Source organism: Tinamus guttatus, unplaced genomic scaffold, assembly GCF_059628265.1.
Source record: "Tinamus guttatus ecotype Peru unplaced genomic scaffold, ASM5962826v1 Tinamus_guttatus_pri_ptg000049l, whole genome shotgun sequence".
Taxonomy (NCBI): Eukaryota; Metazoa; Chordata; class Aves; order Tinamiformes; family Tinamidae; genus Tinamus; species Tinamus guttatus.
The window spans coordinates 1,462,051-1,534,139 of record NW_028288583.1 but is presented as its reverse complement, the minus strand read 5'-3'; positions in this window follow the sequence as shown (position 1 = coordinate 1,534,139).

Genomic DNA, 72,089 nt, shown 5'->3' with positions numbered 1-72,089 from the left:
TCACTCCAAACGCGGCTCTCCGCTTCATCCATCCCCTGACTCCATACTAGCACCAACGGGCTGCGTTTCTGCGTTTCGCAGAAAACACCAAGGAACCTGTTTCTCACTCCAAGCACAAAGCATGCGCAGCACGAGTCTTGGCACAGCAAAACACTTCCCTTGGCATGCCCTTTGCAGCCTCACTCCAAACGGGGCTCTCCGCTTCATCCATCCCCTGACTCCATACTAGCACCAACGGGCTGCTAAAGCGTTTCGCAGAAAACACCAAGGAACCTGTTTCTCACTCCAAGCACAAAGCGTGTGCAGCACGAGTCTTGGCACAGCAAAACACTTCCTTTGGCATGCCCTTTGCAGCCTCACTCCAAACGGGGCTCTCCGCTTCATCCATCCCCTGACTCCATACTAGCACCAACGGGCTGCTAAAGCGTTTCGCAGAAAACACCAAGGAACCTGTTTCTCACTCCAAGCACAAAGCGTGCGCAGCACGAGTCTTGGCACAGCAAAACACTTCCTTTGGCATGCCCTTTGCAGCCTCACTCCAAACGGGGCTCTCCGCTTCATCCATCCCCTGACTCCATACTAGCACCAACGGGCTGCTAAAGCGTTTCGCAGAAAACACCAAGGAACCTGTTTCTCACTCCAAGCACAAAGCGTGCGCAGCACGAGTCTTGGCACAGGAAAACACTTCCTTTGGCATGCCCTTTGCAGCCTCACTCCAAACGGGGCTCTCCGCTTCATCCATCCCCTGACTCCATACTAGCACCAACGGGCTGCGTTTCTGCGTTTCGCAGAAAACACCAAGGAACCTGTTTCTCACTCCAAGCACAAAGCGTGCGCAGCACGAGTCTTGGCACAGCAGAACACTTCCTTTGGCATGCCCTTTGCAGCCTCACTCCAAACGGGGCTCTCCGCTTCATCCATCCCCTGACTCCATACTAGCACCAACGGCCTGCTAAAGCGTTTCGCAGAAAACACCAAGGAACCTGTTTCTCACTCCAAGCACAAAGCGTGCGCAGCACGAGTCTTGGCACAGCAAAACACTTCCCTTGGCATGCCCTTTGCAGCCTCACTCCAAACGGGGCTATCCGCTTCATCCATCCCCTGACTCCATACTAGCACCAACGGGCTGCTAAAGCGTTTCGCAGAAAACACCAAGGAACCTGTTTCTCACTCCAAGCACAAAGCATGCGCAGCACGAGTCTTGGCACAGCAAAACACTTCCCTTGGCATGCCCTTTGCAGCCTCACTCCAAACGGGGCTCTCCGCTTCATCCATCCCCTGACTCCATACTAGCACCAACGGGCTGCTAAAGCGTTTCGCAGAAAACACCAAGGAACCTGTTTCTCACTCCAAGCACAAAGCGTGTGCAGCACGAGTCTTGGCACAGCAAAACACTTCCTTTGGCATGCCCTTTGCAGCCTCACTCCAAACGGGGCTCTCCGCTTCATCCATCCCCTGACTCCATACTAGCACCAACGGGCTGCGTTTCTGCGTTTCGCAGAAAACACCAAGGAACCTGTTTCTCACTCCAAGCACAAAGCGTGCGCAGCACGAGTCTTGGCACAGCAAAACACTTCCTTTGGCATGCCCTTTGCAGCCTCACTCCAAACGGGGCTCTCCGCTTCATCCATCCCCTGACTCCATACTAGCACCAACGGGCTGCTAAAGCGTTTCGCAGAAAACACCAAGGAACCTGTTTCTCACTCCAAGCACAAAGCGTGCGCAGCACGAGTCTTGGCACAGCAAAACACTTCCTTTGGCATGCCCTTTGCAGCCTCACTCCAAACGGGGCTCTCCGCTTCATCCATCCCCTGACTCCATACTAGCACCAACGGGCTGCTAAAGCGTTTCGCAGAAAACACCAAGGAACCTGTTTCTCACTCCAAGCACAAAGCGTGCGCAGCACGAGTCTTGGCACAGCAAAACACTTCCTTTGGCATGCCCTTTGCAGCCTCACTCCAAACGGGGCTCTCCGCTTCATCCATCCCCTGACTCCATACTAGCACCAACGGGCTGCTAAAGCGTTTCGCAGAAAACACCAAGGAACCTGTTTCTCACTCCAAGCACAAAGCGTGCGCAGCACGAGTCTTGGCACAGCAGAACACTTCCTTTGGCATGCCCTTTGCAGCCTCACTCCAAACGGGGCTCTCCGCTTCATCCATCCCCTGACTCCATACTAGCACCAACGGCCTGCTAAAGCGTTTCGCAGAAAACACCAAGGAACCTGTTTCTCACTCCAAGCACAAAGCGTGCGCAGCACGAGTCTTGGCACAGCAAAACACTTCCCTTGGCATGCCCTTTGCAGCCTCACTCCAAACGGGGCTATCCGCTTCATCCATCCCCTGACTCCATACTAGCACCAACGGGCTGCTAAAGCGTTTCGCAGAAAACACCAAGGAACCTGTTTCTCACTCCAACCACAAAGCGTGCGCAGCACGAGTCTTGGCACAGCAAGACACTTCCTTTGGCATGCCCTTTGCAGCCTCACTCCAAACGGGGCTCTCCGCTTCATCCATCCCCTGACTCCATACTAGCACCAACGGGCTGCTAAAGCGTTTCGCAGAAAACACCAAGGAACCTGTTTCTCACTCCAAGCACAAAGCGTGCGCAGCACGAGTCTTGGCACAGCAAAACACTTCCCTTGGCATGCCCTTTGCAGCCTCACTCCAAACGGGGCTCTCCGCTTCATCCATCCCCTGACTCCATACTAGCACCAACGGGCTGCTAAAGCGTTTCGCAGAAAACACCAAGGAACCTGTTTCTCACTCCAAGCACAAAGCGTGCGCAGCACGAGTCTTGGCACAGCAAAACACTTCCTTTGGCATGCCCTTTGCAGCCTCACTCCAAACGGGGCTCTCCGCTTCATCCATCCCCTGACTCCATACTAGCACCAACGGGCTGCTAAAGCGTTTCGCAGAAAACACCAAGGAACCTGTTTCTCACTCCAAGCACAAAGCGTGCGCAGCACGAGTCTTGGCACAGCAGAACACTTCCTTTGGCATGCCCTTTGCAGCCTCACTCCAAACGGGGCTCTCCGCTTCATCCATCCCCTGACTCCATACTAGCACCAACGGGCTGCTAAAGCGTTTCGCAGAAAACACCAAGGAACCTGTTTCTCACTCCAAGCACAAAGCGTGCGCAGCACGAGTCTTGGCACAGCAAAACACTTCCCTTGGCATGCCCTTTGCAGCCTCACTCCAAACGGGGCTCTCCGCTTCATCCATCCCCTGACTCCATACTAGCACCAACGGGCTGCTAAAGCGTTTCGCAGAAAACACCAAGGAACCTGTTTCTCACTCCAAGCACAAAGCGTGCGCAGCACGAGTCTTGGCACAGCAAAACACTTCCTTTGGCATGCCCTTTGCAGCCTCACTCCAAACGGGCCTCTCCGCTTCATCCATCCCCTGACTCCATACTAGCACCAACGGGCTGCTAAAGCGTTTCGCAGAAAACACCAAGGAACCTGTTTCTCACTCCAAGCACAAAGCGTGCGCAGCACGAGTCTTGGCACAGCAGAACACTTCCTTTGGCATGCCCTTTGCAGCCTCACTCCAAACGGGGCTCTCCGCTTCATCCATCCCCTGACTCCATACTAGCACCAACGGGCTGCTAAAGCGTTTCGCAGAAAACACCAAGGAACCTGTTTCTCACTCCAAGCACAAAGCGTGCGCAGCACGAGTCTTGGCACAGCAAAACACTTCCCTTGGCATGCCCTTTGCAGCCTCACTCCAAACGGGGCTCTCCGCTTCATCCATCCCCTGACTCCATACTAGCACCAACGGGCTGCTAAAGCGTTTCGCAGAAAACACCAAGGAACCTGTTTCTCACTCCAAGCACAAAGCGTGCGCAGCACGAGTCTTGGCACAGCAAAACACTTCCTTTGGCATGCCCTTTGCAGCCTCACTCCAAACGGGGCTCTCCGCTTCATCCATCCCCTGACTCCATACTAGCACCAACGGGCTGCTAAAGCGTTTCGCAGAAAACACCAAGGAACCTGTTTCTCACTCCAAGCACAAAGCGTGCGCAGCACGAGTCTTGGCACAGCAAAACACTTCCCTTGGCATGCCCTTTGCAGCCTCACTCCAAACGGGGCTCTCCGCTTCATCCATCCCCTGACTCCATACTAGCACCAACGGGCTGCTAAAGCGTTTCGCAGAAAACACCAAGGAACCTGTTTCTCACTCCAAGCACAAAGCGTGCGCAGCACGAGTCTTGGCACAGCAAAACACTTCCTTTGGCATGCCCTTTGCAGCCTCACTCCAAACGGGGCTCTCCGCTTCATCCATCCCCTGACTCCATACTAGCACCAACGGGCTGCTAAAGCGTTTCGCAGAAAACACCAAGGAACCTGTTTCTCACTCCAAGCACAAAGCGTGCGCAGCACGAGTCTTGGCACAGCAAAACACTTCCCTTGGCATGCCCTTTGCAGCCTCACTCCAAACGGGGCTCTCCGCTTCATCCATCCCCTGACTCCATACTAGCACCAACGGGCTGCGTTTCTGCGTTTCGCAGAAAACACCAAGGAACCTGTTTCTCACTCCAAGCACAAAGCGTGCGCAGCACGAGTCTTGGCACAGCAAAACACTTCCCTTGGCATGCCCTTTGCAGCCTCACTCCAAACGGGGCTCTCCGCTTCATCCATCCCCTGACTCCATACTAGCACCAACGGGCTGCTAAAGCGTTTCGCAGAAAACACCAAGGAACCTGTTTCTCACTCCAAGCACAAAGCGTGCGCAGCACGAGTCTTGGCACAGCAAAACACTTCCTTTGGCATGCCCTTTGCAGCCTCACTCCAAACGGGGCTCTCCGCTTCATCCATCCCCTGACTCCATACTAGCACCAACGGGCTGCTAAAGCGTTTCGCAGAAAACACCAAGGAACCTGTTTCTCACTCCAAGCACAAAGCGTGCGCAGCACGAGTCTTGGCACAGCAGAACACTTCCTTTGGCATGCCCTTTGCAGCCTCACTCCAAACGGGGCTCTCCGCTTCATCCATCCCCTGACTCCATACTAGCACCAACGGGCTGCTAAAGCGTTTCGCAGAAAACACCAAGGAACCTGTTTCTCACTCCAAGCACAAAGCGTGCGCAGCACGAGTCTTGGCACAGCAAAACACTTCCCTTGGCATGCCCTTTGCAGCCTCACTCCAAACGGGGCTCTCCGCTTCATCCATCCCCTGACTCCATACTAGCACCAACGGGCTGCTAAAGCGTTTTGCAGAAAACACCAACGGACCTGTTTCTCGCTCCAAGCACAAAGCGTGCGCAGCACGAGTCTTGGCACAGCAAAACACTTCCTTTGGCATGCCCTTTGCAGCCTCACTCCAAACGGGGCTCTCCGCTTCATCCATCCCCTGACTCCATCCTAGCACCAACGGGCTGCTAAAGCGTTTCGCAGAAAACACCAAAGAACCTGTTTCTCACTCCAAGCACAAAGCGTGCGCAGCACGAGTCTTGGCACAGCAGAACACTTCCTTTGGCATGCCTGCCGAGGCCCACCCCGCGAGACGGAATGAACAACACTTCAATGTGAAGCAGGTTCAATTCGTTTACTATTCTCTACGGTGTAGCTTTATACAATTCTATCACCTGTAAGCGTACACACGCGCTAAGCAACAGCATTCTCATTGGTTAAGCTATAGTGTCCATGCATAACTAGCTTGCAGCTGGCTGACATTCCTTTCCGATGCTCTATTGCTGGTCCTCCCGGATGCTTATCTGGCTATGGCCGGCCTAGTTCATTAAAAAGTTGCTAACGAGCGTTATCTTCTCCGGGTGGCCTTGGTTCCCATCGCTTCAGTTCCCGGTTCTCACCGCCTCAGCTCCTCGGTTCTCACCGCCTCAGCTTCTCGGTTCTCATCACTTCAGCTCCTCGTATTCCTGTAAAAGTGCTAAGGCCCCAACACATGCCCTTTGCAGCCTCACTCCAAACGCGGCTCTCCGCTTCATCCATCCCCTGACTCCATACTAGCACCAACGGGCTGCGTTTCTGCGTTTCGCAGAAAACACCAAGGAACCTGTTTCTCACTCCAAGCACAAAGCATGCGCAGCACGAGTCTTGGCACAGCAAAACACTTCCCTTGGCATGCCCTTTGCAGCCTCACTCCAAACGGGGCTCTCCGCTTCATCCATCCCCTGACTCCATACTAGCACCAACGGGCTGCTAAAGCGTTTCGCAGAAAACACCAAGGAACCTGTTTCTCACTCCAAGCACAAAGCGTGTGCAGCACGAGTCTTGGCACAGCAAAACACTTCCTTTGGCATGCCCTTTGCAGCCTCACTCCAAACGGGGCTCTCCGCTTCATCCATCCCCTGACTCCATACTAGCACCAACGGGCTGCTAAAGCGTTTCGCAGAAAACACCAAGGAACCTGTTTCTCACTCCAAGCACAAAGCGTGCGCAGCACGAGTCTTGGCACAGCAAAACACTTCCTTTGGCATGCCCTTTGCAGCCTCACTCCAAACGGGGCTCTCCGCTTCATCCATCCCCTGACTCCATACTAGCACCAACGGGCTGCTAAAGCGTTTCGCAGAAAACACCAAGGAACCTGTTTCTCACTCCAAGCACAAAGCGTGCGCAGCACGAGTCTTGGCACAGCAAAACACTTCCTTTGGCATGCCCTTTGCAGCCTCACTCCAAACGGGGCTCTCCGCTTCATCCATCCCCTGACTCCATACTAGCACCAACGGGCTGCTAAAGCGTTTCGCAGAAAACACCAAGGAACCTGTTTCTCACTCCAAGCACAAAGCGTGCGCAGCACGAGTCTTGGCACAGCAAAACACTTCCTTTGGCATGCCCTTTGCAGCCTCACTCCAAACGGGGCTCTCCGCTTCATCCATCCCCTGACTCCATACTAGCACCAACGGGCTGCGTTTCTGCGTTTCGCAGAAAACACCAAGGAACCTGTTTCTCACTCCAAGCACAAAGCGTGCGCAGCACGAGTCTTGGCACAGCAGAACACTTCCTTTGGCATGCCCTTTGCAGCCTCACTCCAAACGGGGCTCTCCGCTTCATCCATCCCCTGACTCCATACTAGCACCAACGGCCTGCTAAAGCGTTTCGCAGAAAACACCAAGGAACCTGTTTCTCACTCCAAGCACAAAGCGTGCGCAGCACGAGTCTTGGCACAGCAAAACACTTCCCTTGGCATGCCCTTTGCAGCCTCACTCCAAACGGGGCTATCCGCTTCATCCATCCCCTGACTCCATACTAGCACCAACGGGCTGCTAAAGCGTTTCGCAGAAAACACCAAGGAACCTGTTTCTCACTCCAACCACAAAGCGTGCGCAGCACGAGTCTTGGCACAGCAAGACACTTCCTTTGGCATGCCCTTTGCAGCCTCACTCCAAACGGGGCTCTCCGCTTCATCCATCCCCTGACTCCATACTAGCACCAACGGGCTGCTAAAGCGTTTCGCAGAAAACACCAAGGAACCTTTCTCACTCCAACCACAAAGCGTGCGCAGCACGAGTCTTGGCACAGCAAAACACTTCCCTTGGCATGCCCTTTGCAGCCTCACTCCAAACGGGGCTCTCCGCTTCATCCATCCCCTGACTCCATACTAGCACCAACGGGCTGCTAAAGCGTTTCGCAGAAAACACCAAGGAACCTGTTTCTCACTCCAAGCACAAAGCGTGCGCAGCACGAGTCTTGGCACAGCAAAACACTTCCTTTGGCATGCCCTTTGCAGCCTCACTCCAAACGGGGCTCTCCGCTTCATCCATCCCCTGACTCCATACTAGCACCAACGGGCTGCTAAAGCGTTTCGCAGAAAACACCAAGGAACCTGTTTCTCACTCCAAGCACAAAGCGTGCGCAGCACGAGTCTTGGCACAGCAAAACACTTCCCTTGGCATGCCCTTTGCAGCCTCACTCCAAACGGGGCTCTCCGCTTCATCCATCCCCTGACTCCATACTAGCACCAACGGGCTGCTAAAGCGTTTCGCAGAAAACACCAAGGAACCTGTTTCTCACTCCAACCACAAAGCGTGCGCAGCACGAGTCTTGGCACAGCAAAACACTTCTCTTGGCATGCCCTTTGCAGCCTCACTCCAAACGGGGCTCTCCGCTTCATCCATCCCCTGACTCCATACTAGCACCAACGGGCTGCTAAAGCGTTTTGCAGAAAACACCAACGGACCTGTTTCTCGCTCCAAGCACAAAGCGTGCGCAGCACGAGTCTTGGCACAGCAAAACACTTCCTTTGGCATGCCCTTTGCAGCCTCACTCCAAACGGGGCTCTCCGCTTCATCCATCCCCTGACTCCATACTAGCACCAACGGGCTGCTAAAGCGTTTCGCAGAAAACACCAAAGAACCTGTTTCTCACTCCAAGCACAAAGCGTGCGCAGCACGAGTCTTGGCACAGCAAAACACTTCCTTTGGCATGCCCTTTGCAGCCTCACTCCAAACGCGGCTCTCCGCTTCATCCATCCCCTGACTCCATACTAGCACCAACGGGCTGCTAAAGCGTTTCGCAGAAAACACCAAGGAACCTGTTTCTCACTCCAACCACAAAGCGTGCGCAGCACGAGTCTTGGCACAGCAAAACACTTCCCTTGGCATGCCCTTTGCAGCCTCACTCCAAACGGGGCTCTCCGCTTCATCCATCCCCTGACTCCATACTAGCACCAACGGGCTGCTAAAGCGTTTCGCAGAAAACACCAAGGAACCTGTTTCTCACTCCAAGCACAAAGCGTGCGCAGCACGAGTCTTGGCACAGCAAAACACTTCCTTTGGCATGCCCTTTGCAGCCTCACTCCAAACGGGGCTCTCCGCTTCATCCATCCCCTGACTCCATACTAGCACCAACGGGCTGCTAAAGCGTTTCGCAGAAAACACCAAGGAACCTGTTTCTCACTCCAAGCACAAAGCGTGCGCAGCACGAGTCTTGGCACAGCAGAACACTTCCTTTGGCATGCCCTTTGCAGCCTCACTCCAAACGGGGCTCTCCGCTTCATCCATCCCCTGACTCCATACTAGCACCAACGGGCTGCTAAAGCGTTTCGCAGAAAACACCAAGGAACCTGTTTCTCACTCCAAGCACAAAGCGTGCGCAGCACGAGTCTTGGCACAGCAAAACACTTCCCTTGGCATGCCCTTTGCAGCCTCACTCCAAACGGGGCTCTCCGCTTCATCCATCCCCTGACTCCATACTAGCACCAACGGGCTGCTAAAGCGTTTCGCAGAAAACACCAAGGAACCTGTTTCTCACTCCAAGCACAAAGCGTGCGCAGCACGAGTCTTGGCACAGCAAAACACTTCTCTTGGCATGCCCTTTGCAGCCTCACTCCAAACGGGGCTCTCCGCTTCATCCATCCCCTGACTCCATACTAGCACCAACGGGCTGCTAAAGCGTTTTGCAGAAAACACCAACGGACCTGTTTCTCGCTCCAAGCACAAAGCGTGCGCAGCACGAGTCTTGGCACAGCAAAACACTTCCTTTGGCATGCCCTTTGCAGCCTCACTCCAAACGGGGCTCTCCGCTTCATCCATCCCCTGACTCCATACTAGCACCAACGGGCTGCTAAAGCGTTTCGCAGAAAACACCAAAGAACCTGTTTCTCACTCCAAGCACAAAGCGTGCGCAGCACGAGTCTTGGCACAGCAGAACACTTCCTTTGGCATGCCCTTTGCAGCCTCACTCCAAACGCGGCTCTCCGCTTCATCCATCCCCTGACTCCATACTAGCACCAACGGGCTGCTAAAGCGTTTCGCAGAAAACACCAAGGAACCTGTTTCTCACTCCAAGCACAAAGCATGCGCAGCACGAGTCTTGGCACAGCAAAACACTTCCCTTGGCATGCCCTTTGCAGCCTCACTCCAAACGGGGCTCTCCGCTTCATCCATCCCCTGACTCCATACTAGCACCAACGGGCTGCTAAAGCGTTTCGCAGAAAACACCAAGGAACCTGTTTCTCACTCCAAGCACAAAGCGTGCGCAGCACGAGTCTTGGCACAGCAAAACACTTCCTTTGGCATGCCCTTTGCAGCCTCACTCCAAACGGGGCTCTCCGCTTCATCCATCCCCTGACTCCATACTAGCACCAACGGGCTGCGTTTCTGCGTTTCGCAGAAAACACCAAGGAACCTGTTTCTCACTCCAAGCACAAAGCGTGCGCAGCACGAGTCTTGGCACAGCAAAACACTTCCTTTGGCATGCCCTTTGCAGCCTCACTCCAAACGGGGCTCTCCGCTTCATCCATCCCCTGACTCCACACTAGCACCAACGGGCTGCTAAAGTGTTTCGCAGAAAACACCAAGGAACCTGTTTCTCACTCCAAGCACAAAGCGTGCGCAGCACGAGTCTTGGCACAGCAAAACACTTCCCTTGGCATGCCCTTTGCAGCCTCACTCCAAACGGGGCTCTCCGCTTCATCCATCCCCTGACTCCATACTAGCACCAACGGGCTGCGTTTCTGCGTTTCGCAGAAAACACCAAGGAACCTGTTTCTCACTCCAAGCACAAAGCGTGCGCAGCACGAGTCTTGGCACAGCAAAACACTTCCCTTGGCATGCCCTTTGCAGCCTCACTCCAAACGGGGCTCTCCGCTTCATCCATCCCCTGACTCCATACTAGCACCAACGGGCTGCTAAAGCGTTTCGCAGAAAACACCAAGGAACCTGTTTCTCACTCCAAGCACAAAGCGTGCGCAGCACGAGTCTTGGCACAGCAAAACACTTCCTTTGGCATGCCCTTTGCAGCCTCACTCCAAACGGGGCTCTCCGCTTCATCCATCCCCTGACTCCATACTAGCACCAACGGGCTGCTAAAGCGTTTCGCAGAAAACACCAAGGAACCTGTTTCTCACTCCAAGCACAAAGCGTGCGCAGCACGAGTCTTGGCACAGCAAAACACTTCCCTTGGCATGCCCTTTGCAGCCTCACTCCAAACGGGGCTATCCGCTTCATCCATCCCCTGACTCCATACTAGCACCAACGGGCTGCTAAAGCGTTTCGCAGAAAACACCAAGGAACCTGTTTCTCACTCCAAGCACAAAGCGTGCGCAGCACGAGTCTTGGCACAGCAAGACACTTCCTTTGGCATGCCCTTTGCAGCCTCACTCCAAACGGGGCTCTCCGCTTCATCCATCCCCTGACTCCATACTAGCACCAACGGGCTGCTAAAGCGTTTCGCAGAAAACACCAAGGAACCTGTTTCTCACTCCAAGCACAAAGCGTGCGCAGCACGAGTCTTGGCACAGCAGAACACTTCCTTTGGCATGCCCTTTGCAGCCTCACTCCAAACGGGGCTCTCCGCTTCATCCATCCCCTGACTCCATACTAGCACCAACGGGCTGCTAAAGCGTTTCGCAGAAAACACCAAGGAACCTGTTTCTCACTCCAAGCACAAAGCGTGCGCAGCACGAGTCTTGGCACAGCAAAACACTTCCTTTGGCATGCCCTTTGCAGCCTCACTCCAAACGGGGCTCTCCGCTTCATCCATCCCCTGACTCCATACTAGCACCAACGGGCTGCTAAAGCGTTTCGCAGAAAACACCAAGGAACCTGTTTCTCACTCCAAGCACAAAGCGTGCGCAGCACGAGTCTTGGCACAGCAAAACACTTCCTTTGGCATGCCCTTTGCAGCCTCACTCCAAACGGGGCTCTCCGCTTCATCCATCCCCTGACTCCATACTAGCACCAACGGGCTGCTAAAGCGTTTCGCAGAAAACACCAAGGAACCTGTTTCTCACTCCAAGCACAAAGCGTGCGCAGCACGAGTCTTGGCACAGCAAAATACTTCCTTTGGCATGCCCTTTGCAGCCTCACTCCAAACGGGGCTCTCCGCTTCATCCATCCCCTGACTCCATACTAGCACCAACGGGCTGCTAAAGCGTTTCGCAGAAAACACCAAAGAACCTGTTTCTCACTCCAAGCACAAAGCGTGCGCAGCACGAGTCTTGGCACAGCAGAACACTTCCTTTGGCATGCCCTTTGCAGCCTCACTCCAAACGCGGCTCTCCGCTTCATCCATCCCCTGACTCCATACTAGCACCAACGGGCTGCGTTTCTGCGTTTCGCAGAAAACACCAAGGAACCTGTTTCTCACTCCAAGCACAAAGCGTGCGCAGCACGAGTCTTGGCACAGCAAAACACTTCCCTTGGCATGCCCTTTGCAGCCTCACTCCAAACGGGGCTCTCCGCTTCATCCATCCCCTGACTCCATACTAGCACCAACGGGCTGCTAAAGCGTTTCGCAGAAAACACCAAGGAACCTGTTTCTCACTCCAAGCACAAAGCGTGCGCAGCACGAGTCTTGGCACAGCAAAACACTTCCTTTGGCATGCCCTTTGCAGCCTCACTCCAAACGGGGCTCTCCGCTTCATCCATCCCCTGACTCCATACTAGCACCAACGGGCTGCTAAAGCGTTTCGCAGAAAACACCAAGGAACCTGTTTCTCACTCCAAGCACAAAGCGTGCGCAGCACGAGTCTTGGCACAGCAAAACACTTCCTTTGGCATGCCCTTTGCAGCCTCACTCCAAACGGGGCTCTCCGCTTCATCCGTCCCCTGACTCCATACTAGCACCAACGGGCTGCTAAAGCGTTTCGCAGAAAACACCAAGGAACCTGTTTCTCACTCCAAGCACAAAGCGTGCGCAGCACGAGTCTTGGCACAGCAGAACACTTCCTTTGGCATGCCCTTTGCAGCCTCACTCCAAACGGGGCTCTCCGCTTCATCCATCCCCTGACTCCATACTAGCACCAACGGGCTGCTAAAGCGTTTCGCAGAAAACACCAAAGAACCTGTTTCTCACTCCAAGCACAAAGCGTGCGCAGCACGAGTCTTGGCACAGCAGAACACTTCCTTTGGCATGCCCTTTGCAGCCTCACTCCAAACGGGGCTCTCCGCTTCATCCATCCCCTGACTCCATACTAGCACCAACGGGCTGCTAAAGCGTTTCGCAGAAAACACCAAAGAACCTGTTTCTCACTCCAAGCACAAAGCGTGCGCAGCACGAGTCTTGGCACAGCAAAACACTTCCCTTGGCATGCCCTTTGCAGCCTCACTCCAAACGGGGCTCTCCGCTTCATCCATCCCCTGACTCCATACTAGCACCAACGGGCTGCTAAAGCGTTTCGCAGAAAACACCAAGGAACCTGTTTCTCACTCCAAGCACAAAGCGTGCGCAGCACGAGTCTTGGCACAGCAAGACACTTCCTTTGGCATGCCCTTTGCAGCCTCACTCCAAACGGGGCTCTCCGCTTCATCCATCCCCTGACTCCATACTAGCACCAACGGGCTGCGTTTCTGCGTTTCGCAGAAAACACCAAGGAACCTGTTTCTCACTCCAAGCACAAAGCGTGCGCAGCACGAGTCTTGGCACAGCAGAACACTTCCTTTGGCATGCCCTTTGCAGCCTCACTCCAAACGGGGCTCTCCGCTTCATCCATCCCCTGACTCCATACTAGCACCAACGGGCTGCGTTTCTGCGTTTCGCAGAAAACACCAAGGAACCTGTTTCTCACTCCAAGCACAAAGCGTGCGCAGCACGAGTCTTGGCACAGCAAAACACTTCTCTTGGCATGCCCTTTGCAGCCTCACTCCAAACGGGGCTCTCCGCTTCATCCATCCCCTGACTCCATACTAGCACCAACGGGCTGCTAAAGCGTTTTGCAGAAAACACCAACGGACCTGTTTCTCGCTCCAAGCACAAAGCGTGCGCAGCACGAGTCTTGGCACAGCAGAACACTTCCTTTGGCATGCCCTTTGCAGCCTCACTCCAAACGGGGCTCTCCGCTTCATCCATCCCCTGACTCCATACTAGCACCAACGGGCTGCGTTTCTGCGTTTCGCAGAAAACACCAAGGAACCTGTTTCTCACTCCAAGCACAAAGCGTGCGCAGCACGAGTCTTGGCACAGCAAAACACTTCCTTTGGCATGCCCTTTGCAGCCTCACTCCAAACGGGGCTCTCCGCTTCATCCATCCCCTGACTCCATACTAGCACCAACGGGCTGCTAAAGCGTTTCGCAGAAAACACCAATGAACCTGTTTCTCACTCCAAGCACAAAGCGTGCGCAGCACGAGTCTTGGCACAGCAAAACACTTCCTTTGGCATGCCCTTTGCAGCCTCACTCCAAACGGGGCTCTCCGCTTCATCCATCCCCTGACTCCATACTAGCACCAACGGGCTGCTAAAGCGTTTCGCAGAAAACACCAAGGAACCTGTTTCTCACTCCAAGCACAAAGCGTGCGCAGCACGAGTCTTGGCACAGCAAAACACTTCCTTTGGCATGCCCTTTGCAGCCTCACTCCAAACGCGGCTCTCCGCTTCATCCATCCCCTGACTCCATACTAGCACCAACGGGCTGCGTTTCTGCGTTTCGCAGAAAACACCAAGGAACCTGTTTCTCACTCCAACCACAAAGCGTGCGCAGCACGAGTCTTGGCACAGCAAAACACTTCCCTTGGCATGCCCTTTGCAGCCTCACTCCAAACGGGGCTCTCCGCTTCATCCATCCCCTGACTCCATACTAGCACCAACGGGCTGCTAAAGCGTTTCGCAGAAAACACCAAGGAACCTGTTTCTCACTCCAAGCACAAAGCGTGCGCAGCACGAGTCTTGGCACAGCAAGACACTTCCTTTGGCATGCCCTTTGCAGCCTCACTCCAAACGGGGCTCTCCGCTTCATCCATCCCCTGACTCCATACTAGCACCAACGGGCTGCTAAAGCGTTTCGCAGAAAACACCAAGGAACCTGTTTCTCACTCCAAGCACAAAGCGTGCGCAGCACGAGTCTTGGCACAGCAAAACACTTCCTTTGGCATGCCCTTTGCAGCCTCACTCCAAACGGGGCTCTCCGCTTCATCCATCCCCTGACTCCATACTAGCACCAACGGGCTGCGTTTCTGCGTTTCGCAGAAAACACCAAGGAACCTGTTTCTCACTCCAAGCACAAAGCGTGCGCAGCACGAGTCTTGGCACAGCAAAACACTTCCTTTGGCATGCCCTTTGCAGCCTCACTCCAAACGGGGCTCTCCGCTTCATCCATCCCCTGACTCCACACTAGCACCAACGGGCTGCTAAAGCGTTTCGCAGAAAACACCAAGGAACCTGTTTCTCACTCCAAGCACAAAGCGTGCGCAGCACGAGTCTTGGCACAGCAAAACACTTCCTTTGGCATGCCCTTTGCAGCCTCACTCCAAACGGGGCTCTCCGCTTCATCCATCCCCTGACTCCATACTAGCACCAACGGGCTGCTAAAGCGTTTCGCAGAAAACACCAAGGAACCTGTTTCTCACTCCAAGCACAAAGCGTGCGCAGCACGAGTCTTGGCACAGCAAAACACTTCCTTTGGCATGCCCTTTGCAGCCTCACTCCAAACGGGGCTCTCCGCTTCATCCATCCCCTGACTCCATACTAGCACCAACGGGCTGCTAAAGCGTTTCGCAGAAAACACCAAGGAACCTGTTTCTCACTCCAAGCACAAAGCGTGCGCAGCACGAGTCTTGGCACAGCAAAACACTTCCTTTGGCATGCCCTTTGCAGCCTCACTCCAAACGGGGCTCTCCGCTTCATCCATCCCCTGACTCCATACTAGCACCAACGGGCTGCTAAAGCGTTTCGCAGAAAACACCAACAAACCTGTTTCTCACTCCAAGCACAAAGCGTGCGCAGCACGAGTCTTGGCACAGCAAAACACTTCCTTTGGCATGCCCTTTGCAGCCTCACTCCAAACGGGGCTCTCCGCTTCATCCATCCCCTGACTCCATACTAGTACCGACGGGCTGCTAAAGCGTTTCGCAGAAAACACCAAGGAACCTGTTTCTCACTCCAAGCACAAAGCGTGCGCAGCACGAGTCTTGGCACAGCAAAACACTTCCTTTGGCATGCCCTTTGCAGCCTCACTCCAAACGGGGCTCTCCGCTTCATCCATCCCCTGACTCCATACTAGCACCAACGGGCTGCTAAAGCGTTTCGCAGAAAACACCAAGGAACCTGTTTCTCACTCCAAGCACAAAGCGTGCGCAGCACGAGTCTTGGCACAGCAGAACACTTCCTTTGGCATGCCCTTTGCAGCCTCACTCCAAACGGGGCTCTCCGCTTCATCCATCCCCTGACTCCATACTAGCACCAACGGGCTGCTAAAGCGTTTCGCAGAAAACACCAAGGAACCTGTTTCTCACTCCAAGCACAAAGCGTGCGCAGCACGAGTCTTGGCACAGCAAAACACTTCCTTTGGCATGCCCTTTGCAGCCTCACTCCAAACGGGGCTCTCCGCTTCATCCATCCCCTGACTCCATACTAGCACCAACGGGCTGCTAAAGCGTTTTGCAGAAAACACCAACGGACCTGTTTCTCGCTCCAAGCACAAAGCGTGCGCAGCACGAGTCTTGGCACAGCAGAACACTTCCTTTGGCATGCCCTTTGCAGCCTCACTCCAAACGGGGCTCTCCGCTTCATCCATCCCCTGACTCCATACTAGCACCAACGGGCTGCGTTTCTGCGTTTCGCAGAAAACACCAAGGAACCTGTTTCTCACTCCAAGCACAAAGCGTGCGCAGCACGAGTCTTGGCACAGCAAAACACTTCCTTTGGCATGCCCTTTGCAGCCTCACTCCAAACGGGGCTCTCCGCTTCATCCATCCCCTGACTCCATACTAGCACCAACGGGCTGCTAAAGCGTTTTGCAGAAAACACCAAGGAACCTGTTTCTCACTCCAAGCACAAAGCGTGCGCAGCACGAGTCTTGGCACAGCAAAACACTTCCTTTGGCATGCCCTTTGCAGCCTCACTCCAAACGGGGCTCTCCGCTTCATCCATCCCCTGACTCCATACTAGCACCAACGGGCTGCTAAAGCGTTTCGCAGAAAACACCAAGGAACCTGTTTCTCACTCCAAGCACAAAGCGTGCGCAGCACGAGTCTTGGCACAGCAAAACACTTCCTTTGGCATGCCCTTTGCAGCCTCACTCCAAACGCGGCTCTCCGCTTCATCCATCCCCTGACTCCATACTAGCACCAACGGGCTGCGTTTCTGCGTTTCGCAGAAAACACCAAGGAACCTGTTTCTCACTCCAAGCACAAAGCGTGCGCAGCACGAGTCTTGGCACAGCAAAACACTTCCCTTGGCATGCCCTTTGCAGCCTCACTCCAAACGGGGCTCTCCGCTTCATCCATCCCCTGACTCCATACTAGCACCAACGGGCTGCTAAAGCGTTTCGCAGAAAACACCAAGGAACCTGTTTCTCACTCCAAGCACAAAGCGTGCGCAGCACGAGTCTTGGCACAGCAAGACACTTCCTTTGGCATGCCCTTTGCAGCCTCACTCCAAACGGGGCTCTCCGCTTCATCCATCCCCTGACTCCATACTAGCACCAACGGGCTGCTAAAGCGTTTCGCAGAAAACACCAAGGAACCTGTTTCTCACTCCAAGCACAAAGCGTGCGCAGCACGAGTCTTGGCACAGCAGAACACTTCCTTTGGCATGCCCTTTGCAGCCTCACTCCAAACGGGGCTCTCCGCTTCATCCATCCCCTGACTCCATACTAGCACCAACGGGCTGCTAAAGCGTTTCGCAGAAAACACCAAGGAACCTGTTTCTCACTCCAAGCACAAAGCGTGCGCAGCACGAGTCTTGGCACAGCAAAACACTTCCTTTGGCATGCCCTTTGCAGCCTCACTCCAAACGGGGCTCTCCGCTTCATCCATCCCCTGACTCCATACTAGCACCAACGGGCTGCGTTTCTGCGTTTCGCAGAAAACACCAAGGAACCTGTTTCTCACTCCAAGCACAAAGCGTGCGCAGCACGAGTCTTGGCACAGCAAAACACTTCCTTTGGCATGCCCTTTGCAGCCTCACTCCAAACGGGGCTCTCCGCTTCATCCATCCCCTGACTCCACACTAGCACCAACGGGCTGCGTTTCTGCATTTCGCAGAAAACACCAAGGAACCTGTTTCTCACTCCAAGCACAAAGCGTGCGCAGCACGAGTCTTGGCACAGCAAAACACTTCCTTTGGCATGCCCTTTGCAGCCTCACTCCAAACGGGGCTCTCCGCTTCATCCATCCCCTGACTCCATACTAGCACCAACGGGCTGCGTTTCTGCGTTTCGCAGAAAACACCAAGGAACCTGTTTCTCACTCCAAGCACAAAGCGTGCGCAGCACGAGTCTTGGCACAGCAAAACACTTCCTTTGGCATGCCCTTTGCAGCCTCACTCCAAACGGGGCTCTCCGCTTCATCCATCCCCTGACTCCACACTAGCACCAACGGGCTGCTAAAGCGTTTCGCAGAAAACACCAAGGAACCTGTTTCTCACTCCAAGCACAAAGCGTGCGCAGCACGAGTCTTGGCACAGCAAAACACTTCCTTTGGCATGCCCTTTGCAGCCTCACTCCAAACGGGGCTCTCCGCTTCATCCATCCCCTGACTCCATACTAGCACCAACGGGCTGCTAAAGCGTTTCGCAGAAAACACCAACGAACCTGTTTCTCACTCCAAGCACAAAGCGTGCGCAGCACGAGTCTTGGCACAGCAGAACACTTCCTTTGGCATGCCCTTTGCAGCCTCACTCCAAACGGGGCTCTCCGCTTCATCCATCCCCTGACTCCATACTAGCACCAACGGGCTGCGTTTCTGCGTTTCGCAGAAAACACCAAGGAACCTGTTTCTCACTCCAAGCACAAAGCGTGCGCAGCACGAGTCTTGGCACAGCAAAACACTTCCTTTGGCATGCCCTTTGCAGCCTCACTCCAAACGGGGCTCTCCGCTTCATCCATCCCCTGACTCCATACTAGCACCAACGGGCTGCGTTTCTGCGTTTCGCAGAAAACACCAAGGAACCTGTTTCTCACTCCAAGCACAAAGCGTGCGCAGCACGAGTCTTGGCACAGCAAAACACTTCCTTTGGCATGCCCTTTGCAGCCTCACTCCAAACGGGGCTCTCCGCTTCATCCATCCCCTGACTCCATACTAGCACCAACGGGCTGCGTTTCTGCGTTTCGCAGAAAACACCAAGGAACCTGTTTCTCACTCCAAGCACAAAGCGTGCGCAGCACGAGTCTTGGCACAGCAAAACACTTCCCTTGGCATGCCCTTTGCAGCCTCACTCCAAACGGGGCTCTCCGCTTCATCCATCCCCTGACTCCATACTAGCACCAACGGGCTGCTAAAGCGTTTCGCAGAAAACACCAAGGAACCTGTTTCTCACTCCAAGCACAAAGCATGCGCAGCACGAGTCTTGGCACAGCAAGACACTTCCTTTGGCATGCCCTTTGCAACCTCACTCCAAACGGGGCTCTCCGCTTCATCCATCCCCTGACTCCATACTAGCACCAACGGGCTGCGTTTCTGCGTTTCGCAGAAAACACCAAGGAACCTGTTTCTCACTCCAAGCACAAAGCGTGCGCAGCACGAGTCTTGGCACAGCAGAACACTTCCTTTGGCATGCCCTTTGCAGCCTCACTCCAAACGGGGCTCTCCGCTTCATCCATCCCCTGACTCCATACTAGCACCAACGGGCTGCTAAAGCGTTTCGCAGAAAACACCAAGGAACCTGTTTCTCACTCCAAGCACAAAGCGTGCGCAGCACGAGTCTTGGCACAGCAAAACACTTCCTTTGGCATGCCCTTTGCAGCCTCACTCCAAACGGGGCTCTCCGCTTCATCCATCCCCTGACTCCATACTAGCACCAACGGGCTGCGTTTCTGCGTTTCGCAGAAAACACCAAGGAACCTGTTTCTCACTCCAAGCACAAAGCGTGCGCAGCACGAGTCTTGGCACAGCAAAACACTTCCTTTGGCATGCCCTTTGCAGCCTCACTCCAAACGGGGCTCTCCGCTTCATCCATCCCCTGACTCCACACTAGCACCAACGGGCTGCTAAAGCGTTTCGCAGAAAACACCAAGGAACCTGTTTCTCACTCCAAGCACAAAGCGTGCGCAGCACGAGTCTTGGCACAGCAAAACACTTCCTTTGGCATGCCCTTTGCAGCCTCACTCCAAACGGGGCTCTCCGCTTCATCCATCCCCTGACTCCATACTAGCACCAACGGGCTGCTAAAGCGTTTCGCAGAAAACACCAAGGAACCTGTTTCTCACTCCAAGCACAAAGCGTGCGCAGCACGAGTCTTGGCACAGCAAAACACTTCCTTTGGCATGCCCTTTGCAGCCTCACTCCAAACGGGGCTCTCCGCTTCATCCATCCCCTGACTCCATACTAGCACCAACGGGCTGCGTTTCTGCGTTTCGCAGAAAACACCAAGGAACCTGTTTCTCACTCCAAGCACAAAGCGTGCGCAGCACGAGTCTTGGCACAGCAAAACACTTCCTTTGGCATGCCCTTTGCAGCCTCACTCCAAACGGGGCTCTCCGCTTCATCCATCCCCTGACTGCATACTAGCACCAACGGGCTGCTAAAGCGTTTCGCAGAAAACACCAAGGAACCTGTTTCTCTTTCCAAGCACAAAGCGTGCGCAGCACAAGTCTTGGCACAGCAAAACACTTCCTTTGGCATGCCCTTTGCAGCCTCACTCCAAACGGGGCTCTCCGCTTCATCCATCCCCTGACTCCATACTAGCACCAACGGGCTGCGTTTCTGCATTTCGCAGAAAACACCAAGGAACCTGTTTCTCACTCCAAGCACAAAGCGTGCGCAGCACGAGTCTTGGCACAGCAAAACACTTCCTTTGGCATGCCCTTTGCAGCCTCACTCCAAACGGGGCTCTCCGCTTCATCCATCCCCTGACTCCATACTAGCACCAACGGGCTGCGTTTCTGCGTTTCGCAGAAAACACCAAGGAACCTGTTTCTCACTCCAAGCACAAAGCGTGCGCAGCACGAGTCTTGGCACAGCAAAACACTTCCTTTGGCATGCCCTTTGCAGCCTCACTCCAAACGGGGCTCTCCGCTTCATCCATCCCCTGACTCCATACTAGCACCAACGGGCTGCGTTTCTGCGTTTCGCAGAAAACACCAAGGAACCTGTTTCTCACTCCAAGCACAAAGCGTGCGCAGCACGAGTCTTGGCACAGCAAAACACTTCCTTTGGCATGCCCTTTGCAGCCTCACTCCAAACGGGGCTCTCCGCTTCATCCATCCCCTGACTCCATACTAGCACCAACGGGCTGCTAAAGCGTTTCGCAGAAAACACCAAGGAACCTGTTTCTCACTCCAAGCACAAAGCGTGCGCAGCACGAGTCTTGGCACAGCAAAACACTTCCTTTGGCATGCCCTTTGCAGCCTCACTCCAAACGGGGCTCTCCGCTTCATCCATCCCCTGACTCCATACTAGCACCAACGGGCTGCTAAAGCGTTTCGCAGAAAACACCAAGGAACCTGTTTCTCACTCCAAGCACAAAGCGTGCGCAGCACGAGTCTTGGCACAGCAAAACACTTCCTTTGGCATGCCCTTTGCAGCCTCACTCCAAACGGGGCTCTCCGCTTCATCCATCCCCTGACTCCATACTAGCATCAACGGGCTGCTAAAGCGTTTCGCAGAAAACACCAAGGAACCTGTTTCTCACTCCAAGCACAAAGCGTGCGCAGCACGAGTCTTGGCACAGCAAAACACTTCCTTTGGCATGCCCTTTGCAGCCTCACTCCAAACGGGGCTCTCCGCTTCATCCATCCCCTGACTCCATACTAGCACCAACGGGCTGCTAAAGCGTTTCGCAGAAAACACCAAGGAACCTGTTTCTCACTCCAAGCACAAAGCGTGCGCAGCACGAGTCTTGGCACAGCAAAACACTTCCTTTGGCATGCCCTTTGCAGCCTCACTCCAAACGGGGCTCTCCGCTTCATCCATCCCCTGACTCCATACTAGCACCAACGGGCTGCGTTTCTGCGTTTCGCAGAAAACACCAAGGAACCTGTTTCTCACTCCAAGCACAAAGCGTGCGCAGCACGAGTCTTGGCACAGCAAAACACTTCCTTTGGCATGCCCTTTGCAGCCTCACTCCAAACGGGGCTCTCCGCTTCATCCATCCCCTGACTCCATACTAGCACCAACGGGCTGCTAAAGCGTTTCGCAGAAAACACCAAGGAACCTGTTTCTCACTCCAAGCACAAAGCGTGCGCAGCACGAGTCTTGGCACAGCAGAACACTTCCTTTGGCATGCCCTTTGCAGCCTCACTCCAAACGGGGCTCTCCGCTTCATCCATCCCCTGACGCCATACTAGCACCAACGGGCTGCTAAAGCGTTTCGCAGAAAACACCAACAAACCTGTTTCTCACTCCAAGCACAAAGCGTGCGCAGCACGAGTCTTGGCACAGCAAAACACTTCCTTTGGCATGCCCTTTGCAGCCTCACTCCAAACGGGGCTCTCCGCTTCATCCATCCCCTGACTCCATACTAGCACCAACGGGCTGCTAAAGCGTTTCGCAGAAAACACCAAGGAACCTGTTTCTCACTCCAAGCACAAAGCGTGCGCAGCACGAGTCTTGGCACAGCAAAACACTTCCTTTGGCATGCCCTTTGCAGCCTCACTCCAAACGGGGCTCTCCGCTTCATCCATCCCCTGACTCCATACTAGCACCAACGGGCTGCTAAAGCGTTTCGCAGAAAACACCAAGGAACCTGTTTCTCACTCCAAGCACAAAGCGTGCGCAGCACGAGTCTTGGCACAGCAAAACACTTCCCTTGGCATGCCCTTTGCAGCCTCACTCCAAACGGGGCTCTCCGCTTCATCCATCCCCTGACTCCATACTAGCACCAACGGGCTGCTAAAGCGTTTCGCAGAAAACACCAAGGAACCTGTTTCTCACTCCAAGCACAAAGCGTGCGCAGCACGAGTCTTGGCACAGCAAAACACTTCCTTTGGCATGCCCTTTGCAGCCTCACTCCAAACGGGGCTCTCCGCTTCATCCATCCCCTGACTCCATACTAGCACCAACGGGCTGCTAAAGCGTTTCGCAGAAAACACCAAAGAACCTGTTTCTCACTCCAAGCACAAAGCGTGCGCAGCATGAGTCTTGGCACAGCAAAACACTTCCTTTGGCATGCCCTTTGCAGCCTCACTCCAAACGGGGCTCTCCGCTTCATCCATCCCCTGACTCCATACTAGCACCAACGGGCTGCGTTTCTGCGTTTCGCAGAAAACACCAAGGAACCTGTTTCTCACTCCAAGCACAAAGCGTGCGCAGCACGAGTCTTGGCACAGCAAAACACTTCCTTTGGCATGCCCTTTGCAGCCTCACTCCAAACGGGGCTCTCCGCTTCATCCATCCCCTGACTCCATACTAGCACCAACGGGCTGCTAAAGCGTTTCGCAGAAAACGCCAAGGAACCTGTTTCTCACTCCAAGCACAAAGCGTGCGCAGCACGAGTCTTGGCACAGCAAAACACTTCCTTTGGCATGCCCTTTGCAGCCTCACTCCAAACGGGGCTCTCCGCTTCATCCATCCCCTGACTCCATACTAGCACCAACGGGCTGCTAAAGCGTTTTGCAGAAAACACCAAGGAACCTGTTTCTCTTTCCAAGCACAAAGCGTGCGCAGCACGAGTCTTGGCACAGCAAAACACTTCCTTTGGCATGCCCTTTGCAGCCTCACTCCAAACGGGGCTCTCCGCTTCATCCATCCCCTGACTCCATACTAGCACCAACGGGCTGCGTTTCTGCGTTTCGCAGAAAACACCAAGGAACCTGTTTCTCACTCCAAGCACAAAGCGTGCGCAGCACGAGTCTTGGCACAGCAAAACACTTCCTTTGGCATGCCCTTTGCAGCCTCACTCCAAACGGGGCTCTCCGCTTCATCCATCCCCTGACTCCATACTAGCACCAACGGGCTGCGTTTCTGCGTTTCGCAGAAAACACCAAGGAACCTGTTTCTCACTCCAAGCACAAAGCGTGCGCAGCACGAGTCTTGGCACAGCAAAACACTTCCTTTGGCATGCCCTTTGCAGCCTCACTCCAAACGCGGCTCTCCGCTTCATCCATCCCCTGACTCCATACTAGCACCAACGGGCTGCGTTTCTGCGTTTCGCAGAAAACACCAAGGAACCTGTTTCTCACTCCAAGCACAAAGCGTGCGCAGCACGAGTCTTGGCACAGCAAAACACTTCCCTTGGCATGCCCTTTGCAGCCTCACTCCAAACGGGGCTCTCCGCTTCATCCATCCCCTGACTCCATACTAGCACCAACGGGCTGCTAAAGCGTTTCGCAGAAAACACCAAGGAACCTGTTTCTCACTCCAAGCACAAAGCGTGCGCAGCACGAGTCTTGGCACAGCAAAACACTTCCTTTGGCATGCCCTTTGCAGCCTCACTCCAAACGGGGCTCTCCGCTTCATCCATCCCCTGACTCCATACTAGCACCAACGGGCTGCTAAAGCGTTTCGCAGAAAACACCAAGGAACCTGTTTCTCACTCCAAGCACAAAGCGTGCGCAGCACGAGTCTTGGCACAGCAAAACACTTCCTTTGGCATGCCCTTTGCAGCCTCACTCCAAACGGGGCTCTCCGCTTCATCCATCCCCTGACTCCATACTAGCACCAACGGGCTGCTAAAGCGTTTCGCAGAAAACACCAAGGAACCTGTTTCTCACTCCAAGCACAAAGCGTGCGCAGCACGAGTCTTGGCACAGCAGAACACTTCCTTTGGCATGCCCTTTGCAGCCTCACTCCAAACGGGGCTCTCCGCTTCATCCATCCCCTGACTCCATACTAGCACCAACGGGCTGCTAAAGCGTTTCGCAGAAAACACCAAGGAACCTGTTTCTCACTCCAAGCACAAAGCGTGCGCAGCACGAGTCTTGGCACAGCAAAACACTTCCTTTGGCATGCCCTTTGCAGCCTCACTCCAAACGGGGCTCTCCGCTTCATCCATCCCCTGACTCCATACTAGCACCAACGGGCTGCTAAAGCGTTTTGCAGAAAACACCAACGGACCTGTTTCTCGCTCCAAGCACAAAGCGTGCGCAGCACGAGTCTTGGCACAGCAAAACACTTCCTTTGGCATGCCCTTTGCAGCCTCACTCCAAACGGGGCTCTCCGCTTCATCCATCCCCTGACTCCATACTAGCACCAACGGGCTGCTAAAGCGTTTCGCAGAAAACACCAAAGAACCTGTTTCTCACTCCAAGCACAAAGCGTGCGCAGCACGAGTCTTGGCACAGCAGAACACTTCCTTTGGCATGCCCTTTGCAGCCTCACTCCAAACGCGGCTCTCCGCTTCATCCATCCCCTGACTCCATACTAGCACCAACGGGCTGCGTTTCTGCGTTTCGCAGAAAACACCAAGGAACCTGTTTCTCACTCCAACCACAAAGCGTGCGCAGCACGAGTCTTGGCACAGCAGAACACTTCCTTTGGCATGCCCTTTGCAGCCTCACTCCAAACGGGGCTCTCCGCTTCATCCATCCCCTGACTCCATACTAGCACCAACGGGCTGCGTTTCTGCGTTTCGCAGAAAACACCAAGGAACCTGTTTCTCACTCCAAGCACAAAGCGTGCGCAGCACGAGTCTTGGCACAGCAAAACACTTCCCTTGGCATGCCCTTTGCAGCCTCACTCCAAACGGGGCTATCCGCTTCATCCATCCCCTGACTCCATACTAGCACCAACGGGCTGCTAAAGCGTTTCGCAGAAAACACCAAGGAACCTGTTTCTCACTCCAAGCACAAAGCGTGCGCAGCACGAGTCTTGGCACAGCAAGACACTTCCTTTGGCATGCCCTTTGCAGCCTCACTCCAAACGGGGCTCTCCGCTTCATCCATCCCCTGACTCCATACTAGCACCAACGGGCTGCGTTTCTGCGTTTCGCAGAAAACACCAAGGAACCTGTTTCTCACTCCAAGCACAAAGCGTGCGCAGCACGAGTCTTGGCACAGCAAAACACTTCCTTTGGCATGCCCTTTGCAGCCTCACTCCAAACGGGGCTCTCCGCTTCATCCATCCCCTGACTCCACACTAGCACCAACGGGCTGCGTTTCTGCATTTCGCAGAAAACACCAAGGAACCTGTTTCTCACTCCAAGCACAAAGCGTGCGCAGCACGAGTCTTGGCACAGCAAAACACTTCCTTTGGCATGCCCTTTGCAGCCTCACTCCAAACGGGGCTCTCCGCTTCATCCATCCCCTGACTCCATACTAGCACCAACGGGCTGCGTTTCTGCGTTTCGCAGAAAACACCAAGGAACCTGTTTCTCACTCCAAGCACAAAGCGTGCGCAGCACGAGTCTTGGCACAGCAAAACACTTCCTTTGGCATGCCCTTTGCAGCCTCACTCCAAACGGGGCTCTCCGCTTCATCCATCCCCTGACTCCACACTAGCACCAACGGGCTGCTAAAGCGTTTCGCAGAAAACACCAAGGAACCTGTTTCTCACTCCAAGCACAAAGCGTGCGCAGCACGAGTCTTGGCACAGCAAAACACTTCCTTTGGCATGCCCTTTGCAGCCTCACTCCAAACGGGGCTCTCCGCTTCATCCATCCCCTGACTCCATACTAGCACCAACGGGCTGCTAAAGCGTTTCGCAGAAAACACCAACGAACCTGTTTCTCACTCCAAGCACAAAGCGTGCGCAGCACGAGTCTTGGCACAGCAGAACACTTCCTTTGGCATGCCCTTTGCAGCCTCACTCCAAACGGGGCTCTCCGCTTCATCCATCCCCTGACTCCATACTAGCACCAACGGGCTGCGTTTCTGCGTTTCGCAGAAAACACCAAGGAACCTGTTTCTCACTCCAAGCACAAAGCGTGCGCAGCACGAGTCTTGGCACAGCAAAACACTTCCTTTGGCATGCCCTTTGCAGCCTCACTCCAAACGGGGCTCTCCGCTTCATCCATCCCCTGACTCCATACTAGCACCAACGGGCTGCGTTTCTGCGTTTCGCAGAAAACACCAAGGAACCTGTTTCTCACTCCAAGCACAAAGCGTGCGCAGCACGAGTCTTGGCACAGCAAAACACTTCCTTTGGCATGCCCTTTGCAGCCTCACTCCAAACGGGGCTCTCCGCTTCATCCATCCCCTGACTCCATACTAGCACCAACGGGCTGCGTTTCTGCGTTTCGCAGAAAACACCAAGGAACCTGTTTCTCACTCCAAGCACAAAGCGTGCGCAGCACGAGTCTTGGCACAGCAAAACACTTCCCTTGGCATGCCCTTTGCAGCCTCACTCCAAACGGGGCTCTCCGCTTCATCCATCCCCTGACTCCATACTAGCACCAACGGGCTGCTAAAGCGTTTCGCAGAAAACACCAAGGAACCTGTTTCTCACTCCAAGCACAAAGCGTGCGCAGCACGAGTCTTGGCACAGCAAAACACTTCCCTTGGCATGCCCTTTGCAGCCTCACTCCAAACGGGGCTCTCCGCTTCATCCATCCCCTGACTCCATACTAGCACCAACGGGCTGCTAAAGCGTTTCGCAGAAAACACCAAGGAACCTGTTTCTCACTCCAAGCACAAAGCGTGCGCAGCACGAGTCTTGGCACAGCAAAACACTTCCTTTGGCATGCCCTTTGCAGCCTCACTCCAAACGGGGCTCTCCGCTTCATCCATCCCCTGACTCCATACTAGCACCAACGGGCTGCGTTTCTGCGTTTCGCAGAAAACACCAAGGAACCTGTTTCTCACTCCAAGCACAAAGCGTGCGCAGCACGAGTCTTGGCACAGCAAAACACTTCCTTTGGCATGCCCTTTGCAGCCTCACTCCAAACGGGGCTCTCCGCTTCATCCATCCCCTGACTCCACACTAGCACCAACGGGCTGCTAAAGCGTTTCGCAGAAAACACCAAGGAACCTGTTTCTCACTCCAAGCACAAAGCGTGCGCAGCACGAGTCTTGGCACAGCAAAACACTTCCTTTGGCATGCCCTTTGCAGCCTCACTCCAAACGGGGCTCTCCGCTTCATCCATCCCCTGACTCCATACTAGCACCAACGGGCTGCTAAAGCGTTTCGCAGAAAACACCAAGGAACCTGTTTCTCACTCCAAGCACAAAGCGTGCGCAGCACGAGTCTTGGCACAGCAAAACACTTCCTTTGGCATGCCCTTTGCAGCCTCACTCCAAACGGGGCTCTCCGCTTCATCCATCCCCTGACTCCATACTAGCACCAACGGGCTGCGTTTCTGCGTTTCGCAGAAAACACCAAGGAACCTGTTTCTCACTCCAAGCACAAAGCGTGCGCAGCACGAGTCTTGGCACAGCAAAACACTTCCTTTGGCATGCCCTTTGCAGCCTCACTCCAAACGGGGCTCTCCGCTTCATCCATCCCCTGACTGCATACTAGCACCAACGGGCTGCTAAAGCGTTTCGCAGAAAACACCAAGGAACCTGTTTCTCTTTCCAAGCACAAAGCGTGCGCAGCACAAGTCTTGGCACAGCAAAACACTTCCTTTGGCATGCCCTTTGCAGCCTCACTCCAAACGGGGCTCTCCGCTTCATCCATCCCCTGACTCCATACTAGCACCAACGGGCTGCGTTTCTGCATTTCGCAGAAAACACCAAGGAACCTGTTTCTCACTCCAAGCACAAAGCGTGCGCAGCACGAGTCTTGGCACAGCAAAACACTTCCTTTGGCATGCCCTTTGCAGCCTCACTCCAAACGGGGCTCTCCGCTTCATCCATCCCTGACTCCATACTAGCACCAACGGGCTGCGTTTCTGCGTTTCGCAGAAAACACCAAGGAACCTGTTTCTCACTCCAAGCACAAAGCGTGCGCAGCACGAGTCTTGGCACAGCAAAACACTTCCTTTGGCATGCCCTTTGCAGCCTCACTCCAAACGGGGCTCTCCGCTTCATCCATCCCCTGACTCCATACTAGCACCAACGGGCTGCTAAAGCGTTTCGCAGAAAACACCAAGGAACCTGTTTCTCACTCCAAGCACAAAGCGTGCGCAGCACGAGTCTTGGCACAGCAAAAACACTTCCTTTGGCATGCCCTTTGCAGCCTCACTCCAAACGGGGCTCTCCGCTTCATCCATCCCCTGACTCCATACTAGCACCAACGGGCTGCTAAAGCGTTTCGCAGAAAACACCAAGGAACCTGTTTCTCACTCCAAGCACAAAGCGTGCGCAGCACGAGTCTTGGCACAGCAAAACACTTCCTTTGGCATGCCCTTTGCAGCCTCACTCCAAACGGGGCTCTCCGCTTCATCCATCCCCTGACTCCATACTAGCACCAACGGGCTGCTAAAGCGTTTCGCAGAAAACACCAAGGAACCTGTTTCTCCCTCCAAGCACAAAGCGTGCGCAGCACGAGTCTTGGCACAGCAAAACACTTCCTTTGGCATGCCCTTTGCAGCCTCACTCCAAACGGGGCTCTCCGCTTCATCCATCCCCTGACTCCATACTAGCACCAACGGGCTGCTAAAGCGTTTCGCAGAAAACACCAAGGAACCTGTTTCTCACTCCAAGCACAAAGCGTGCGCAGCACGAGTCTTGGCACAGCAAAACACTTCCTTTGGCATGCCCTTTGCAGTCTCACTCCAAACGGGGCTCTCCGCTTCATCCATCCCCTGACTCCATACTAGCACCAACGGGCTGCTAAAGCGTTTCGCAGAAAACACCAAGGAACCTGTTTCTCACTCCAAGCACAAAGCGTGCGCAGCACGAGTCTTGGCACAGCAAAACACTTCCTTTGGCATGCCCTTTGCAGCCTCACTCCAAACGGGGCTCTCCGCTTCATCCATCCCCTGACTCCATACTAGCACCAACGGGCTGCTAAAGCGTTTCGCAGAAAACACCAAGGAACCTGTTTCTCACTCCAAGCACAAAGCGTGCGCAGCACGAGTCTTGGCACAGCAAAACACTTCCTTTGGCATGCCCTTTGCAGCCTCACTCCAAACGGGGCTCTCCGCTTCACCCATCCCCTGACTCCATAATAGCACCAACGGGCTGCTAAAGCGTTTCGCAGAAAACACCAAGGAACCTGTTTCTCACTCCAACCACAAAGCGTGCGCAGCACGAGTCTTGGCACAGCAAAACACTTCCTTTGGCATGCCCTTTGCAGCCTCACTCCAAACGGGGCTCTCCGCTTCATCCATCCCCTGACTCCATACTAGCACCAACGGGTTGCTAAAGCGTTTCGCAGAAAACACCAAGGAACCTGTTTCTCACTCCAAGCACAAAGCGTGCGCAGCACGAGTCTTGGCACAGCAGAACACTTCCCTTGGCATGCCCTTTGCAGCCTCACTCCAAACGGGGCTCTCCGCTTCATCCATCCCCTAACTCCAACGGGCTGCTAAAGCGTTTCGCAGAAAACACCAAGGAAACTGTTTCTCACTCCAACCACAAAGTGTGCGCAGCACGAGTCTTGGCACAGCAGAACACTTCCCTTGGCATGCCCTTTGCAGCCTCACTCCAAACGGGGCTCTCCGCTTCATCCATCCCCTAACTCCATACTAGCACCAACGGTCTGCTAAAGCGTTTTGCAGAAAACACCAAGGAAACTGTTTCTCACTCCAACCACAAAGTGTGCGCAGCATGAGTCTTGGCACAGCAGAACACTTCCCTTGGCATTCCCTTGGCAGCCTCACTCCATACGGGGCTCTCCGCTTCATCCATCCCCTAACTCCATACTAGCACCAACGGGCTGCTAAAGCGTTTCGCAGAAAACACCAAGGAACCTGTTTCTCACTCCAAGCTCAAAGTGTGCGCAGCACGAGTCTTGGCACAGCAGAACACTTCCCTTGGCATGCCCTTTGCAGCCTCACTCCAAACGGGGCTCTCCGCTTCATCCATCCCCTAACTCCAAAAGGCTGCTAAAGCGTTTCGCAGAAAACACCAAGGAACCTGTTTCTCACTCCAAGCACAAAGTGTGCGCAGCACGAGTCTTGGCACAGCAGAACACTTCCCTTGGCATGCCCTTTGCAGCCTCACTCCAAACGGGGCTCTCCGCTTCATCCATCCCCTGACTCCATACTAGCACCAACGGGCTGCTAAAGCGTTTCGCAGAAAACACCAAGGAACCTGTTTCTCACTCCAAGCACAAAGCGTGCGCAGCACGAGTCTTGGCACAGCAAAACACTTCCTTTGGCATGCCCTTTGCAGCCTCACTCCAAACGGGGCTCTCCGCTTCACCCATCCCCTGACTCCATAATAGCACCAACGGGCTGCTAAAGCGTTTCGCAGAAAACACCAAGGAACCTGTTTCTCACTCCAACCACAAAGCGTGCGCAGCACGAGTCTTGGCACAGCAAAACACTTCCTTTGGCATGCCCTTTGCAGCCTCACTCCAAACGGGGCTCTCCGCTTCATCCATCCCCTGACTCCATACTAGCACCAACGGGTTGCTAAAGCGTTTCGCAGAAAACACCAAGGAACCTGTTTCTCACTCCAAGCACAAAGCGTGCGCAGCACGAGTCTTGGCACAGCAGAACACTTCCCTTGGCATGCCCTTTGCAGCCTCACTCCAAACGGGGCTCTCCGCTTCATCCATCCCCTAACTCCAACGGGCTGCTAAAGCGTTTCGCAGAAAACACCAAGGAAACTGTTTCTCACTCCAACCACAAAGTGTGCGCAGCACGAGTCTTGGCACAGCAGAACACTTCCCTTGGCATGCCCTTTGCAGCCTCACTCCAAACGGGGCTTCATCCATCCCCTAACTCCATACTAGCACCAACGGTCTGCTAAAGCGTTTGCAGAAAACACCAAGGAAACTGTTTCTCACTCCAACCACAAAGTGTGCGCAGCATGAGTCTTGGCACAGCAGAACACTTCCCTTGGCATTCCCTTGGCAGCCTCACTCCATACGGGGCTCTCCGCTTCATCCATCCCCTAACTCCATACTAGCACCAACGGGCTGCTAAAGCGTTTCGCAGAAAACACCAAGGAACCTGTTTCTCACTCCAAGCTCAAAGTGTGCGCAGCACGAGTCTTGGCACAGCAGAACACTTCCCTTGGCATGCCTTTGCAGCCTCACTCCAAACGGGGCTCTCCGCTTCATCCATCCCCTAACTCCCAAAAGGCTGCTAAAGCGTTTCGCAGAAAACACCAAGGAACCTGTTTCTCACTCCAAGCACAAAGTGTGCGCAGCACGAGTCTTGGCACAGCAGAACACTTCCCTTGGCATGCCCTTTGCAGCCTCACTCCAAACGGGGCTCTCCGCTTCATCCATCCCCTGACTCCATACTAGCACCAACGGGCTGCTAAAGCGTTTCGCAGAAAACACCAAGGAACCTGTTTCTCACTCCAAGCACAAAGCGTGCGCAGCACGAGTCTTGGCACAGCAAAACACTTCCTTTGGCATGCCCTTTGCAGCCTCACTCCAAACGGGGCTCTCCGCTTCATCCATCCCCTGACTCCATACTAGCACCAACGGGCTGCTAAGGCGTTTCGCAGAAAAACACCAACGAACCTGTTTCTCACTCCAACCACAAAGCGTGCGCAGCACGAGTCTTGCACAGCAAAACACTTCCTTTGGCATGCCCTTTGCAGCTTCACTCCAAACGGGGCTCTCCGCTTCATCCATCCCCTGACTCCAAACTAGCACCAACGGGCTGCTAAAGCGTTTCGCAGAAAACACCAAGGAACCTGTTTCTCACTCCAAGCACAAAGCGTGCGCAGCACGAGTCTTGGCACAGCAAAACACTTCCTTTGGCATGCCCCTTGTAGCTTCACTCCAAACGGGGCTCTCCGCTTCATCCATCCCCTGACTCCATACTAGCACCAACGGGCTGCTAAAGCGTTTCGCAGAAAACACCAAGGAACCTGTTTCTCACTCCAACCACAAAGCGTGCGCAGCACGAGTCTTGGCACAGCAAAACACTTCCTTTGGCATGCCCTTTGCAGCCTCACTCCAAACGGGGCTCTCCGCTTCATCCATCCCCTGACTCCATACTAGCACCAACGGGCTGCTAAAGCGTTTCGCAGAAAACACCAAGGAACCTGTTTCTCACTCCAAGCACAAAGCGTGCGCAGCACGAGTCTTGGCACAGCAAAACACTTCCTTTGGCATGCCCTTTGCAGCCTCACTCCAAACGGGGCTCTCCGCTTCATCCATCGCCTGACTCCATACTAGCACCAACGGGCTGCTAAAGCGTTTCGCAGAAAACACCAAGGAACCTGTTTCTCACTCCAAGCACAAAGCGTGCGCAGCACGAGTCTTGGCACAGCAGAACACTTCCCTTGGCATGCCCTTTGCAGCCTCACTCCAAACGGGGCTCTCCACTTCATCCATCCCCTAACTCCAACGGGCTGCTAAAGCGTTTCGCAGAAAACACCAAGGAAACTGTTTCTCACTCCAACCACAAAGTGTGCGCAGCACGAGTCTTGGCACAGCAGAACACTTCCCTTGGCATGCCCTTTGCAGCCTCACTCCAAACGGGGCTCTCCGCTTCATCCATCCCCTAACTCCATACTAGCACCAACGGTCTGCTAAAGCGTTTTGCAGAAAACACCAAGGAAACTGTTTCTCACTCCAACCACAAAGTGTGCGCAGCATGAGTCTTGGCACAGCAGAACACTTCCCTTGGCATTCCCTTGGCAGCCTCACTCCATACGGGGCTCTCCGCTTCATCCATCCCCTAACTCCATACTAGCACCAACGGGCTGCTAAAGCGTTTCGCAGAAAACACCAAGGAACCTGTTTCTCACTCCAACCACAAAGTGTGCGCAGCACGAGTCTTGGCACAGCAGAACACTTCCCTTGGCATGCCCTTTGCAGCCTCACTCCAAACGGGGCTCTCCGCTTCATCCATCCCCTAACTCCAACAGGCTGCTAAAGCGTTTCGCAGAAAACACCAACAAACCTGTTTCTCACTCCAACCACAAAGTGTGCGCAGCACGAGTCTTGGCACAGCAGAACACTTCCCTTGGCATGCCCTTTGCAGCCTCACTCCAAACGGGGCTCTCCGCTTCATCCATCCCCTGACTCCATACTAGCACCAACGGGCTGCTAAAGCGTTTCGCAGAAAACACCAAGGAACCTGTTTCTCACTACAACCACAAAGTGTGCGCAGCACGAGTCTTGGCACAGCAGAACACTTCCCTTGGCATGCCCTTTGCAGCCTCACTCCAAACGGGGCTCTCCGCTTCATCCATCCCCTAACTCCAACGGCATGCTAAAGCGTTTCGCAGAAAACACCAAGGAACCTGTTTCTCACTCCAAGCACAAAGTGTGCGCAGCACGAGTCTTGGCACAGCAGAACACTTCCCTTGGCATGCCCTTTGCAGCCTCACTCCAAACGGGGCTCTCCGCTTCATCCATCCCCTAACTCCATACTAGCACCAACGGGCTGCTAAAGCGTTTCGCAGAAAACACCAAGGAACCTGTTTCTCACTCCAAGCACAAAGCGTGCGCAGCACGAGTCTTGGCACAGCAAAACACTTCCTTTGGCATGCCCTTTGCAGCCTCACTCCAAACGGGGCTCTCCGCTTCATCCATCCCCTGACTCCATACTAGCACCAACGGGCTGCTAAAGCGTTTCGCAGAAAACACCAACGAACCTGTTTCTCACTCCAACCACAAAGCGTGCGCAGCACGAGTCTTGGCACAGCAAAACACTTCCTTTGGCATGCCCTTTGCAGCTTCACTCCAAACGGGGCTCTCCGCTTCATCCATCCCCTGACTCCAAACTAGCACCAACGGGCTGCTAAAGCGTTTCGCAGAAAACACCAAGGAACCTGTTTCTCACTCCAAGCACAAAGCGTGCGCAGCACGAGTCTTGGCACAGCAAAACACTTCCTTTGGCATGCCCCTTGTAGCTTCACTCCAAACGGGGCTCTCCGCTTCATCCATCCCCTGACTCCATACTAGCACCAACGGGCTGCTAAAGCGTTTCGCAGAAAACACCAAGGAACCTGTTTCTCACTCCAACCACAAAGCGTGCGCAGCACGAGTCTTGGCACAGCAAAACACTTCCTTTGGCATGCCCTTTGCAGCCTCACTCCAAACGGGGCTCTCCGCTTCATCCATCCCCTGACTCCATACTAGCACCAACGGGCTGCTAAAGCGTTTCGCAGAAAACACCAAGGAACCTGTTTCTCACTCCAAGCACAAAGCGTGCGCAGCACGAGTCTTGGCACAGCAAAACACTTCCTTTGGCATGCCCTTTGCAGCCTCACTCCAAACGGGGCTCTCCGCTTCATCCATCCCCTGACTCCATACTAGCACCAACGGGCTGCTAAAGCGTTTCGCAGAAAACACCAAGGAACCTGTTTCTCACTCCAAGCACAAAGCGTGCGCAGCACGAGTCTTGGCACAGCAAAACACTTCCTTTGGCATGCCCTTTGCAGCCTCACTCCAAACGGGGCTCTCCGCTTCATCCATCCCCTGACTCCATACTAGCACCAACGGGCTGCTAAAGCGTTTCGCAGAAAACACCAAGGAACCTGTTTCTCACTCCAACCACAAAGCGTGCGCAGCACGAGTCTTGGCACAGCAAAACACTTCCTTTGGCATGCCCTTTGCAGCCTCACTCCAAACGGGGCTCTCCGCTTCATCCATCCCCTGACTCCATACTAGCACCAACGGGCTGCTAAAGCGTTTCGCAGAAAACACCAAGGAACCTGTTTCTCACTCCAAGCACAAAGCGTGCGCAGCACGAGTCTTGGCACAGCAAAACACTTCCTTTGGCATGCCCTTTGCAGCCTCACTCCAAACGGGGCTCTCCGCTTCATCCATCCCCTGACTCCCTACTAGCACCAACGGGCTGCTAAAGCGTTTCGCAGAAAACACCAAGGAACCTGTTTCTCACTCCAAGCACAAAGCGTGCGCAGCACGAGTCTTGGCACAGCAAAACACTTCCTTTGGCATGCCCTTTGCAGCCTCACTCCAAACGGGGCTCTCCGCTTCATCCATCCCCTGACTCCATACTAGCACCAACGGGCTGCTAAAGCGTTTCGCAGAAAACACCAAGGAACCTGTTTCTCACTCCAAGCACAAAGCGTGCGCAGCACGAGTCTTGGCACAGCAAAACACTTCCTTTGGCATGCCCTTTGCAGCCTCACTCCAAACGGGGCTCTCCGCTTCATCCATCCCCTGATTCCATACTAGCACCAACGGGCTGCTAAAGCGTTTCGCAGAAAACACCAAGGAACCTGTTTCTCACTCCAAGCACAAAGCGTGCGCAGCACGAGTCTTGGCACAGCAAAACACTTCCTTTGGCATGCCCTTTGCAGCCTCACTCCAAACGGGGCTCTCCGCTTCATCCATCCCCTGACTCCATACTAGCACCAACGGGCTGCTAAAGCGTTTCGCAGAAAACACCAAGGAACCTGTTTCTCACTCCAAGCACAAAGCGTGCGCAGCACGAGTCTTGGCACAGCAAAACACTTCCTTTGGCATGCCCTTTGCAGCCTCACTCCAAACGGGGCTCTCCGCTTCATCCATCCCCTGACTCCATACTAGCACCAACGGGCTGCTAAAGCGTTTCGCAGAAAACACCAAGGAACCTGTTTCTCACTCCAAGCACAAAGCGTGCGCAGCACGAGTCTTGGCACAGCAAAACACTTCCTTTGGCATGCCCTTTGCAGCCTCACTCCAAACGGGGCTCTCCGCTTCATCCATCCCCTGACTCCATACTAGCACCAACGGGCTGCTAAAGCGTTTCGCAGAAAACACCAAGGAACCTGTTTCTCACTCCAAGCACAAAGCGTGCGCAGCACGAGTCTTGGCAAAGCAAAACACTTCCTTTGGCATACCCTTTGCAGCTTCACTCCAAACGGGGCTCTCCGCTTCATCCATCCCCTGACGCCATACTAGCACCAACGGGCTGCTAAAGCGTTTCGCAGAAAACACCAAGGAACCTGTTTCTCACTCCAAGCACAAAGCGTGCGCAGCACGAGTCTTGGCACAGCAAAACACTTCCTTTGGCATGCCCTTTGCAGCCTCACTCCAAACGGGGCTCTCCGCTTCATCCATCCCCTGACTCCATACTAGCACCAACGGGCTGCTAAAGCGTTTCGCAGAAAACACCAAGGAACCTGTTTCTCACTCCAAGCACAAAGCGTGCGCAGCACGAGTCTTGGCACAGCAAAACACTTCCTTTGGCATGCCCTTTGCAGCCTCACTCCAAACGGGGCTCTCCGCTTCATCCATCCCCTGACTCCATACTAGCACCAACGGGCTGCTAAAGCGTTTCGCAGAAAACACCAAGGAACCTGTTTCTCACTCCAAGCACAAAGCGTGCGCAGCACGAGTCTTGGCACAGCAAAACACTTCCTTTGGCATGCCCTTTGCAGCCTCACTCCAAACGGGGCTCTCCGCTTCATCCATCCCCTGACTCCATACTAGCACCAACGGGCTGCTAAAGCGTTTCGCAGAAAACACCAAGGAACCTGTTTCTCACTCCAAGCACAAAGCGTGCGCAGCACGAGTCTTGGCACAGCAAAACACTTCCTTTGGCATGCCCTTTGCAGCCTCACTCCAAACGGGGCTCTCCGCTTCATCCATCCCCTGACTCCATACTAGCACCAACGGGCTGCTAAAGCGTTTCGCAGAAAACACCAAGGAACCTGTTTCTCACTCCAAGCACAAAGCGTGCGCAGCACGAGTCTTGGCACAGCAGAACACTCGCCTTGGCATGCCCTTTGCAGCCTCACTCCAAACGGGGCTCTCCGCTTCATCCATCCCCTAACTCCAACGGGCTGCTAAAGCGTTTCGCAGAAAACACCAAGGAACCTGTTTCTCACTCCAACCACAAAGTGTGCGCAGCACGAGTCTTGGCACAGCAGAACACTTCCCTTGGCATGCCCTTTGCAGCCTCACTCCAAACGGGGCTCTCCGCTTCATCCATCCCCTGACTCCATACTAGCACCAACGGGCTGCTAAAGCGTTTCGCAGAAAACACCAAGGAACCTGTTTCTCACTCCAAGCACAAAGCGTGCGCAGCACGAGTCTTGGCACAGCAAAACACTTCCTTTGGCATGCCCTTTGCAGCCTCACTCCAAACGGGGCTCTCCGCTTCATCCATCCCCTGACTCCATACTAGCACCAACGGGCTGCTAAAGCGTTTCGCAGAAAACACCAAGGAACCTGTTTCTCACTCCAAGCACAAAGCGTGCGCAGCACGAGTCTTGGCACAGCAAAACACTTCCTTTGGCATGCCCTTTGCAGCCTCACTCCAAACGGGGCTCTCCGCTTCATCCATCCCCTGACTCCATACTAGCACCAACGGGCTGCTAAAGCGTTTCGCAGAAAACACCAAGGAACCCGTTTCTCACTCCAAGCACAAAGCGTGCGCAGCACGAGTCTTGGCACAGCAAAACACTTCCTTTGGCATGCCCTTTGCAGCCTCACTCCAAACGGGGCTCTCCGCTTCATCCATCCCCTGACTCCATACTAGCACCAACGGGCTGCTAAAGCGTTTCGCAGAAAACACCAAGGAACCTGTTTCTCACTCCAAGCACAAAGCGTGCGTAGCACGAGTCTTGGCACAGCAAAACACTTCCTTTGGCATGCCCTTTGCAGCCTCACTCCAAACGGGGCTCTCCGCTTCATCCATCCCCTGACTCCATACTAGCACCAACGGGCTGCTAAAGCGTTTCGCAGAAAACACCAAGGAACCTGTTTCTCACTCCAAGCACAAAGCGTGCGCAGCACGAGTCTTGGCACAGCAGAACACTTCCCTTGGCATGCCCTTTGCAGCCTCACTCCAAACGGGGCTCTCCACTTCATCCATCCCCTAACTCCAACGGGCTGCTAAAGCGTTTCGCAGAAAACACCAAGGAAACTGTTTCTCACTCCAACCACAAAGTGTGCGCAGCACGAGTCTTGGCACAGCAGAACACTTCCCTTGGCATGCCCTTTGCAGCCTCACTCCAAACGGGGCTCTCCGCTTCATCCATCCCCTAACTCCATACTAGCACCAACGGTCTGCTAAAGCGTTTTGCAGAAAACACCAAGGAAACTGTTTCTCACTCCAACCACAAAGTGTGCGCAGCATGAGTCTTGGCACAGCAGAACACTTCCCTTGGCATTCCCTTGGCAGCCTCACTCCATACGGGGCTCTCCGCTTCATCCATCCCCTAACTCCATACTAGCACCAACGGGCTGCTAAAGCGTTTCGCAGAAAACACCAAGGAACCTGTTTCTCACTCCAAGCTCAAAGTGTGCGCAGCACGAGTCTTGGCACAGCAGAACACTTCCCTTGGCATGCCCTTTGCAGCCTCACTCCAAACGGGGCTCTCCGCTTCATCCATCCCCTAACTCCAACAGGCTGCTAAAGCGTTTCGCAGAAAACACCAAGGAACCTGTTTCTCACTCCAACCACAAAGTGTGCGCAGCACGAGTCTTGGCACAGCAGAACACTTCCCTTGGCATGCCCTTTGCAGCCTCACTCCAAACGGGGCTCTCCGCTTCATCCATCCCCTGACTCCATACTAGCACCAACGGGCTGCTAAAGCGTTTCGCAGAAAACACCAAGGAACCTGTTTCTCACTCCAAGCACAAAGCGTGCGCAGCACGAGTCTTGGCACAGCAAAACACTTCCTTTGCCATGCCCCTTGTAGCTTCACTCCAAACGGGGCTCTCCGCTTCATCCATCCCCTGACTCCATACTAGCACCAACGGGCTGCTAAAGCGTTTCGCAGAAAACACCAAGGAACCTGTTTCTCACTCCAAGCACAAAGCGTGCGCAGCACGAGTCTTGGCACAGCAAAACACTTCCTTTGGCATGCCCTTTGCAGCCTCACTCCAAACGGGGCTCTCCGCTTCATCCATCCCCTGACTCCATACTAGCACCAACGGGCTGCTAAAGCGTTTCGCAGAAAACACCAAGGAACCTGTTTCTCACTCCAAGCACAAAGCGTGCGCAGCACGAGTCTTGGCACAGCAAAACACTTCCTTTGGCATGCCCTTTGCAGCCTCACTCCAAACGGGGCTCTCCGCTTCATCCATCCCCTGACTCCCTACTAGCACCAACGGGCTGCTAAAGCGTTTCGCAGAAAACACCAAGGAACCTGTTTCTCACTCCAAGCACAAAGCGTGCGCAGCACGAGTCTTGGCACAGCAAAACACTTCCTTTGGCATGCCCTTTGCAGCCTCACTCCAAACGGGGCTCTCCGCTTCATCCATCCCCTGACTCCATACTAGCACCAACGGGCTGCTAAAGCGTTTCGCAGAAAACACCAAGGAACCTGTTTCTCACTCCAAGCACAAAGCGTGCGCAGCACGAGTCTTGGCACAGCAAAACACTTCCTTTGGCATGCCCTTTGCAGCCTCACTCCAAACGGGGCTCTCCGCTTCATCCATCCCCTGACTCCATACTAGCACCAACGGGCTGCTAAAGCGTTTCGCAGAAAACACCAAGGAACCTGTTTCTCACTCCAAGCACAAAGCGTGCGCAGCACGAGTCTTGGCACAGCAAAACACTTCCTTTGGCATGCCCTTTGCAGCCTCACTCCAAACGGGGCTCTCCGCTTCATCCATCCCCTGACTCCATACTAGCACCAACGGGCTGCTAAAGCGTTTTGCAGAAAACACCAAGGAACCTGTTTCTCACTCCAAGCACAAAGCGTGCGCAGCACGAGTCTTGGCACAGCAAAACACTTCCTTTGGCATGCCCTTTGCAGCCTCACTCCAAACGGGGCTCTCCGCTTCATCCATCCCCTGATTCCATACTAGCACCAACGGGCTGCTAAAGCGTTTCGCAGAAAACACCAAGGAACCTGTTTCTCACTCCAAGCACAAAGCGTGCGCAGCACGAGTCTTGGCACAGCAAAACACTTCCTTTGGCATGCCCTTTGCAGCCTCACTCCAAACGGGGCTCTCCGCTTCATCCATCCCCTGACTCCATACTAGCACCAACGGGCTGCTAAAGCGTTTCGCAGAAAACACCAAGGAACCTGTTTCTCACTCCAAGCACAAAGCGTGCGCAGCACGAGTCTTGGCACAGCAAAACACTTCCTTTGGCATGCCCTTTGCAGCCTCACTCCAAACGGGGCTCTCCGCTTCATCCATCCCCTGACTCCATACTAGCACCAACGGGCTGCTAAAGCGTTTCGCAGAAAACACCAAGGAACCTGTTTCTCCCTCCAAGCACAAAGCGTGCGCAGCACGAGTCTTGGCACAGCAAAACACTTCCTTTGGCATGCCCTTTGCAGCCTCACTCCAAACGGGGCTCTCCGCTTCATCCATCCCCTGACTCCATACTAGCACCAACGGGCTGCTAAAGCGTTTCGCAGAAAACACCAAGGAACCTGTTTCTCACTCCAAGCACAAAGCGTGCGCAGCACGAGTCTTGGCAAAGCAAAACACTTCCTTTGGCATGCCCTTTGCAGCTTCACTCCAAACGGGGCTCTCCGCTTCATCCATCCCCTGACGCCATACTAGCACCAACGGGCTGCTAAAGCGTTTCGCAGAAAACACCAAGGAACCTGTTTCTCACTCCAAGCACAAAGCGTGCGCAGCACGAGTCTTGGCACAGCAAAACACTTCCTTTGGCATGCCCTTTGCAGCCTCACTCCAAACGGGGCTCTCCGCTTCATCCATCCCCTGACTCCATACTAGCACCAACGGGCTGCTAAAGCGTTTCGCAGAAAACACCAAGGAACCTGTTTCTCACTCCAAGCACAAAGCGTGCGCAGCACGAGTCTTGGCACAGCAAAACACTTCCTTTGGCATGCCCTTTGCAGCCTCACTCCAAACGGGGCTCTCCGCTTCATCCATCCCCTGACTCCATACTAGCACCAACGGGCTGCTAAAGCGTTTCGCAGAAAACACCAAGGAACCTGTTTCTCACTCCAAGCACAAAGCGTGCGCAGCACGAGTCTTGGCACAGCAAAACACTTCCTTTGGCATGCCCTTTGCAGCCTCACTCCAAACGGGGCTCTCCGCTTCACCCATCCCCTGATTCCATAATAGCACCAACGGGCTGCTAAAGCGTTTCGCAGAAAACACCAAGGAACCTGTTTCTCACTCCAAGCACAAAGCGTGCGCAGCACGAGTCTTGGCACAGCAAAACACTTCCTTTGGCATGCCCTTTGCAGCCTCACTCCAAACGGGGCTCTCCGCTTCATCCATCCCCTGACTCCATACTAGCACCAACGGGCTGCTAAAGCGTTTCGCAGAAAACACCAAGGAACCCGTTTCTCACTCCAAGCACAAAGCGTGCGCAGCACGAGTCTTGGCACAGCAAAACACTTCCTTTGGCATGCCCTTTGCAGCCTCACTCCAAACGGGGCTCTCCGCTTCATCCATCCCCTGACTCCATACTAGCACCAACGGGCTGCTAAAGCGTTTCGCAGAAAACACCAAGGAACCTGTTTCTCACTCCAAGCACAAAGCGTGCGCAGCACGAGTCTTGGCACAGCAAAACACTTCCTTTGGCATGCCCTTTGCAGCCTCACTCCAAACGGGGCTCTCCGCTTCATCCATCCCCTGACTCCATACTAGCACCAACGGGCTGCCAAAGCGTTTCGCAGAAAACACCAAGGAACCTGTTTCTCACTCCAAGCACAAAGCGTGCGCAGCACGAGTCTTGGCACAGCAGAACACTTCCCTTGGCATGCCCTTTGCAGCCTCACTCCAAACGGGGCTCTCCACTTCATCCATCCCCTAACTCCAACGGGCTGCTAAAGCGTTTCGCAGAAAACACCAAGGAAACTGTTTCTCACTCCAACCACAAAGTGTGCGCAGCACGAGTCTTGGCACAGCAGAACACTTCCCTTGGCATGCCCTTTGCAGCCTCACTCCAAACGGGGCTCTCCGCTTCATCCATCCCCTAACTCCATACTAGCACCAACGGTCTGCTAAAGCGTTTTGCAGAAAACACCAAGGAAACTGTTTCTCACTCCAACCACAAAGTGTGCGCAGCATGAGTCTTGGCACAGCAGAACACTTCCCTTGGCATTCCCTTGGCAGCCTCACTCCATACGGGGCTCTCCGCTTCATCCATCCCCTGACTCCATACTAGCACCAACGGCCTGCTAAAGCGTTTCGCAGAAAACACCAAGGAACCTGTTTCTCACTCCAAGCTCAAAGTGTGCGCAGCACGAGTCTTGGCACAGCAGAACACTTCCCTTGGCATGCCCTTTGCAGCCTCACTCCAAACGGGGCTCTCCGCTTCATCCATCCCCTAACTCCAACAGGCTGCTAAAGCGTTTCGCAGAAAACACCAACAAACCTGTTTCTCACTCCAACCACAAAGTGTGCGCAGCACGAGTCTTGGCACAGCAGAACACTTCCCTTGGCATGCCCTTTGCAGCCTCACTCCAAACGGGGCTCTCCGCTTCATCCATCCCCTGACTCCATACTAGCACCAACGGGCTGCTAAAGCGTTTCGCAGAAAACACCAAGGAACCTGTTTCTCACTACAACCACAAAGTGTGCGCAGCACGAGTCTTGGCACTGCAGAACACTTCCCTTGGCATGCCCTTTGCAGCCTCACTCCAAACGGGGCTCTCCGCTTCATCCATCCCCTAACTCCAACGGGCTGCTAAAGCGTTTCGCAGAAAACACCAAGGAACCTGTTTCTCACTCCAAGCACAAAGTGTGCGCAGCACGAGTCTTGGCACAGCAGAACACTTCCCTTGGCATGCCCTTTGCAGCCTCACTCCAAACGGGGCTCTCCGCTTCATCCATCCCCTAACTCCATACTAGCACCAACGGGCTGCTAAAGCGTTTCGCAGAAAACACCAACGAACCTGTTTCTCACTCCAACCACAAAGTGTGCGCAGCACGAGTCTTGGCACAGCAGAACACTCGCCTTGGCATGCCCTTTGCAGCCTCACTCCAAACGGGGCTCTCCGCTTCATCCATCCCCTAACTCCAACGGGCTGCTAAAGCGTTTCGCAGAAAACACCAAGGAACCTGTTTCTCACTCCAACCACAAAGTGTGCGCAGCACGAGTCTTGGCACAGCAGAACACTTCCCTTGGCATGCCCTTTGCAGCCTCACTCCAAACGGGGCTCTCCGCTTTATCCATCCCCTAACTCCATACTAGCACCAACGGGCTGCTAAAGCGTTTCGCAGAAAACACCAAGGAACCTGTTTCTCACTCCAAGCACAAAGTGTGCGCAGCACGAGTCTTGGCACAGCAGAACACTTCCCCTGCCATGCCCTTTGCAGCCTCACTCCAAACGGGGCTCTCCGCTTCATCCATCCCCTGACTCCATACTAGCACCAACGGGCTGCTAAAGCGTTTCGCAGAAAACACCAACAAACCTGTTTCTCACTCCAACCACAAAGTGTGCGCAGCACGAGTCTTGGCACAGCAGAACACTTCCCTTGGCATGCCCTTTGCAGCCTCACTCCAAACGGGGCTCTCCGCTTCATCCATCCCCTAACTCCAACGGGCTGCTAAAGCGTTTCGCAGAAAACACCAAGGAACCTGTTTCTCACTCCAAGCACAAAGTGTGCGCAGCACGAGTCTTGGCACAGCAAAACACTTCCTTTGGCATGCCCTTTGCAGCCTCACTCCAAACGGGGCTCTCCGCTTCATCCATCCCCTGACTCCATACTAGCACCAACGGGCTGCTAAAGCGTTTCGCAGAAAACACCAAGGAACCTGTTTCTCACTCCAAGCACAAAGCGTGCGCAGCACGAGTCTTGGCACAGCAGAACACTTCCCTTGGCATGCCCTTTGCAGCCTCACTCCAAACGGGGCTCTCCACTTCATCCATCCCCTAACTCCAACGGGCTGCTAAAGCGTTTCGCAGAAAACACCAAGGAAACTGTTTCTCACTCCAACCACAAAGTGTGCGCAGCACGAGTCTTGGCACAGCAGAACACTTCCCTTGGCATGCCCTTTGCAGCCTCACTCCAAACGGGGCTCTCCGCTTCATCCATCCCCTAACTCCATACTAGCACCAACGGTCTGCTAAAGCGTTTTGCAGAAAACACCAAGGAAACTGTTTCTCACTCCAACCACAAAGTGTGCGCAGCATGAGTCTTGGCACAGCAGAACACTTCCCTTGGCATTCCCTTGGCAGCCTCACTCCATACGGGGCTCTCCGCTTCATCCATCCCCTAACTCCATACTAGCACCAACGGCCTGCTAAAGCGTTTCGCAGAAAACACCAAGGAACCTGTTTCTCACTCCAAGCTCAAAGTGTGCGCAGCACGAGTCTTGGCACAGCAGAACACTTCCCTTGGCATGCCCTTTGCAGCCTCACTCCAAACGGGGCTCTCCGCTTCATCCATCCCCTAACTCCAACAGGCTGCTAAAGCGTTTCGCAGAAAACACCAACAAACCTGTTTCTCACTCCAACCACAAAGTGTGCGCAGCACGAGTCTTGGCACAGCAGAACACTTCCCTTGGCATGCCCTTTGCAGCCTCACTCCAAACGGGGCTCTCCGCTTCATCCATCCCCTGACTCCATACTAGCACCAACGGGCTGCTAAAGCGTTTCGCAGAAAACACCAAGGAACCTGTTTCTCACTACAACCACAAAGTGTGCGCAGCACGAGTCTTGGCACAGCAGAACACTTCCCTTGGCATGCCCTTTGCAGCCTCACTCCAAACGGGGCTCTCCGCTTCATCCATCCCCTAACTCCAACGGGCTGCTAAAGCGTTTCGCAGAAAACACCAAGGAACCTGTTTCTCACTCCAAGCACAAAGTGTGCGCAGCACGAGTCTTGGCACAGCAGAACACTTCCCTTGGCATGCCCTTTGCAGCCTCACTCCTAACGGGGCTCTCCGCTTCATCCATCCCCTAACTCCATACTAGCACCAACGGGCTGCTAAAGCGTTTCGCAGAAAACACCAAGGAACCTGTTTCTCACTCCCAAGCACAAAGCGTGCGCAGCACGAGTCTTGGCACAGCAAAACACTTCCTTTGGCATGCCCTTTGCAGCCTCACTCCAAACGGGGCTCTCCGCTTCATCCATCCCCTGACTCCATACTAGCACCAACGGGCTGCTAAAGCGTTTCGCAGAAAACACCAACGAACCTGTTTCTCACTCCAACCACAAAGTGTGCGCAGCACGAGTCTTGGCACAGCAGAACACTCGCCTTGGCATGCCCTTTGCAGCCTCACTCCAAACGGGGCTCTCCGCTTCATCCATCCCCTAACTCCAACGGGCTGCTAAAGCGTTTCGCAGAAAACACCAAGGAACCTGTTTCTCACTCCAGCCACAAAGTGTGCGCAGCACGAGTCTTGGCACAGCAGAACACTTCCCTTGGCATGCCCTTTGCAGCCTCACTCCAAACGGGGCTCTCCGCTTTATCCATCCCCTAACTCCATACTAGCACCAACGGGCTGGTAAAGCGTTTCGCAGAAAACACCAAGGAACCTGTTTCTCACTCCAAGCACAAAGTGTGCGCAGCACGAGTCTTGGCACAGCAGAACACTTCCCCTGCCATGCCCTTTGCAGCCTCACTCCAAACGGGGCTCTCCGCTTCATCCATCCCCTGACTCCATACTAGCACCAACGGGCTGCTAAAGCGTTTCGCAGAAAACACCAAGGAACCTGTTTCTCACTCCAACCACAAAGTGTGCGCAGCACGAGTCTTGGCACAGCAGAACACTTCCCTTGGCATGCCCTTTGCAGCCTCACTCCAAACGGGGCTCTCCGCTTCATCCATCCCCTAACTCCAACGGGCTGCTAAAGCGTTTCGCAGAAAACACCAAGGAACCTGTTTCTCACTCCAACCACAAAGTGTGCGCAGCACGAGTCTTGGCACAGCAGAACACTTCCCTTGGCATGCCCTTTGCAGCCTCACTCCAAACGGGGCTCTCCGCTTCATCCATCCCCTAACTCCATACTAGCACCAACGGGCTGCTAAAGCGTTTCGCAGAAAACACCAAGGAACCTGTTTCTCACTCCAAGCACAAAGCGTGCGCAGCACGAGTCTTGGCACAGCAAAACACTTCCTTTGGCATGCCCTTTGCAGCCTCACTCCAAACGGGGCTCTCCGCTTCATCCATCCCCTGACTCCATACTAGCACCAACGGGCTGCTAAAGCGTTTCGCAGAAAACACCAAGGAACCTGTTTCTCACTCCAAGCACAAAGCGTGCGCAGCACGAGTCTTGGCACAGCAGAACACTTCCCTTGGCATGCCCTTTGCAGCCTCACTCCAAACGGGGCTCTCCACTTCATCCATCCCCTAACTCCAATGGGCTGCTAAAGCGTTTCGCAGAAAACACCAACAAACCTGTTTCTCACTCCAACCACAAAGTGTGCGCAGCACGAGTCTTGGCACAGCAGAACACTTCCCTTGGCATGCCCTTTGCAGCCTCACTCCAAACGGGGCTCTCCGCTTCATCCATCCCCTGACTCCATACTAGCACCAACGGGCTGCTAAAGCGTTTCGCAGAAAACACCAAGGAACCTGTTTCTCACTCCAACCACAAAGTGTGCGCAGCACGAGTCTTGGCACAGCAGAACACTTCCCTTGGCATGCCCTTTGCAGCCTCACTCCAAACGGGGCTCTCCGCTTCATCCATCCCCTAACTCCAACGGGCTGCTAAAGCGTTTCGCAGAAAACACCAAGGAACCTGTTTCTCACTCCAAGCACAAAGTGTGCGCAGCACGAGTCTTGGAACAGCAGAACACTTCCCTTGGCATGCCCTTTGCAGCCTCACTCCAAATGGGGCTCTCCGCTTCATCCATCCCCTGACTCCATACTAGCACCAACGGGCTGCTAAAGCGTTTCGCAGAAAACACCAAGGAACCTGTTTCTCACTCCAAGCACAAAGCGTGCGCAGCACGAGTCTTGGCACAGCAAAACACTTCCCTTGGCATGCCCTTTGCAGCTTCACTCCAAACGGGGCTCTCCGCTTCATCCATCCCCTGACTCCAAACTAGCACCTACGGGCTGCTAAAGCGTTTCGCAGAAAACACCAAGGAACCTGTTTCTCACTCCAAGCACAAAGCGTGCGCAGCACGAGTCTTGGCACAGCAGAACACTTCCCTTGGCATGCCCTTTGCAGCCTCACTCCAAACGGGGCTCTCCACTTCATCCATCCCCTAACTCCAACGGGCTGCTAAAGCGTTTCGCAGAAAACACCAACAAACCTGTTTCTCACTCCAACCACAAAGTGTGCGCAGCACGAGTCTTGGTACAGCAGAACACTTCCCTTGACATGCCCTTTGCAGCCTCACTCCAAACGGGGCTCTCCGCTTCATCCATCCCCTGACTCCATACTAGCACCAACGGGCTGCTAAAGCGTTTCGCAGAAAACACCAACGAACCTGTTTCTCACTCCAACCACAAAGTGTGCGCAGCACGAGTCTTGGCACAGCAGAACACTTCCCTTGGCATGCCCTTTGCAGCCTCACTCCAAACGGGGCTCTCCGCTTCATCCATCCCCTAACTCCAACGGGCTGCTAAAGCGTTTCGCAGAAAACACCAAGGAACCTGTTTCTCACTCCAACCACAAAGTGTGCGCAGCACGAGTCTTGGCACAGCAGAACACTTCCCTTGGCATGCCCTTTGCAGCCTCACTCCAAACGGGGCTCTCCGCTTCATCCATCCCCTGACTCCATACTAGCACCAACGGGCTGCTAAAGCGTTTCGCAGAAAACACCAAGGAACCTGTTTCTCACTCCAAGCACAAAGTGTGCGCAGCACGAGTCTTGGCACAGCAGAACACTTCCCTTGGCATTCCCTTGGCAGCCTCACTCCAAACGGGGCTCTCCGCTTCATCCATCCCCTGACTCCATACTAGCACCAACGGGCTGCTAAAGCGTTTCGCAGAAAACACCAAGGAACCCGTTTCTCACTCCAAGCACAAAGCGTGCGCAGCACGAGTCTTGGCACAGCAGAACACTTCCCTTGGCATGCCCTTTGCAGCCTCACTCCAAACGGGGCTCTCCGCTTCATCCATCCCCTAACTCCATACTAGCACCAACGGGATGCTAAAGCGTTTTGCAGAAAACACCAAGGAACCTGTTTCTCACTCCAACCACAAAGTGTGCGCAGCACGAGTCTTGGCACAGCAGAACACTTCCCCTGCCATGCCCTTTGCAGCCTCACTCCAAACGGGGCTCTCCGCTTCATCCATCCCCTAACTCCATACTAGCACCAACGGCCTGCTAAAGCGTTTTGCAGAAAACACCAAGGAACCTGTTTCTCACTCCAACCACAAAGTGTGCGCAGCACGAGTCTTGGCACAGCAGAACACTTCCCTTGGCATTCCCTAGGCAGCCTCACTCCATACGGGGCTCTCCGCTTCATCCATCCCCTAACTCCATACTAGCACCAACGGCCTGCTAAAGCGTTTTGCAGAAAACACCAAGGAACCTGTTTCTCACTCCAACCACAAAGTGTGCGCAGCACGAGTCTTGGCACAGCAGAACACTTCCCTTGGCATGCCCTTTGCAGCCTCACTCCAAACGGGGCTCTCCGCTTCATCCATCCCCTAACTCCAACGGGCTGCTAAAGCGTTTCGCAGAAAACACCAAGGAACCTGTTTCTCACTCCAACCACAAAGTGTGCGCAGCACGAGTCTTGGCACAGCAGAACACTTCCCTTGGCATGCCCTTTGCAGCCTCACTCCAAACGGGGCTCTCCGCTTCATCCATCCCCTGACTCCATACTAGCACCAACGGGCTGCTAAAGCGTTTCGCAGAAAACACCAAGGAACCTGTTTCTCACTCCAAGCACAAAGTGTGCGCAGCACGAGTCTTGGTACAGCAGAACACTTCCCTTGGCATGCCCTTTGCAGCCTCACTCCAAACGGGGCTCTCCGCTTCATCCATCCCCTGACTCCATACTAGCACCAACGGGCTGCTAAAGCGTTTCGCAGAAAACACCAAGGAACCCGTTTCTCACTCCAAGCACAAAGCGTGCGCAGCACGAGTCTTGGCACAGCAGAACACTTCCCTTGGCATGCCCTTTGCAGCCTCACTCCAAACGGGGCTCTCCGCTTCATCCATCCCCAAACTCCATACTAGCACCAACGGGCTGCTAAAGCGTTTTGCAGAAAACACCAAGGAACCTGTTTCTCACTCCAACCACAAAGTGTGCGCAGCACGAGTCTTGGCACAGCAGAACACTTCCCCTGCCATGCCCTTTGCAGCCTCACTCCAAACGGGGCTCTCCGCTTCATCCATCCCCTGACTCCATACTAGCACCAACGGCCTGCTAAAGCGTTTTGCAGAAAACACCAAGGAACCTGTTTCTCACTCCAACCACAAAGTGTGCGCAGCACGAGTCTTGGCACAGCAGAACACTTCCCCTGCCATGCCCTTTGCAGCCTCACTCCAAACGGGGCTCTCCGCTTCATCCATCCCCTAACTCCATACTAGCACCAACGGGCTGCTAAAGCGTTTCGCAGAAAACACCAAGGAAACTGTTTCTCACTCCAACCACAAAGTGTGCGCAGCATGAGTCTTGGCACAGCAGAACACTTCCCTTGGCATTCCCTAGGCAGCCTCACTCCATACGGGGCTCTCCGCTTCATCCATCCCCTAACTCCATACTAGCACCAACGGCCTGCTAAAGCGTTTTGCAGAAAACACCAAGGAACCTGTTTCTCACTCCAACCACAAAGTGTGCGCAGCACGAGTCTTGGCACAGCAGAACACTTCCCTTGGCATGCCCTTTGCAGCCTCACTCCATACGGGGCTCTCCGCTTCATCCATCCCCTAACTCCAACAGGCTGCTAAAGCGTTTCGCAGAAAACACCAACAAACCTGTTTCTCACTCCAACCACAAAGTGTGCGCAGCACGAGTCTTGGCACAGCAGAACACTTCCCTTGGCATGCCCTTTGCAGCCTCACTCCAAACGGGGCTCTCCGCTTCATCCATCCCCTAACTCCATACTAGCACCAACGGGCTGCTAAAGCGTTTCGCAGAAAACACCAAGGAACCCGTTTCTCACTCCAAGCACAAAGCGTGCGCAGCACGAGTCTTGGCACAGCAGAACACTTCCCTTGGCATGCCCTTTGCAGCCTCACTCCAAACGGGGCTCTCCGCTTCATCCATCCCCAAACTCCATACTAGCACCAACGGGCTGCTAAAGCGTTTTGCAGAAAACACCAAGGAACCTGTTTCTCACTCCAAGCACAAAGCGTGCGCAGCACGAGTCTTGGCACAGCAGAACACTTCCCTTGGCATGCCCTTTGCAGCCTCACTCCAAACGGGGCTCTCCACTTCATCCATCCCCTAACTCCAACGGGCTGCTAAAGCGTTTCGCAGAAAACACCAACAAACCTGTTTCTCACTCCAACCACAAAGTGTGCGCAGCACGAGTCTTGGTACAGCAGAACACTTCCCTTGGCATGCCCTTTGCAGCCTCACTCCAAACGGGGCTCTCCGCTTCATCCATCCCCTGACTCCATACTAGCACCAACGGGCTGCTAAAGCGTTTCGCAGAAAACACCAACGAACCTGTTTCTCACTCCAACCACAAAGTGTGCGCAGCACGAGTCTTGGCACAGCAGAACACTTCCCTTGGCATGCCCTTTGCAGCCTCACTCCAAACGGGGCTCTCCGCTTCATCCATCCCCTAACTCCAACGGGCTGCTAAAGCGTTTCGCAGAAAACACCAAGGAACCTGTTTCTCACTCCAAGCACAAAGCGTGCGCAGCACGAGTCTTGGCACAGCAGAACACTTCCCTTGGCATGCCCTTTGCAGCCTCACTCCAAACGGGGCTCTCCGCTTCATCCATCCCCTGACTCCATACTAGCACCAACGGGCTGCTAAAGCGTTTCGCAGAAAACACCAAGGAACCCGTTTCTCACTCCAAGCACAAAGCGTGCGCAGCACGAGTCTTGGCACAGCAGAACACTTCCCTTGGCATGCCCTTTGCAGCCTCACTCCAAACGGGGCTCTCCGCTTCATCCATCCCCAAACTCCATACTAGCACCAACGGGCTGCTAAAGCGTTTTGCAGAAAACACCAAGGAACCTGTTTCTCACTCCAACCACAAAGTGTGCGCAGCACGAGTCTTGGCACAGCAGAACACTTCCCCTGCCATGCCCTTTGCAGCCTCACTCCAAACGGGGCTCTCCGCTTCATCCATCCCCTAACTCCATACTAGCACCAACGGGCTGCTAAAGCATTTCGCAGAAAACACCAAGGAACCTGTTTCTCACTCCAACCACAAAGTGTGCGCAGCACGAGTCTTGGCACAGCAGAACACTTCCCTTGGCATGCCCTTTGCAGCCTCACTCCAAACGGGGCTCTCCGCTTCATCCATCCCCTAACTCCATACTAGCACCAACGGTCTGCTAAAGCGTTTTGCAGAAAACACCAAGGAACCTGTTTCTCACTCCAAGCACAAAGTGTGCGCAGCACGAGTCTTGGCACAGCAGAACACTTCCCCTGCCATGCCCTTTGCAGCCTCACTCCAAACGGGGCTCTCCGCTTCATCCATCCCCTAACTCCATACTAGCACCAACGGTCTGCTAAAGCATTTTGCAGAAAACACCAACAAACCTGTTTCTCACTCCAAGCACAAAGCGTGCGCAGCACGAGTCTTGGCACAGCAAAACACTTCCTTTGGCATGCCCTTTGCAGCCTCACTCCAAACGGGGCTCTCCGCTTCATCCATCCCCTGACTCCATACTAGCACCAACGGGCTGCTAAAGCGTTTTGCAGAAAACACCAAGGAACCTGTTTCTCACTCCAACCACAAAGTGTGCGCAGCACGAGTCTTGGCACAGCAGAACACTTCCCTTGGCATGCCCTTTGCAGCCTCACTCCATACGGGGCTCTCCGCTTCATCCATCCCCTAACTCCAACAGGCTGCTAAAGCGTTTCGCAGAAAACACCAAGGAACCTGTTTCTCACTCCAACCACAAACTGTGCGCAGCACGAGTCTTGGCACAGCAGAACACTTCCCTTGGCATGCCCTTTGCAGCCTCACTCCAAACGGGGCTCTCCGCTTCATCCATCCCCTAACTCCAACGGGCTGCTAAAGCGTTTCGCAGAAAACACCAAGGAACCTGTTTCTCACTCCAAGCACAAAGTGTGCGCAGCATGAGTCTTGGCACAGCAGAACACTTCCCTTGGCATGCCCTTTGCAGCCTCACTCCAAACGGGGCTCTCCGCTTCATCCATCCCCTGACTCCATACTAGCACCAACGGGCTGCTAAAGCGTTTCGCAGAAAACACCAAGGAACCTGTTTCTCACTCCAAGCACAAAGTGTGCGCAGCACGAGTCTTGGCACAGCAGAACACTTCCCTTGGCATGCCCTTTGCAGCCTCACTCCAAACGGGGCTCTCCGCTTCATCCATCCCCTGACTCCATACTAGCACCAACGGGCTGCTAAAGCGTTTCGCAGAAAACACCAAGGAACCCGTTTCTCACTCCAAGCACAAAGCGTGCGCAGCACGAGTCTTGGCACAGCAGAACACTTCCCTTGGCATGCCCTTTGCAGCCTCACTCCAAACGGGGCTCTCCGCTTCATCCATCCCCAAACTCCATACTAGCACCAACGGGCTGCTAAAGCGTTTTGCAGAAAACACCAAGGAACCTGTTTCTCACTCCAACCACAAAGTGTGCGCAGCACGAGTCTTGGCACAGCAGAACACTTCCCCTGCCATGCCCTTTGCAGCCTCACTCCAAACGGGGCTCTCCGCTTCATCCATCCCCTAACTCCATACTAGCACCAACGGGCTGCTAAAGCATTTCGCAGAAAACACCAAGGAACCTGTTTCTCACTCCAACTACAAAGTGTGCGCAGCACGAGTCTTGGCACAGCAGAACACTTCCCTTGGCATGCCCTTTGCAGCCTCACTCCAAACGGGGCTCTCCGCTTCATCCATCCCCTAACTCCATACTAGCACCAACGGTCTGCTAAAGCGTTTTGCAGAAAACACCAAGGAACCTGTTTCTCACTCCAAGCACAAAGTGTGCGCAGCACGAGTCTTGGCACAGCAGAACACTTCCCCTGCCATGCCCTTTGCAGCCTCACTCCAAACGGGGCTCTCCGCTTCATCCATCCCCTAACTCCATACTAGCACCAACGGTCTGCTAAAGCATTTTGCAGAAAACACCAACAAACCTGTTTCTCACTCCAAGCACAAAGCGTGCGCAGCACGAGTCTTGGCACAGCAAAACACTTCCTTTGGCATGCCCTTTGCAGCCTCACTCCAAACGGGGCTCTCCGCTTCATCCATCCCCTGACTCCATACTAGCACCAACGGGCTGCTAAAGCGTTTTGCAGAAAACACCAAGGAACCTGTTTCTCACTCCAACCACAAAGTGTGCGCAGCACGAGTCTTGGCACAGCAGAACACTTCCCTTGGCATGCCCTTTGCAGCCTCACTCCATACGGGGCTCTCCGCTTCATCCATCCCCTAACTCCAACAGGCTGCTAAAGCGTTTCGCAGAAAACACCAAGGAACCTGTTTCTCACTCCAACCACAAAGTGTGCGCAGCACGAGTCTTGGCACAGCAGAACACTTCCCTTGGCATGCCCTTTGCAGCCTCACTCCAAACGGGGCTCTCCGCTTCATCCATCCCCTAACTCCAACGGGCTGCTAAAGCGTTTCGCAGAAAACACCAAGGAACCTGTTTCTCACTCCAAGCACAAAGTGTGCGCAGCATGAGTCTTGGCACAGCAGAACACTTCCCTTGGCATGCCCTTTGCAGCCTCACTCCAAACGGGGCTCTCCGCTTCATCCATCCCCTGACTCCATACTAGCACCAACGGGCTGCTAAAGCGTTTCGCAGAAAACACCAAGGAACCTGTTTCTCACTCCAAGCACAAAGTGTGCGCAGCACGAGTCTTGGCACAGCAGAACACTTCCCTTGGCATGCCCTTTGCAGCCTCACTCCAAACGGGGCTCTCCGCTTCATCCATCCCCTGACTCCATACTAGCACCAACGGGCTGCTAAAGCGTTTCGCAGAAAACACCAAGGAACCCGTTTCTCACTCCAAGCACAAAGCGTGCGCAGCACGAGTCTTGGCACAGCAGAACACTTCCCTTGGCATGCCCTTTGCAGCCTCACTCCAAACGGGGCTCTCCGCTTCATCCATCCCCAAACTCCATACTAGCACCAACGGGCTGCTAAAGCGTTTTGCAGAAAACACCAAGGAACCTGTTTCTCACTCCAACCACAAAGTGTGCGCAGCACGAGTCTTGGCACAGCAGAACACTTCCCCTGCCATGCCCTTTGCAGCCTCACTCCAAACGGGGCTCTCCGCTTCATCCATCCCCTAACTCCATACTAGCACCAACGGGCTGCTAAAGCATTTCGCAGAAAACACCAAGGAACCTGTTTCTCACTCCAACTACAAAGTGTGCGCAGCACGAGTCTTGGCACAGCAGAACACTTCCCTTGGCATGCCCTTTGCAGCCTCACTCCAAACGGGGCTCTCCGCTTCATCCATCCCCTAACTCCATACTAGCACCAACGGGCTGCTAAAGCGTTTTGCAGAAAACACCAAGGAACCTGTTTCTCACTCCAAGCACAAAGTGTGCGCAGCACGAGTCTTGGCACAGCAGAACACTTCCCCTGCCATGCCCTTTGCAGCCTCACTCCAAACGGGGCTCTCCGCTTCATCCATCCCCTAACTCCATACTAGCACCAACGGCCTGCTAAAGCGTTTTGCAGAAAACACCAACAAACCTGTTTCTCACTCCAAGCACAAAGTGTGCGCAGCACGAGTCTTGGCACAGCAGAACACTTCCCCTGCCATGCCCTTTGCAGCCTCACTCCAAACGGGGCTCTCCGCTTCATCCATCCCCTAACTCCATACTAGCACCAACGGGCTGCTAAAGCGTTTCGCAGAAAACACCAAGGAAACTGTTTCTCACTCCAACCACAAAGTGTGCGCAGCATGAGTCTTGGCACAGCAGAACACTTCCCTTGGCATTCCCTTGGCAGCCTCACTCCATACGGGGCTCTCCGCTTCATCCATCCCCTAACTCCATACTAGCACCAACGGCCTGCTAAAGCGTTTTGCAGAAAACACCAAGGAACCTGTTTCTCACTCCAACCACAAAGTGTGCGCAGCACGAGTCTTGGCAAGGCAGAACACTTCCCTTGGCATGCCCTTTGCAGCCTCACTCCATACGGGGCTCTCCGCTTCATCCATCCCCTAACTCCAACAGGCTGCTAAAGCGTTTCGCAGAAAACCCCAAGGAACCTGTTTCTCACTCCAACCACAAAGTGTGCGCAGCACGAGTCTTCGCACAGCAGAACACTTCCCTTGGCATGCCCTTTGCAGCCTCACTCCAAACGGGGCTCTCCGCTTCATCCATCCCCTGACTCCATACTAGCACCAACAGGCTGCTAAAGCGTTTCGCAGAAAACACCAACAAACCTGTTTCTCACTCCAACCACAAAGTGTGCGCAGCACGAGTCTTGGCACAGCAGAACACTTCCCTTGGCATGCCCTTTGCAGCCTCACTCCAAACGGGGCTCTCCGCTTCATCCATCCCCTAACTCCATACTAGCACCAACGGCCTGCTAAAGTGTTTCGCAGAAAACACCAAGGAACCTGTTTCTCACTCCAACCACAAAGCGTGCGCAGCACAAGTCTTGGCACTGCAGAACACTTGCCTTGGCATGCCCTTTGCAGCCTCACTCCAAACGGGGCTCTCCGCTTCATCCATCCCCTAACTCCATACTAGCACCAACGGGCTGCTAAAGCGTTTTGCAGAAAACACCAAGGAACCTGTTTCTCACTCCAACCACAAAGTGTGCGCAGCACGAGTCTTGGCACAGCAGAACACTTCCCTTGGCATGCCCTTTGCAGCCTCACTCCATACGGGGCTCTCCGCTTCATCCATCCCCTAACTCCAACAGGCTGCTAAAGCGTTTCGCAGAAAACACCAACAAACCTGTTTCTCACTCCAAGCACAAAGTGTGCGCAGCACGAGTCTTGGCACAGCAGAACACTTCCCTTGGCATGCCCTTTGCAGCCTCACTCCAAACGGGGCTCTCCGCTTCATCCATCCCCTAACTCCAACGGGCTGCTAAAGCGTTTCGCAGAAAACACCAAGGAACCTGTTTCTCACTCCAACCACAAAGTGTGCGCAGCACGAGTCTTGGCACAGCAGAACACTTCCCTTGGCATGCCCTTTGCAGCCTCACTCCAAACGGGGCTCTCCGCTTCATCCATCCCCTGACTCCATACTAGCACCAACGGGCTGCTAAAGCGTTTCGCAGAAAACACCAAGGAACCTGTTTCTCACTCCAACCACAAAGTGTGCGCAGCACGAGTCTTGGCACAGCAGAACACTTCCCTTGGCATGCCCTTTGCAGCCTCACTCCAAACGGGGCTCTCCGCTTCATCCATCCCCTGACTCCATACTAGCACCAACGGGCTGCTAAAGCGTTTCGCAGAAAACACCAAGGAACCCGTTTCTCACTCCAAGCACAAAGCGTGCGCAGCACGAGTCTTGGCACAGCAGAACACTTCCCTTGGCATGCCCTTTGCAGCCTCACTCCAAACGGGGCTCTCCGCTTCATCCATCCCCAAACTCCATACTAGCACCAACGGGCTGCTAAAGCGTTTTGCAGAAAACACCAAGGAACCTGTTTCTCACTCCAACCACAAAGTGTGCGCAGCACGAGTCTTGGCACAGCAGAACACTTCCCCTGCCATGCCCTTTGCAGCCTCACTCCAAACGGGGCTCTCCGCTTCATCCATCCCCTAACTCCATACTAGCACCAACGGCCTGCTAAAGCATTTCGCAGAAAACACCAACAAACCTGTTTCTCACTCCAACCACAAAGTGTGCGCAGCACGAGTCTTGGCACAGCAGAACACTTCCCTTGGCATGCCCTTTGCAGCCTCACTCCAAACGGGGCTCTCCGCTTCATCCATCCCCTGACTCCATACTAGCACCAACAGGCTGCTAAAGCGTTTCGCAGAAAACACCAACAAACCTGTTTCTCACTCCAACCACAAAGTGTGCGCAGCACGAGTCTTGGCACAGCAGAACACTTCCCTTGGCATGCCCTTGGCAGCCTCACTCCAAACGGGGCTCTCCGCTTCATCCATCCCCTAACTCCATACTAGCACCAACGGCCTGCTAAAGTGTTTCGCAGAAAACACCAAGGAACCTGTTTCTCACTCCAAGCACAAAGTGTGCGCAGCACGAGTCTTGGCACAGCAGAACACTTCCTTTGGCATGCCCTTGGCAGCCTCACACCATACGGGGCTCTCCGCTTCATCCATCCCCAAACTCCATACTAGCACCAACGGGCTGCTAAAGCGTTTCGCAGAAAACACCAAGGAACCTGTTTCTCACTCCAACCACAAAGTGTGCGCAGCACGAGTCTTGGCACAGCAGAACACTTCCCTTGGCATGCCCTTTGCAGCCTCACTCCAAACGGGGCTCTCCGCTTCATCCATCCCCTGACTCCATACTAGCACCAACAGGCTGCTAAAGCGTTTCGCAGAAAACACCAACAAACCTGTTTCTCACTCCAACCACAAAGTGTGCGCAGCACGAGTCTTGGCACAGCAGAACACTTCCCTTGGCATGCCCTTGGCAGCCTCACTCCAAACGGGGCTCTCCGCTTCATCCATCCCCTAACTCCATACTAGCACCAACGGCCTGCTAAAGTGTTTCGCAGAAAACACCAAGGAACCTGTTTCTCACTCCAACCACAAAGCGTGCGCAGCACGAGTCTTGGCACTGCAGAACACTTGCCTTGGCATGCCCTTTGCAGCCTCACTCCAAACGGGGCTCTCCGCTTCATCCATCCCCTAACTCCATACTAGCACCAAGGTGCTGCTAAAGCGTTTCGCAGAAAACACCAACAAACCTGTTTCTCACTCCAACCACAAAGCGTGCGCAGTACGAGTCTTGGCACAGCAGAACACTTCCCTTGGCATGCCCTTTGTAGCCTCACTCCAAACGGGGCTCTCCGCTTCATCCATCCCCTAACTCCATATTAGCACCAACGGGCTGCTAAAGCGTTTCGCAGAAAACACCAAGGAACCTGTTTCTCACTCCAAGCACAAAGTGTGCGCAGCACGAGTCTTGGCACAGCAGAACACTTCCCTTGGCATGCCCTTTGCAGCCTCACTCCAAACGGGGCTCTCCGCTTCATCCATCCCCTGACTCCATACTAGCACCAACGGGCTGCTAAAGCGTTTCGCAGAAAACACCAAGGAACCTGTTTCTCACTCCAACCACAAAGTGTGCGCAGCACGAGTCTTGGCACAGCAGAACACTTCCCTTGGCATGCCCTTGGCAGCCTCACTCCAAACGGGGCTCTCCGCTTCATCCATCCCCTAACTCCAACGGGCTGCTAAAGCGTTTCGCAGAAAACACCAAGGAACCTGTTTCTCACTCCAAGCACAAAGTGTGCGCAGCACGAGTCTTGGCACAGCAGAACACTTCCCTTGGCATGCCCTTTGCAGCCTCACTCCAAACGGGGCTCTCCGCTTCATCCATCCCCTGACTCCATACTAGCACCAACGGGCTGCTAAAGCGTTTCGCAGAAAACACCAACGAACCTGTTTCTCACTCCAACCACAAAGTGTGCGCAGCACGAGTCTTGGCACAGCAGAACACTTCCCTTGGCATGCCCTTTGCAGCCTCACTCCAAACGGGGCTCTCCGCTTCATCCATCCCCTAACTCCAACGGGCTGCTAAAGCGTTTCGCAGAAAACACCAAGGAACCTGTTTCTCACTCCAACCACAAAGTGTGCGCAGCACGAGTCTTGGCACAGCAGAACACTTCCCTTGGCATGCCCTTTGCAGCCTCACTCCAAACGGGGCTCTCCGCTTCATCCATCCCCTGACTCCATACTAGCACCAACGGGCTGCTAAAGCGTTTCGCAGAAAACACCAAGGAACCTGTTTCTCACTCCAAGCACAAAGCGTGCGCAGCACGAGTCTTGGCACAGCAGAACACTTCCCTTGGCATGCCCTTTGCAGCCTCACTCCAAACGGGGCTCTCCGCTTCATCCATCCCCTGACTCCATACTAGCACCAACGGGCTGCTAAAGCGTTTCGCAGAAAACACCAACGAACCCGTTTCTCACTCCAAGCACAAAGCGTGCGCAGCACGAGTCTTGGCACAGCAGAACACTTCCCTTGGCATGCCCTTTGCAGCCTCACTCCAAACGGGGCTCTCCGCTTCATCCATCCCCTGACTCCATACTAGCACCAACGGGCTGCTAAAGCGTTTTGCAGAAAACACCAAGGAACCTGTTTCTCACTCCAACCACAAAGTGTGCGCAGCACGAGTCTTGGCACAGCAGAACACTTCCCCTGCCATGCCCTTTGCAGCCTCACTCCAAACGGGGCTCTCCGCTTCATCCATCCCCTGACTCCATACTAGCACCAACGGCCTGCTAAAGCGTTTTGCAGAAAACACCAACAAACCTGTTTCTCACTCCAACCACAAAGTGTGCGCAGCACGAGTCTTGGCACAGCAGAACACTTCCCCTGCCATGCCCTTTGCAGCCTCACTCCAAACGGGGCTCTCCGCTTCATCCATCCCCTAACTCCATACTAGCACCAACGGGCTGCTAAAGCGTTTCGCAGAAAACACCAAGGAAACTGTTTCTCACTCCAACCACAAAGTGTGCGCAGCATGAGTCTTGGCACAGCAGAACACTTCCCTTGGCATTCCCTTGGCAGCCTCACTCCATACGGGGCTCTCCGCTTCATCCATCCCCTAACTCCATACTAGCACCAACGGCCTGCTAAAGCGTTTTGCAGAAAACACCAAGGAACCTGTTTCTCACTCCAACCACAAAGTGTGCGCAGCACGAGTCTTGGCACAGCAGAACACTTCCCTTGGCATGCCCTTTGCAGCCTCACTCCATACGGGGCTCTCCGCTTCATCCATCCCCTGACTCCATACTAGCACCAACGGGCTGCTAAAGCGTTTCGCAGAAAACACCAAGGAACCTGTTTCTCACTCCAAGCACAAAGTGTGCGCAGCACGAGTCTTGGCACAGCAGAACACTTCCTTTGGCATGCCCTTGGCAGCCTCACACCATACGGGGCTCTCCGCTTCATCCATCCCCTGACGCCATACTAGCACCAACGGGCTGCTAAAGCGTTTCGCAGAAAACACCAAGGAACCTGTTTCTCACTCCAACCACAAAGTGTGCGCAGCACGAGTCTTGGCACAGCAGAACACTTCCCTTGGCATGCCCTTTGCAGCCTCACTCCAAACGGGGCTCTCCGCTTCATCCATCCCCTGACTCCATACTAGCACCAACAGGCTGCTAAAGCGTTTCGCAGAAAACACCAACAAACCTGTTTCTCACTCCAACCACAAAGTGTGCGCAGCACGAGTCTTGGCACAGCAGAACACTTCCCCTGCCATGCCCTTTGCAGCCTCACTCCAAACGGGGCTCTCCGCTTCATCCATCCCCTAACTCCATACTAGCACCAACGGGCTGCTAAAGCGTTTCGCAGAAAACACCAAGGAAACTGTTTCTCACTCCAAGCACAAAGTGTGCGCAGCATGAGTCTTGGCACAGCAGAACACTTCCCTTGGCATTCCCTTGGCAGCCTCACTCCATACGGGGCTCTCCGCTTCATCCATCCCCTAACTCCATACTAGCACCAACGGCCTGCTAAAGCGTTTTGCAGAAAACACCAAGGAACCTGTTTCTCACTCCAACCACAAAGTGTGCGCAGCACGAGTCTTGGCACAGCAGAACACTTCCCTTGGCATGCCCTTTGCAGCCTCACTCCATACGGGGCTCTCCGCTTCATCCATCCCCTGACTCCATACTAGCACCAACGGGCTGCTAAAGCGTTTCGCAGAAAACACCAAGGAACCTGTTTCTCACTCCAAGCACAAAGTGTGCGCAGCACGAGTCTTGGCACAGCAGAACACTTCCTTTGGCATGCCCTTGGCAGCCTCACACCATACGGGGCTCTCCGCTTCATCCATCCCCTGACGCCATACTAGCACCAACGGGCTGCTAAAGCGTTTCGCAGAAAACACCAAGGAACCTGTTTCTCACTCCAACCACAAAGTGTGCGCAGCACGAGTCTTGGCACAGCAGAACACTTCCCTTGGCATGCCCTTTGCAGCCTCACTCCAAACGGGGCTCTCCGCTTCATCCATCCCCAAACTCCATACTAGCACCAAGGTGCTGCTAAAGCGTTTCGCAGAAAACACCAAGGAACCTGTTTCTCACTCCAAGCACAAAGTGTGCGCAGCACGAGTCTTGGCACAGCAGAACACTTCCCTTGGCATGCCCTTTGCAGCCTCACTCCAAACGGGGCTCTCCGCTTCATCCATCCCCTAACTCCATACTAGTACTAACGGCCTGCTAAAGCGTTTCGCAGAAAACACCAAGGAACCTGTTTCTCACTCCAAGCACAAAGTGTGCGCAGCACGAGTCTTGGCACAGCAGAACACTTCCCTTGGCATGCCCTTTGCAGCCTCACTCCAAACGGGGCTCTCCGCTTCATCCATCCCCTGACTCCATACTAGCACCAACGGGCTGCTAAAGCGTTTCGCAGAAAACACCAAGGAACCCGTTTCTCACTCCAAGCACAAAGCGTGCGCAGCACGAGTCTTGGCACAGCAGAACACTTCCCTTGGCATGCCCTTTGCAGCCTCACTCCAAACGGGGCTCTCCGCTTCATCCATCCCCAAACTCCATACTAGCACCAACGGGCTGCTAAAGCGTTTTGCAGAAAACACCAAGGAACCTGTTTCTCACTCCAACCACAAAGTGTGCGCAGCACGAGTCTTGGCACAGCAGAACACTTCCCCTGCCATGCCCTTTGCAGCCTCACTCCAAACGGGGCTCTCCGCTTCATCCATCCCCTAACTCCATACTAGCACCAACGGGCTGCTAAAGCATTTCGCAGAAAACACCAAGGAACCTGTTTCTCACTCCAACTACAAAGTGTGCGCAGCACGAGTCTTGGCACAGCAGAACACTTCCCTTGGCATGCCCTTTGCAGCCTCACTCCAAACGGGGCTCTCCGCTTCATCCATCCCCTAACTCCATACTAGCACCAACGGTCTGCTAAAGCGTTTTGCAGAAAACACCAAGGAACCTGTTTCTCACTCCAAGCACAAAGTGTGCGCAGCACGAGTCTTGGCACAGCAGAACACTTCCCCTGCCATGCCCTTTGCAGCCTCACTCCAAACGGGGCTCTCCGCTTCATCCATCCCCTAACTCCATACTAGCACCAACGGTCTGCTAAAGCATTTTGCAGAAAACACCAACAAACCTGTTTCTCACTCCAAGCACAAAGCGTGCGCAGCACGAGTCTTGGCACAGCAAAACACTTCCTTTGGCATGCCCTTTGCAGCCTCACTCCAAACGGGGCTCTCCGCTTCATCCATCCCCTGACTCCATACTAGCACCAACGGGCTGCTAAAGCGTTTTGCAGAAAACACCAAGGAACCTGTTTCTCACTCCAACCACAAAGTGTGCGCAGCACGAGTCTTGGCACAGCAGAACACTTCCCTTGGCATGCCCTTTGCAGCCTCACTCCATACGGGGCTCTCCGCTTCATCCATCCCCTAACTCCAACAGGCTGCTAAAGCGTTTCGCAGAAAACACCAAGGAACCTGTTTCTCACTCCAACCACAAAGTGTGCGCAGCACGAGTCTTGGCACAGCAGAACACTTCCCTTGGCATGCCCTTTGCAGCCTCACTCCAAACGGGGCTCTCCGCTTCATCCATCCCCTAACTCCAACGGGCTGCTAAAGCGTTTCGCAGAAAACACCAAGGAACCTGTTTCTCACTCCAAGCACAAAGTGTGCGCAGCATGAGTCTTGGCACAGCAGAACACTTCCCTTGGCATGCCCTTTGCAGCCTCACTCCAAACGGGGCTCTCCGCTTCATCCATCCCCTGACTCCATACTAGCACCAACGGGCTGCTAAAGCGTTTCGCAGAAAACACCAAGGAACCTGTTTCTCACTCCAAGCACAAAGTGTGCGCAGCACGAGTCTTGGCACAGCAGAACACTTCCCTTGGCATGCCCTTTGCAGCCTCACTCCAAACGGGGCTCTCCGCTTCATCCATCCCCTGACTCCATACTAGCACCAACGGGCTGCTAAAGCGTTTCGCAGAAAACACCAAGGAACCCGTTTCTCACTCCAAGCACAAAGCGTGCGCAGCACGAGTCTTGGCACAGCAGAACACTTCCCTTGGCATGCCCTTTGCAGCCTCACTCCAAACGGGGCTCTCCGCTTCATCCATCCCCAAACTCCATACTAGCACCAACGGGCTGCTAAAGCGTTTTGCAGAAAACACCAAGGAACCTGTTTCTCACTCCAACCACAAAGTGTGCGCAGCACGAGTCTTGGCACAGCAGAACACTTCCCCTGCCATGCCCTTTGCAGCCTCACTCCAAACGGGGCTCTCCGCTTCATCCATCCCCTAACTCCATACTAGCACCAACGGGCTGCTAAAGCATTTCGCAGAAAACACCAAGGAACCTGTTTCTCACTCCAACTACAAAGTGTGCGCAGCACGAGTCTTGGCACAGCAGAACACTTCCCTTGGCATGCCCTTTGCAGCCTCACTCCAAACGGGGCTCTCCGCTTCATCCATCCCCTAACTCCATACTAGCACCAACGGGCTGCTAAAGCGTTTTGCAGAAAACACCAAGGAACCTGTTTCTCACTCCAAGCACAAAGTGTGCGCAGCACGAGTCTTGGCACAGCAGAACACTTCCCCTGCCATGCCCTTTGCAGCCTCACTCCAAACGGGGCTCTCCGCTTCATCCATCCCCTAACTCCATACTAGCACCAACGGCCTGCTAAAGCGTTTTGCAGAAAACACCAACAAACCTGTTTCTCACTCCAAGCACAAAGTGTGCGCAGCACGAGTCTTGGCACAGCAGAACACTTCCCCTGCCATGCCCTTTGCAGCCTCACTCCAAACGGGGCTCTCCGCTTCATCCATCCCCTAACTCCATACTAGCACCAACGGGCTGCTAAAGCGTTTCGCAGAAAACACCAAGGAAACTGTTTCTCACTCCAACCACAAAGTGTGCGCAGCATGAGTCTTGGCACAGCAGAACACTTCCCTTGGCATTCCCTTGGCAGCCTCACTCCATACGGGGCTCTCCGCTTCATCCATCCCCTAACTCCATACTAGCACCAACGGCCTGCTAAAGCGTTTTGCAGAAAACACCAAGGAACCTGTTTCTCACTCCAACCACAAAGTGTGCGCAGCACGAGTCTTGGCAAGGCAGAACACTTCCCTTGGCATGCCCTTTGCAGCCTCACTCCATACGGGGCTCTCCGCTTCATCCATCCCCTAACTCCAACAGGCTGCTAAAGCGTTTCGCAGAAAACCCCAAGGAACCTGTTTCTCACTCCAACCACAAAGTGTGCGCAGCACGAGTCTTGGCACAGCAGAACACTTCCCTTGGCATGCCCTTTGCAGCCTCACTCCAAACGGGGCTCTCCGCTTCATCCATCCCCTGACTCCATACTAGCACCAACAGGCTGCTAAAGCGTTTCGCAGAAAACACCAACAAACCTGTTTCTCACTCCAACCACAAAGTGTGCGCAGCACGAGTCTTGGCACAGCAGAACACTTCCCTTGGCATGCCCTTTGCAGCCTCACTCCAAACGGGGCTCTCCGCTTCATCCATCCGCTAACTCCATACTAGCACCAACGGCCTGCTAAAGTGTTTCGCAGAAAACACCAAGGAACCTGTTTCTCACTCCAACCACAAAGCGTGCGCAGCACAAGTCTTGGCACTGCAGAACACTTGCCTTGGCATGCCCTTTGCAGCCTCACTCCAAACGGGGCTCTCCGCTTCATCCATCCCCTAACTCCATACTAGCACCAACGGGCTGCTAAAGCGTTTTGCAGAAAACACCAAGGAACCTGTTTCTCACTCCAACCACAAAGTGTGCGCAGCACGAGTCTTGGCACAGCAGAACACTTCCCTTGGCATGCCCTTTGCAGCCTCACTCCATACGGGGCTCTCCGCTTCATCCATCCCCTAACTCCAACAGGCTGCTAAAGCGTTTCGCAGAAAACACCAACAAACCTGTTTCTCACTCCAAGCACAAAGTGTGCGCAGCACGAGTCTTGGCACAGCAGAACACTTCCCTTGGCATGCCCTTTGCAGCCTCACTCCAAACGGGGCTCTCCGCTTCATCCATCCCCTAACTCCAACGGGCTGCTAAAGCGTTTCGCAGAAAACACCAAGGAACCTGTTTCTCACTCCAACCACAAAGTGTGCGCAGCACGAGTCTTGGCACAGCAGAACACTTCCCTTGGCATGCCCTTTGCAGCCTCACTCCAAACGGGGCTCTCCGCTTCATCCATCCCCTGACTCCATACTAGCACCAACGGGCTGCTAAAGCGTTTCGCAGAAAACACCAAGGAACCTGTTTCTCACTCCAACCACAAAGTGTGCGCAGCACGAGTCTTGGCACAGCAGAACACTTCCCTTGGCATGCCCTTTGCAGCCTCACTCCAAACGGGGCTCTCCGCTTCATCCATCCCCTGACTCCATACTAGCACCAACGGGCTGCTAAAGCGTTTCGCAGAAAACACCAAGGAACCCGTTTCTCACTCCAAGCACAAAGCGTGCGCAGCACGAGTCTTGGCACAGCAGAACACTTCCCTTGGCATGCCCTTTGCAGCCTCACTCCAAACGGGGCTCTCCGCTTCATCCATCCCCAAACTCCATACTAGCACCAACGGGCTGCTAAAGCGTTTTGCAGAAAACACCAAGGAACCTGTTTCTCACTCCAACCACAAAGTGTGCGCAGCACGAGTCTTGGCACAGCAGAACACTTCCCCTGCCATGCCCTTTGCAGCCTCACTCCAAACGGGGCTCTCCGCTTCATCCATCCCCTAACTCCATACTAGCACCAACGGCCTGCTAAAGCATTTCGCAGAAAACACCAACAAACCTGTTTCTCACTCCAACCACAAAGTGTGCGCAGCACGAGTCTTGGCACAGCAGAACACTTCCCTTGGCATGCCCTTTGCAGCCTCACTCCAAACGGGGCTCTCCGCTTCATCCATCCCCTGACTCCATACTAGCACCAACAGGCTGCTAAAGCGTTTCGCAGAAAACACCAACAAACCTGTTTCTCACTCCAACCACAAAGTGTGCGCAGCACGAGTCTTGGCACAGCAGAACACTTCCCTTGGCATGCCCTTGGCAGCCTCACTCCAAACGGGGCTCTCCGCTTCATCCATCCCCTAACTCCATACTAGCACCAACGGCCTGCTAAAGTGTTTCGCAGAAAACACCAAGGAACCTGTTTCTCACTCCAAGCACAAAGTGTGCGCAGCACGAGTCTTGGCACAGCAGAACACTTCCTTTGGCATGCCCTTGGCAGCCTCACACCATACGGGGCTCTCCGCTTCATCCATCCCCAAACTCCATACTAGCACCAACGGGCTGCTAAAGCGTTTCGCAGAAAACACCAAGGAACCTGTTTCTCACTCCAACCACAAAGTGTGCGCAGCACGAGTCTTGGCACAGCAGAACACTTCCCTTGGCATGCCCTTTGCAGCCTCACTCCAAACGGGGCTCTCCGCTTCATCCATCCCCTGACTCCATACTAGCACCAACAGGCTGCTAAAGCGTTTCGCAGAAAACACCAACAAACCTGTTTCTCACTCCAACCACAAAGTGTGCGCAGCACGAGTCTTGGCACAGCAGAACACTTCCCTTGGCATGCCCTTGGCAGCCTCACTCCAAACGGGGCTCTCCGCTTCATCCATCCCCTAACTCCATACTAGCACCAACGGCCTGCTAAAGTGTTTCGCAGAAAACACCAAGGAACCTGTTTCTCACTCCAACCACAAAGCGTGCGCAGCACGAGTCTTGGCACTGCAGAACACTTGCCTTGGCATGCCCTTTGCAGCCTCACTCCAAACGGGGCTCTCCGCTTCATCCATCCCCTAACTCCATACTAGCACCAAGGTGCTGCTAAAGCGTTTCGCAGAAAACACCAACAAACCTGTTTCTCACTCCAACCACAAAGCGTGCGCAGTACGAGTCTTGGCACAGCAGAACACTTCCCTTGGCATGCCCTTTGTAGCCTCACTCCAAACGGGGCTCTCCGCTTCATCCATCCCCTAACTCCATATTAGCACCAACGGGCTGCTAAAGCGTTTCGCAGAAAACACCTAGGAACCTGTTTCTCACTCCAAGCACAAAGTGTGCGCAGCACGAGTCTTGGCACAGCAGAACACTTCCCTTGGCATGCCCTTTGCAGCCTCACTCCAAACGGGGCTCTCCGCTTCATCCATCCCCTAACTCCATACTAGTACTAACGGCCTGCTAAAGCGTTTCGCAGAAAACACCAAGGAACCTGTTTCTCACTCCAAGCACAAAGTGTGCGCAGCACGAGTCTTGGCACAGCAGAACACTTCCCTTGGCATGCCCTTTGCAGCCTCACTCCAAACGGGGCTCTCCGCTTCATCCATCCCCTGACTCCATACTAGCACCAACGGGCTGCTAAAGCGTTTCGCAGAAAACACCAAGGAACCTGTTTCTCACTCCAACCACAAAGTGTGCGCAGCACGAGTCTTGGCACAGCAGAACACTTCCCTTGGCATGCCCTTGGCAGCCTCACTCCAAACGGGGCTCTCCGCTTCATCCATCCCCTAACTCCAACGGGCTGCTAAAGCGTTTCGCAGAAAACACCAAGGAACCTGTTTCTCACTCCAAGCACAAAGTGTGCGCAGCACGAGTCTTGGCACAGCAGAACACTTCCCTTGGCATGCCCTTTGCAGCCTCACTCCAAACGGGGCTCTCCGCTTCATCCATCCCCTGACTCCATACTAGCACCAACGGGCTGCTAAAGCGTTTCGCAGAAAACACCAACGAACCTGTTTCTCACTCCAACCACAAAGTGTGCGCAGCACGAGTCTTGGCACAGCAGAACACTTCCCCTGCCATGCCCTTTGCAGCCTCACTCCAAACGGGGCTCTCCGCTTCATCCATCCCCTAACTCCAACGGGCTGCTAAAGCGTTTCGCAGAAAACACCAAGGAACCTGTTTCTCACTCCAACCACAAAGTGTGCGCAGCACGAGTCTTGGCACAGCAGAACACTTCCCTTGGCATGCCCTTTGCAGCCTCACTCCAAACGGGGCTCTCCGCTTCATCCATCCCCTGACTCCATACTAGCACCAACGGGCTGCTAAAGCGTTTCGCAGAAAACACCAAGGAACCTGTTTCTCACTCCAAGCACAAAGCGTGCGCAGCACGAGTCTTGGCACAGCAGAACACTTCCCTTGGCATGCCCTTTGCAGCCTCACTCCAAACGGGGCTCTCCGCTTCATCCATCCCCTGACTCCATACTAGCACCAACGGGCTGCTAAAGCGTTTCGCAGAAAACACCAACGAACCCGTTTCTCACTCCAAGCACAAAGCGTGCGCAGCACGAGTCTTGGCACAGCAGAACACTTCCCTTGGCATGCCCTTTGCAGCCTCACTCCAAACGGGGCTCTCCGCTTCATCCATCCCCTGACTCCATACTAGCACCAACGGGCTGCTAAAGCGTTTTGCAGAAAACACCAAGGAACCTGTTTCTCACTCCAACCACAAAGTGTGCGCAGCACGAGTCTTGGCACAGCAGAACACTTCCCCTGCCATGCCCTTTGCAGCCTCACTCCAAACGGGGCTCTCCGCTTCATCCATCCCCTGACTCCATACTAGCACCAACGGCCTGCTAAAGCGTTTTGCAGAAAACACCAACAAACCTGTTTCTCACTCCAACCACAAAGTGTGCGCAGCACGAGTCTTGGCACAGCAGAACACTTCCCCTGCCATGCCCTTTGCAGCCTCACTCCAAACGGGGCTCTCCGCTTCATCCATCCCCTAACTCCATACTAGCACCAACGGGCTGCTAAAGCGTTTCGCAGAAAACACCAAGGAAACTGTTTCTCACTCCAACCACAAAGTGTGCGCAGCATGAGTCTTGGCACAGCAGAACACTTCCCTTGGCATTCCCTTGGCAGCCTCACTCCATACGGGGCTCTCCGCTTCATCCATCCCCTAACTCCATACTAGCACCAACGGCCTGCTAAAGCGTTTTGCAGAAAACACCAAGGAACCTGTTTCTCACTCCAACCACAAAGTGTGCGCAGCACGAGTCTTGGCACAGCAGAACACTTCCCTTGGCATGCCCTTTGCAGCCTCACTCCATACGGGGCTCTCCGCTTCATCCATCCCCTGACTCCATACTAGCACCAACGGGCTGCTAAAGCGTTTCGCAGAAAACACCAAGGAACCTGTTTCTCACTCCAAGCACAAAGTGTGCGCAGCACGAGTCTTGGCACAGCAGAACACTTCCTTTGGCATGCCCTTGGCAGCCTCACACCATACGGGGCTCTCCGCTTCATCCATCCCCTGACGCCATACTAGCACCAACGGGCTGCTAAAGCGTTTCGCAGAAAACACCAAGGAACCTGTTTCTCACTCCAACCACAAAGTGTGCGCAGCACGAGTCTTGGCACAGCAGAACACTTCCCTTGGCATGCCCTTTGCAGCCTCACTCCAAACGGGGCTCTCCGCTTCATCCATCCCCTGACTCCATACTAGCACCAACAGGCTGCTAAAGCGTTTCGCAGAAAACACCAACAAACCTGTTTCTCACTCCAACCACAAAGTGTGCGCAGCACGAGTCTTGGCACAGCAGAACACTTCCCCTGCCATGCCCTTTGCAGCCTCACTCCAAACGGGGCTCTCCGCTTCATCCATCCCCTGACGCCATACTAGCACCAACGGGCTGCTAAAGCGTTTCGCAGAAAACACCAAGGAACCTGTTTCTCACTCCAACCACAAAGTGTGCGCAGCACGAGTCTTGGCACAGCAGAACACTTCCCTTGGCATGCCCTTTGCAGCCTCACTCCAAACGGGGCTCTCCGCTTCATCCATCCCCAAACTCCATACTAGCACCAAGGTGCTGCTAAAGCGTTTCGCAGAAAACACCAAGGAACCTGTTTCTCACTCCAAGCACAAAGTGTGCGCAGCACGAGTCTTGGCACAGCAGAACACTTCCCTTGGCATGCCCTTTGCAGCCTCACTCCAAACGGGGCTCTCCGCTTCATCCATCCCCTAACTCCATACTAGTACTAACGGCCTGCTAAAGCGTTTCGCAGAAAACACCAAGGAACCTGTTTCTCACTCCAACCACAAAGTGTGCGCAGCACGAGTCTTGGCACAGCAGAACACTTCCCTTGGCATGCCCTTTGCAGCCTCACTCCAAACGGGGCTCTCTGCTTCATCCATCCCCTAACTCCATACTAGCACCAACGGGCTGCTAAAGCGTTTCGCAGAAAACACCAAGGAACCTGTTTCTCACTCCAACCACAAAGTGTGCGCAGCACGAGTCTTGGCACAGCAGAACACTTCCCTTGGCATGCCCTTGGCAGCCTCACTCCAAACGGGGCTCTCCACTTCATCCATCCCCTAACTCCAACGGGCTGCTAAAGCGTTTCGCAGAAAACACCAACAAACCTGTTTCTCACTCCAACCACAAAGTGTGCGCAGCACGAGTCTTGGCACAGCAGAACACTTCCCTTGGCATGCCCTTTGCAGCCTCACTCCAAACGGGGCTCTCCGCTTCATCCATCCCCTGACTCCATACTAGCACCAACGGGCTGCTAAAGCGTTTCGCAGAAAACACCAACGAACCTGTTTCTCACTCCAACCACAAAGTGTGCGCAGCACGAGTCTTGGCACAGCAGAACACTTCCCTTGGCATGCCCTTTGCAGCCTCACTCCAAACGGGGCTCTCCGCTTCATCCATCCCCTAACTCCAACGGGCTGCTAAAGCGTTTCGCAGAAAACACCAAGGAACCTGTTTCTCACTCCAACCACAAAGTGTGCGCAGCACGAGTCTTGGCACAGCAGAACACTTCCCTTGGCATGCCCTTTGCAGCCTCACTCCAAACGGGGCTCTCCGCTTCATCCATCCCCTGACTCCATACTAGCACCAACGGGCTGCTAAAGCGTTTTGCAGAAAACACCAAGGAACCTGTTTCTCACTCCAACCACAAAGTGTGCGCAGCACGAGTCTTGGCACAGCAGAACACTTCCCTTGGCATGCCCTTTGCAGCCTCACTCCAAACGGGGCTCTCCGCTTCATCCATCCCCTGACTCCATACTAGCACCAACGGGCTGCTAAAGCGTTTCGCAGAAAACACCAAGGAACCCGTTTCTCACTCCAAGCACAAAGCGTGCGCAGCACGAGTCTTGGCACAGCAGAACACTTCCCTTGGCATGCCCTTTGCAGCCTCACTCCAAACGGGGCTCTCCGCTTCATCCATCCCCTGACTCCATACTAGCACCAACGGGCTGCTAAAGCGTTTTGCAGAAAACACCAAGGAACCTGTTTCTCACTCCAACCACAAAGTGTGCGCAGCACGAGTCTTGGCACAGCAGAACACTTCCCCTGCCATGCCCTTTGCAGCCTCACTCCAAACGGGGCTCTCCGCTTCATCCATCCCCTAACTCCATACTAG